The sequence below is a fragment of the Budorcas taxicolor genome, chromosome 11 (genome assembly GCF_023091745.1).
Source record: "Budorcas taxicolor isolate Tak-1 chromosome 11, Takin1.1, whole genome shotgun sequence".
Classification (NCBI taxonomy): Eukaryota; Metazoa; Chordata; class Mammalia; order Artiodactyla; family Bovidae; genus Budorcas; species Budorcas taxicolor.
In genome coordinates this window covers 158,239,277-158,299,164 of record NC_068920.1, presented here as the reverse complement: position 1 = coordinate 158,299,164, position 59,888 = coordinate 158,239,277, and the positions used below count along the sequence as shown (strand labels likewise).

Sequence of the window (59,888 nt, the reverse complement as noted above, 5' to 3'; positions counted from 1 at the left end):
AGGTCAACCTTGAAAGGAAGCAAGCAGGCAAGTGAGTACTTGAATTTAAAAACAGAATGCAGTCCTGGGTGTTCTAACTCAAAGGAATCTGATGTGACTACCCACCAGAAGTTGCTGCTATCAGCCAGCAATCTTTACCTCTGGAGGCAACACTATCAGTGAGCATCAAAAACCTGGCCTCCCTGATGCTCTCCTTTCTTGGTTTACCATCAAGAACCCAACAGGAATACCAAGCATCAAATGACACTTGCAAGGCTGTTAAACATGTCTAGAGAAAGAAGATTCAAGTACTGAAAGAGGCGTTTTCTACGGAGTGGTATAAATTTAAAGTGGAAAAGAACTTAAGAGATCATTTTGTCCAGTGACCTTTCATAATTTAATTTTTGGCAGAGCAAAACTTTGCTGTGTATAATCTTCCAAAGAACTCCAATACATATAGCAAAAATGCTGTGGTGGAAAGAACCCGAGTTCCATGTGGGCCCATTAGTTCCACTAAAGACTGTGCAAATGTGAGTTGCTTAACTCCATTAAGAGGCACTGCTTACCTCCTGGTATCGATTTTCATTGTTATTAATAGGACAGTTTTCCAGCAGATGGCAGTAGAATCTTGAAGGAAGGTCTTAAAAATTTGCACAAAGCCTCCATATGCTCAGTCCTATTCCCTCAACACCCTGAAGTCAGTGGCTCCTAAATTGTTCTGTCATTATGCACAGAAACTGCCAGTTGTCAAGCACAGGTAGAGAGGAAGTGCAAGGGGCCATGAGATCCATATGCCCTGACACACAGGGAGGCTCTGCCCTAGGGCACTGCTATGAAGCACAATCTGAAAGCTACTCATCTGGTGATTGGTCCTAATTCTTGTGCTTCGCAGATAGGGATACTGAGGTTCAGAGAGGGTGAATGACCTACTCAAGGTCATGGACATAACAGTGAACTGAGTCCAAGTCTCCCGACTCCTAGTATTCAGTCCATTGTGTCCACATCAAAAAGTACTTCCCCATCTGCTGGATAAAACAGGGTGTTATTGGCATATAATTCCAAAAACAGAAAAAAAGCAGTTTTCCCAAGGTGAAGGTCAAGAAGACCAAAAAATAAAGGGAAAAACATACTCCTCTATACCCAGACTCAGATACCACCGTGCCCCTAATGATTTACACAGCTCCAGGTACACAAAGTGATCATACAGAACCAACTATATACAGCAACAGGCATTTTTTAAAAAACAAGCTTTATTATTTATATTTTGGCACCATAGTCAGTAATTCACAGAATGGGTCGCTTCAAGCTGTTCAAGATTACCAGGGAAACCCCTCACAAACACACCCCCACATACAACATTTAGAACAGAGGAACAGATTCATGGCCGCCGCCTCTGCACAATGAAGGAGTCTTTTCATAGAGCAAATCTCCACTCTTGTCTGAACAGCCAGACTCCGGATTTTTGTAGTGGCTTTAGTCAGGCAAATCTGTCGTCATCCATTGCTCAGAACATGTAAAGAATTATAAGGCCCTGATTCATTGCTTACAGATGCTCAGCTCAAGTACAATGCTGCAAGCCCCATCTCAGCCCATCTTAATTCAAACTGAGAAACAAAGTTTGGTTCGTGCATCCCGAGTCATCCAGGAACCAAATTCCAAAGTGAGAGGATAAATAGTTCTTCATGGTTCAGTATAATATGTGTTAACAGTCCTAATCCCAGACACTAAGCCATCTCTGATGCAATTTGGGACTTAGTCCGTGTCTATATCAGGCATTTCTTCTGAATTTATAAATACTTCACAAGCTGACTAAGGCAAAACCACCATAACCCAGGCCTGCATGTGAAGATTTGGGCCTCAACTATTAAGTGCTGCTTTACAAGGGACCTCAAGTCTTTGCTCATTCCAGAAACTCTGAAAAGGGGCAGCATGCAGGAAGGGGATGGGTGTAGGGGAGTGAAAGCAGTGGGTCACTTCAGCTCAGAGTGAAACAGTCAAGGTATTAACCTAATTTCTGAAAGACTTAAGAGACAAAGGAAATAAAGGGTAAGATCAAGTATTAACCTTTTATTCTCATAATTTTTTTTTCTTATTTTCCATAAAAATGAGAAAGGCCAATTTTGTTTACTCTGTCGTGCAGACTTCTTTAAGGAGTCCCCAGATCTATTAAGGCACCTATTAGATTTGTGGCCTATGGAAATCTCCTCTCGTCATCACAAGGTACAAATACACAAAACACATACTGACATGACTTCTCGCAGGTACAGCTGTCTTCAGCTGCTTTATTATTGCCCCTCTGCGGCACAATGGTGACGGTGGGTGCTGGAGCGACATCAGGAACGCCAGAAGGAGGAAGTCAGGAAGCCCTTGGGGACAGGAATCTCCCTGCGCTGCAGACATTTCTGGACGGGCAAAGATAAAGAAGACCAGACGACTCTCTGACGACACTGCTTCCAACACCAGACAGAATGTGGTGCGTAATACATAGTGGAAGGTCAGCCATAAAAAAGAACACAATCACGCCATTTACAGCAACATGAACGGATCTAGAGAGTGTCATACTGACGGAAGTCTGACAAAGACAAATATCATACATTACTTACATGTGGAATCTAATAAAATGGTGCAAATGAACTGATTACAAAACGGAAATTAGAGTCACAGATGAAGAAAACAAACTGTGGTTACCAAGGGGGAAAGGGGAGAGGGATAAACTGGGAGATTGGGACTGACTTATACACACTACTATATATGAAATAGGTAATAAGAACCTTCTGTATAGCACATGGAACTCTACTCAATACTGTGTAATGACCTATATGGGAAAAGAATCTAAAAAAGAGTGGATATATGTATATGTGCCGACTAAGGTCTGTCTAGTCAAGGCTATGGTTTTTCCAGTGGTCACGTATGGATGTGAGAGTTGGACTGTGAAGAAGGCTGAGTGCCGAAGAATTGATGCTTTTGAACTGTGGTGTTGGAGAAGACTCTTCAGAGTCCCTTGGACTGCAAGGAGATCCAACCAGTCCATTCCGAAGGAGATCAGCCCTGGGATTTCTTTGGAAGGAATGATGCTAAAGCTGAAACTCCAGTACTTTGGCCACCTCATGCGAAGAGTTGACTCCTTGGAAAAGACTTTGATGCTGGGAGGGGTTGGGGGCAGAAGAAGGGGACAACCAAGGATGAGATGGCTGGATGGCATCACTGACTCGATGGACGCGAGTCTGAGTGAACTCCGGGAGTTGGTGATGGACAGGGAGGCCTGGCATGCTGCGATTCATGGGGTCGCAGAGTCGGACACCACTGAGCGACTAAACTGAACTGATACCTGATTCACTCTGCTATGCAACAGAAACCAACACAACATTGTATGTAAATTAACTACACTCCAATAAAACTTAGTTTAAAAGGTAAAGGCTGTGTAAGACCTCTCCTGCATCAGCTGCAGTGGAGGGTAAAGGTCAGGCTTCCCTTGCATCTGTCCCACCCTCGTCTCCACACACTGGCCTCGCCGTTCACTACTGCTGTTTCTCCAACCGAGCTACTGAAGACTGGACGTCATCAGGCTGTCTTGGTAGATGTACCACAGGGTTCTCAATGATTTGTCAGAATTCACCTCTTAAAGTTTTTTGGCACATGGAAAAAGGAAAGGAGTCTAACTCAAAGAACAGTCTGTTCTCATGAAGAAAAGTGACCAGTTCCCTAGACCTGAGACTGAGAAAAGAACCTTGGCCAAAACACAAAAAAAAGTTATCAGTGAGCTAAGATTAAGTATATTTTACATATATTTTATTCTGCACAGGCAGTAAGGACAATGACACACAGAAAAATAATGAAATGGCAGCCCTTAAGGTGAAGAGGGAATGACAAAAAGTTAAGGGGGGGGGGGTGGTTTCCTGGTGGCCTAGAGGTTAGGACTCTGTGCTGTCATTGCTGAGGGTCTGGGTTCAATCCCTGGTCGGGGAATGAAGATCCTACAAAACACACAGCATAGCCAAAAAAACGTAGAGTTCAGAAAAATCAAGGGTAAGAGACTGCAATCAGTCTGGAGGGGAGGTCCAAGACTTGTCAGACACAGACACTGGAGGCCAACAACAGTTTGGGATATGCTGGTCTAAGGGCACCTTACCTCCAAGAACTGCTTGAGGCGTATGAAGGAACCCATCTGCCCTGAGCTTGTGATGGCTTCAATCCTATAGAGAGAGAAAGAAGACAGTACCCATGGTTCACACATATCTTTTGGAGAAGGGTTAGGGACCTGCTCATCTGGAGGAAGTGGCAGAACGAATGATTCCCAGAAATGTCTTCTAGACTTAGAATGCTGTCACTCTGCTAAATGGTCTCAGCACTTTATTTCAGACAAAGGGGTAAAGGAGAAGAGAACACTGTTGCGTCTCAAGGTCTCTATCATCAGGTGAGATGGGTGTTGCCAATGCCGTTCTCCCTTCAGTGAGTTGAGAGGCATGAGAAAGGGCCTTGAAGTTGAATCCCCCAAAAGAGTCAAGCAAACTGGCTGATCAATCAGTTTCACCAACTGATTTACAGAGAGGGTTTGACTCCTTGGCTTCCTTCATGACTGCATGTTGTCACCATCCCAGATTATCTGGGGGAGTTTGGAAAACAAGAGAGTTTCAAATGGGATCTGAATCCAAGATGTTCCTGATTTTTTTTAATTTAGTCAATAATATTTAAGAGAGACTTGGTAGAGTTCAAAAGTGTTTATTCAAATAACAGAGAGGAGAAGGATGGGAGTTGAAGATGTCTCACTCAACACAAGTGCTTCTGACTGAGTCAGAAACAGTATCTGAACTTCCCTGGTGGTACAATGGATAAGAGTCTGCCTGCCAATGCAGGGGACAGGGGTTTGATCCCTGATCTGGAAAGATTCCACATGCTGCGGAGCAGCTAAGCTCATGCCCTTGGAGCCCGTGCTCCACAACAAGAGCAGCCATCTCCGCAAGAAACCTGCACACCACAATAAAGGAGAGACCCTGCTCAGAACAAATAGAGAAGGCCTGAGCACAGCAACAAAGACTCAGTGCAGCCAAAACAAATAAAATAAAATAAATTTTTAAAAAAAGAAACAGCATGTGACAGCAGCCACAGGCATCTGATTTCATGAGTTTTTAGCTACCAAATTCTCTGGTGTCTACTCAACAAGTCTAATACCTGGGGAAGTAGTCCTCTTTGATGAGAAGTATCATCTTCCAGAACTGGACCTGGTACTGCTTCATGAGGGCATTCCCACACACCTAGAGGGGAAGGTGCGCACCATCAGAGCAGGGAATGAAAATGCACACTCAGCCATAAAGGATAATCAGCCCTTTGCCTTTCATTCCTATCAAGAATTTCAGCCACAATGCCATTCAGCCAGCTAAGCAAGGGAATTAAAATCCAACTTTTTCTGAAGCATTCTCACGTATGATAATACCTCCATTTAACCAGACTGCCAGGTAGCCAGGTGTTTCAGAGGTCGTGACTCAAACTTAATTTACTGTTGATTTTAAAGGAATTAGCATTACTTCGCAACCTTGGTAATCAAGGTAGAAGGAATACCACGTGTTTTCAATGACTCAAGATCAATGTTCATTTACTGTGACTGCAGGAGCTGTCAGGTGAGTAGAAACTGTTGACATTATGGGCCAAGTGGTCTCAGATTTGTTATGGCATGTGCTCCAAGCATTTATTCTTTAAGAACTGCCCCCTTTTCACAGAAACCCTTATTCTTATCCTAGAGTGGGGGCCCCTTATAGGCAGACAGGACTGTATACAGCCTTCTAAATGAGACAGGTACCTGACCCAAGCTGGTTAATCTTATTTCCTCTCCTGTCTATTAGCAATCCCACTGATGGGACACTAGTCCAACTCCACTGGGTGAGCACACTGAGGCTGAGGGATACAGCCCAGGAGCATCTTCTCCACTGTGTGCCGAGCAGCAGAGAAAGGTGGCCTGCAGAGCAAGCGGGGGGTGGCCTGCAGAGCAAGCGGGGGGCAACCTGCAGGAGGAATGAACATTAGAAGACCATGCGGTCCCAGAGAAGGGCTGCCTTGGTCCCCGGCGACATTCCAGTTCCTGGTTCCAGGCCCTGGTGGGGTTCAACTGTGCATCCTAGCCCCCATTCTCCAAGTGAGTCCCTTCCATATCCCCAAAGCAAATTCCTTTCCATCTGTACTGGGATGTACAGTTTTCTGTTCTTTATAATGACAAGACATCCACACAGAGAAAGGAAAGTATACTGGGAAGAAAAACCCAAAGCTAGCTTTCTCTTGGGGCTTGGGAAAAAATTTGTAACACTGGCTCCTAGTGTTCACCATTAGTCTCTATTTGTCCATTTGTCATGTCATACAGCGGCCCACTGGCGCTCTCTTGTGTGATAATTGTACTACGTACCTCTAAGAAGTCAAAGAGGAGGGTAGCTGTCACATCTGACAGGGGCTCCATGTTTAAGATTTGTGCCAACCAGCGCCAACCATGATTTAAGCCATGAGGGTGAGTCTGGGAGCAGAGAGGCTTGGTCAGGATTTAATCTCATTTTATTAAGAGTTCTAAATTGCCAACGTTATCACCCAGCCATTACCAAGGGGACATGAACCCCCTGATCACCTAACCTAAGCACATACCACAGGGCAGAAACAACAGAGGCCAAACAAATTCTGTTTTTAAATATTGCAACGCATTGGGACCCACATATTCTCCATTGGATTCCTTCAACACACAGCTGTCAGCCTCAGTTTCAGGAATCCTAGTTACTCTTATAAACATTGCCATTTTATTAATTATTCCTGGTACCTTTAGCACAGCACCTGGGACATAGCAGGTGCACAGTAACAAGTCCTAGATTCAGTCAGCTTATATTCCTTTCTCTTTGGGTTTCCAAGTCCACTAACTTCTCCATCTCTCTAATCTCCATTCCTTGCAAAATGAACTAGGCAGGCAGGTCAAAGCCCTGGCCCTCTGCTGTGGCTCTGACATTGACAAGTGTGTACCATTACAACTTGCTAAGCCTCCATCTGTCCCTCTGTGAAGTAAGCTATGTAACCTTGGTATTGGTCTCTAAGGCATCAATTAGTCTCTGAACAAATGATTCTGATGATCCAAAAGTTTCCTAATAATCAATACCCACTTCTCTAAAGAATACCTACGAAGCAGCGCTATTCTTTAACTTATCACATGATAGGACTGTTCCTCTCAAAGGTCGGTATTTCCTTCAGGTAAGATATACTAACATGGACCCTGGTCCGACCACTCATTATCCATAGTAACCCCTCTCTGCTACCTCTTGTCGGTTTCCATATGGCCACCGGAGCTGGATGATTGCGGCATAGAGACGGATCATCCCAGACATGCGCTTTAGAAAGTTGTCCTGCTGCTCTACTTTGGAATCCTTCACTTGGTAGCCAAGCATCCTATGTGGTAAGAAAAAATTCAATGTGACAGAGTCAAAGTGAGGGTGACCAATCCATTACTATTTATGGCAGAAGTAACAACATACCATTACATTTAGCATTATTACTAATACATTATTACATATGACTACAGTGGTAGATGTAATTCTGCTTACAAAACACTCACATCCATTATCAAATCTGCAACATAAAAACCTTGAGAGGTAAGTTCCCAGAAGGTAATGAATATTACAACCCCCATTTACAAACAATGAAAAACAATCTTTAAAGAGATGAACAAACTCCCCAGTTTTGAAAATCTATTAATAGTCACAACAAGGGTAAAATTCTTAAATCCAGAATTCTTTCCGCTGTACTATATTGATTATTGATACTTAAATCCACAAATTCTAAAAGCCACTCAGTTTGCATGAAAGACACTGTATTCTCTGACAGAATGTTCAAGGTACATAAGAGATGCTCTGAGGAGGGGAAATGAATCTCAGTTCTCTCTCTCTTCCTGGGGACAGTAAGGAGAACAACACTTCACCTCTGATAGTCTTCCAAAGCCATTCCCTCTTTGAATGCTGGATAGAAAGGAACAGAGTAAGGACACTTCTTGTGCAGGTGAGCCAGGATGAGGGCCCCTACTCTGGGGTGGAGCTCCCAGATCCCAGATGCCACGACCGCGATGGGGAATGCTGCTTCGTGATGGGAGGCCACTTCCTCCTCCCCTTGTTTCTGGGAGCACAGAGAGGGGAGAATTTAAGTTAATTTCAAGAAAGCCTTAAAGGCTAGGCACCAGCCTCTTCTTCCCATACCTTTGGCAACAAGGTTTCTCACCACAAATTTCTCTGCCAGTTTGTACTGGACAAAGTCCAGGGCCTGTGGGTTAAGTGTGACAGACACGGAGCGCCCACCAGACTGGACAGCTTTTCCAGAAAGTAGGCTGTGGATCTTGTCAAAGATCTCCTTCAGCTTCGAGCCTGGGACGACAGAGATAGAGTCAGTGATAAGATATGACTGCAGTCAATCTATTTTTTTATCACTGCAATAACAAAGCCTCTGTATAAACCCAGCCCTACAGAAGTTCAGAGCCTAAAGCCAAAATACAGATGCAGAAAAATATATGACAATCAAATACAGGCTGTGGAGGATGCGAAAGTACATAGGGTGTGGTATTATTTTGAAGGAATTTATCATTGGTAGAATGAACTAATTCTGAAACCGACACATCAGAGAGATCAATAGTATAAAAATAGGTGCTGAATTGTTCCAGATGCTACGGGTGTGGCTGATGTCCCTAAAGGAGTCACTTGTAACTCCAGGAAAACCTTCTAAAGAATCTCCAATTCACAGGGGCTTTCCCTCCTTCTCTTGGACCTACCTTCCTCCATAGAAGCTATTACTACATTCATATTATAGATCCTGTGTGCCCCACCTTCTACACTGGCTAGTTAGATCAGGACGAGTTGAGCTGAGCTAATCAGCCAGTTGACTGAGTCAGTTCCCTGAAGTGGCCAGTCCTGTGACACACACATATCTAAGCAGTGGTGCTGTCATGCAGACCAAAGAACAGCCGTCTACAAAAGGAGAATGAAGTGGGCAGAGGGAAGCCCAAGAGAAGAGAGAAAAGGGTTCTGACATTTCTGGCTCCTCAGATCCAGCCCCACTCCTGCCATAGAAAACTGATTTATCTTTAGGACAAACCCCTCACTCTACCTATTCCTCCTTCCCTTCCTTTTTTTTTGGTTTAAGCAGATATGAATTAGTTTCTATTATGTAAAATCGATGTTTGAATGAATACAGCATCTCCAATTTACCTGCCAGGTTCCTAATACCCTGCACCAAGTTCATAATCATTTAAAGAAATGTTTAAAAATCTCAGAAATATCCTCCCCAGACCACTGATTCAGTTTCATTGAAAAAAACAGGGAAGAGGGGTGGCACATTTCTTAGGAATTAAGAGAAAACGGAAGAAATCAAGAGTTAAATAATGAGATGTCATAGAAATTTCAAGGCCAACAATCCCCTGAAAACAGAAGCAGAGACTCTAACCTGAGATATTAAAATATGTATGTTTCCATCAAATTTACTCAGCTCACATTCCTGCTAACCTATAACCCTACTATTTCTTTACTGATGGTTTCAGAGGGCCCCACTGGCCAAATCCCCATCCAGCCCCTCTCCCTGTGCCCCTCCAATTAGGAAAATCAGATCCCAGCCCGGTGCCTGACATGGCCTCCCACATTCCGTATGCCACAATGGCACCATATCTGTCTTTAAATTCTGCTCCACATTTAACTACTCGTGGACATGCACCTCTGAAGAGGCAGGAATTAGGTCACCTCTTTCTCAGTCACTCCACACTTACTGAGCACTAACTCTGCAGAATGTCTGTGTCTGACAGGGCTGTAAGCTCTCACAGAGCTTATGATACCGATGGAAACAAAGGCACACAGTTGTGAAATAGGTAGGAAAATCAAGAACAGCAAAACCAGAGCCTAATTAGATACAGACAGTGAACCAGAGGAAGCAGTCATGGGGATGACTCCCGGGTTCAGTTAAGGTGACTGAGTAGATAAGGTGCTACTACTGGTTACTTAGAGCAAACCGGAAAAAAGGTGGGCGAGAGGAGGACGATGAGAGGCCAGCTCGGAACATGCTAAACCTGAGGAAGCTGAGAGATACCTAGGCAGAGCTGCCCTGCAGGTAGCTGGAGCAAGGTAACCTGAAGCTCAGAGGAAAGGAATGACCCGGAGACTGAGCTGGGTGTCATGTGTGCAGAGGTGAAGTTTGAAGCCAGGGGGTCTTAGAATGAGAACTGCAGGGTGAAAGCACATCCCCAGGACACACCTACCACCCAGGTGGGGGCAGGAGACTGAGGAGCCCACAAAAGAGAAAGAGAGGAAGGAGGAGAAGCTGGAAATTAATGTTACCTCAGAAGCCACAGGACTAGAAGTGATAGAGAAGGGAACAGTCAACAGGGCCAAAGGGTAACATGAAGATTAGAAAAGACTGAGAAAACACAAAATCAAAAGAAACAGGTTTTAGAATGTGAGTGACAAGCATGTTTAAAGGGAAAGGAGCGTGTAAAGAAAGTCATTTTGTAGAAAACAGAAGAGCTCTCTCTTGACGAAGATAGAAGGGGATGATAACAAGGCTCCCGAGGCTCGTTTAGGGCCGAGGCGGAAGGGGAAGTGTGGGCTGGAAGGGTACTGCATTCTTTGAAACAGGATGGTTTCAAAGCAGGTAAATACAGCTGTGTATTACTGCAGTGGGTGGGTTGGGGGGGTTGAGGGGGGATCCTGAGGATCTTACACCTGATGTCTCAGTTTTCCAGACGAAGGAGGCGGCAGGGGTGCCTGTAGTCAACTGAGGGGTAAAGACCAAGGACGAACCTGAGCAGACCAGAGAAAGTGTGGGACGACTGTCTGGTCAACCTTGCCCCTCAATGCCATGGCTATAAAGGAAATGGCACTTTCAATTCTAGAAAGTGATACATATTTACTTACTTAGACCTTGCTTTGTTCCAGAAGGAATTTCAGGCAGCAAAGTGATATGTAAGTTCAGTCACAGAGCCTCTCAAAGGCAAGAAGTGCAACTTTCCACGCTTTCTAGGTAACAAGTTAATCAAGGGAACCTGGATGGAGGTTAAGTCAGAGCAGCGTCCCAGCTGCACAAGCTCCCCAGCCACGTGGAGGCTTCTACATCTGAGCTCTGTGAAAATGAACCTCTGTTTCTAAAGAAGAAGAAGAGGGATCTTTCCCTCGTGTGGTTCTTCCTCTCTAAATTTCAGTCTCTCGAGAGACTGAGCAGGCATTCTCAGCGTTCTCATGTATTAACAAGCAGGTTTTGAGTCTGGAAAAGCTAACGTTGTAGGACATAAGCGAAGAATGCGAGTCACACCCTAGGCTCCCTAAGGGGTGCTTTCCCCAGTAACTTCCAATCGTAGCTAAGAGTCTTCCTAAATAATTTACTACTAATACATAACTTATTTAAAAAGAAGAGAGTCAACAAACACATAATGATTACCTTCTACACGCAGAGAGTAAACTAGCCAAGGCACATAGCTTATACACCTGATCCAACAGTCAACATTTGCTCAGACATAATCTATTTATAGGAACCTTACAGACAAGTGGATTTGGAATCTCAATAAACACTGGTACAATGAGGTGAAAGGCCATGTTCTTAACTCTCTGACCAACCTGCAATGGTAGAGATCTGGCTCACTGGAATGGTGGCAGCCTTCTGGAGGTCCATCTTGATCTTTTTGGCCTGCCAGAGGAAAGCAGTGAGAAGGCCAACAGTGTTTCGAAGAGCTGAGTAGATGCCATTAGGATTAGGGATGTGATGTGACAGGCGAGCTACATTTCTCGGGGCCATGAGGCTGTGGGGGGGCACCATCAGGCCCAGAGAATGCCCAACTCCTGTCCCTCCTACCTGACTGTCTCTGCTGCTGCTCAGGCCCTCAAAGGCCAGCACACACCGACCGGAGGCCTCCTGCAGCTGCTGGTACCACTGCATCGTACTGTCTTGCACCTTCACCTGGAGGTCTGAGGAATCAAAGAAAGAGACTTCCATAAAAGGAGAATTTACTGAACACTTAATATGAGCCAGGTACTGTTCTAACCAACTTAAGTAAAATTTATTGAATATTTAATATGAGTCAGGTACTGTTCTAATTACTTTATGTATGTATTAACTGCTTTCACTGTCATAATAATCCTATAAGGTACATTCTATCATCTTCATTTCACAGATAAGGAAACAGGCATGGAAAGGTTAGGTAATTCGGCAAAGATACAATGCCAGGAAGTAGAAAAACTAGATTCCCACGGATCTGACTCCAAAAGCAGCATTCTCAACCATTATGCTATATCAATTCCCTCGTGTTTAAACATATATTCTGTACACACTTAGCAGCAATATGTGGAATAATATATCTACTAGGATTATGGAGAATTTCAAGTCCTCATGGCAAGTGTTGGAATCTGAAACCAGGCTCCACATCAATCAAAACTGAATGGAAATCATTAAAAGAACCGAATCTTACATTATGTAAAAGTTAAATTATCCTGATAAATTATCCTGTAGCTTAATACAGTATTCAAAACATGTTCTCGCTTCTTTTCACATTCTGAATTACACACCACATTAAAGGACCGTTTCCACACCAAGACCCACCTTCGTTCGGCTTCGCCCCTGGGCCCTGGTTGGGAACGGGGGACTCCTTGTGGGCCTCTGGCCTCTGCTGCATCTGTGACTCTTGCTGCTTTATCCGGGCCTCCTCTTCATCCCGCCTCCTCTTCTCCTCACAGGCCCTGCCGATCTCCTGATGCAAGTTCGAGAGGAGGTCGCGCATTTCCTGCAGCGCTCCCTCAGCCGCAGCTTGGTCCTCTATGGTGGGAAAGCCATTCTGTCACAGTGACAGAAGCAGAGCTCAGTGGTTATTTCCTGAGCACCTGAGGTGCTGAATCATACATCACACAAGTCCATGTATTTCTAAACTGGAATTGTGCCAAGGGAGTACCCACGGTCAACATGTTGATACCTACTGCTTTCCTGTTCTCTTAAAGGTAATACGGATTTACCATCACATCCACAGTGCCAACGGGTAGATCTTTCAATGCTCTCACCAACACTGGGAACCAGCCTGTGTTTTCTAATACCTTTTCCCACTAATAAGTGATATGGCTTTGTGAAGAAACACCCAATTTTAGATCTGGAGAAGAAAATGTTCAAGTGAGGTAGAAAACAGCTTGCTTGCTTTCTGCTGCAACAACTACTACTGGGGCCACGAAGCCAATGTGGTGTTCCCATTACACAGCTGAACAGCAAGCTACAACAGACGACATGTTATACATCAAGTATATAAAGTTCATATGTTTTTAATGATAGTAAAAAACCAAACCAAAACAAAACCTCAAGTCACTGCGGGAAAATGCTAGGAAAGCAACGCTATACTCTGAAGACTGACCAAAGGAAAGACTCAAATATTTATCCTTCCTTCCCTACATAGACTGTGCTTAAGATAGTTTATGGGGAAATTTTCTTTGTAGTACAATTCTAGCTAAAAAGTATAGAAAAATGATAGAAAAACTTAAAATTTACCACCTCTAATGAAATAACAAATATGAGTAACGATCAGCAATGGCTACTAAATCATTAGCTAAAGACTCATTGAAATCTTTAAATTGGAAAATAACACTGACAGTTTCTGAGACCACCAGTTGACCTTAACATCACAGGTGGAAAGACCATCAGTACTCTATGCCTCCTAATGTGATTCATTAATAAATACACACCCCCAACTATGAAGTACTGCTGTGGGGGAAAAAAATCTAATGTGATCTGATCAAGCCTCTAGACTATGCTGTCCAGGAAGGCAGCACACATAGCCACACATGGCTCTTTACATTTAAATTAATTAAAAACTTTCTAAAAATTAAAATACATTTCTTCAGTCACACCAGTCACATTTCAAGTGCTCAATGGCTATCTGTAGTTACTACATGGCACAGATATGAATGTTTCCATCATCACAGAGAATTGTTAGCTCTGCCCTAGAGAAAGTTACAAATTCACAGAAATATAGAGAATAAAAGAACATATAAAAATACACCAAAGGGTTAGGGTTAGCAACTGCACTGAAATTTTCAGAATGTAGAAAATTCTATTCACAACAATCAGACTCTTCAACAATGGCAAAAAAAAATAAGAGAGAGAGAGAGAGAGAGAGAAGGGAGGAGGAGTCTTGAGATTAAAAGACTTAATTAAGTAACAGACACAGCACACCAAAAAGTTGAACTGAGTATGGATGCTAATTTTCCAATCAGTTATAAAAAACATTATTGAGATAACTGGAGAGATTTGAACACTCACTAGATATTTGATCATATTGAAGAAATCATTAGTCTTTTAGGTATGCTATTAGTATTTTGGTTATGCTAATATAGAGTTTTAGCTTTCAGAGATACACACTAAAGAACTTTCCAGGTGAAGCAGTATGTCTGAGATTTGCTGTAAACCGTCTGAGGGAAGGGATGCAGGTGGCACCATAGACAAAATGAGACTGCCACGTATGGATTCTTGAGGAAGCTGGGGAATGGGTGCCCAATGTACATTATGCTCTTCTCTCCACTTCTGTGTAGGTTTGATATTTTTCAAAAAGGAGGATAAACAAAAACCAAAGAGAGATTTGAAAGATAACAATAAACTTCTGCCTTAAATGTGATGAATGCTTAAAGTTCTTTCTTTCTACAGCCACACCATGTACCCTGTGGGATCTTAGTTCCCCACCAAGGGACTGAACCTGGGCCCTTGGCAGTGAAAGCACTGAGTCCCAACCACTGGACCACTAGGGAATTCCCAGTGCTTAAAGTTCTTAATATTTAGAATTCATACAAGTTGATTTTTTTAAAACAAAAACTCTCTTAGAGATATGAACTAAGGACAAAGAACATACAATTCATAAAAGTGTGAACTGGTACAACTTTGGGATATTAACAGTTCAACAATAAGTGTTTTCAGTAAATTTGGTATGGTTATGTTGGAAGTTATGCAATTTCATCTGTTCAAATATTTGGGCTTCCCTGATAGTTCAGTTGGTAAAAATCTACCTGCAATGCAGTAGACCCTGGTTCAATTCCTGGGTCAGGAAGATCCACTGGAGAAGGGATAGTTTACCTATATTTACTGAATACCTATTACATGTCAATAGTTGCAGTTTTTAACACTGCCTTACAAACACCAAAATATGTCATGATTATAGTAATTATGCTTTCAAAATATCATGTTAACTGAAAAAAGCAATATACATTTCTGTAAGGTTTTAATTTTTATCATAAACATGGCAGGTGTCCAGTATATATTAATGAACTAAAGTGTACTGCAATTAGGCAAAACAAATATTTTTTTAACCTAAGGTAAGAAACTATTTATAGAAGCCCAATTAGGGTGGGGAATCTCACTCACACACACACACACACACACACACACACTCTGTCAGAGAAGAAATAAATGCACACACACACACACACTGTCAGAGGAGGAATAAATGCACACGCATGCATGCACACACACACATACTCTGCCAAAAAATAAATGCTAACTGTGGTTATCTCCAGGTAAGAGGATGACAAGTGATAACAAGCAGGTAATATTTTTAAATCACAAAACCATTTTGCTTTTAAAGCTCTTCATTTCAAAGACAGGAGAGAGAGTGTTCCTGAAGCCCCCTCACCTCAGAACTGGATCGGATGATCCCTGAGACAAGACTGCACAGCTGGTTGCCTCGGGTCCGGAAGGCAGAGAGGTCGACCTGGAGCAGGTCCCTGTGCTGGTCCGAGGCGTCCAGCTGCTGGCTGAGGTGCAGCACCTCCTCCTGCAGGGCATAGAGGCTGCGAAGGCGGGCCTGGCCTTCTTCCTTCCGGAGCCGCTCCTGCTCCTCTTGCTTCAGGCGCTGCTGCTCTGCTTCCCGCAGCTTCAGGTTGAGGATCTACAGAAAGGACTGTCAAGTTAAGGGGTTCCTGGGACTTCTCCTTCTACATTCCTCCAGTCCCACACAGACTGCCTGTTCTCACAGATGGGCCCCAAGTCAGCCACAGAGCGGCGTGACAGGGGCTGGGTCCTCTATGACTGCCAGACAGTGAACACCCACACGGACTCTCCCGGGCACTGACCTTCGCTCTGTGACGATGCTCAGCTTTCAGCTTCTCTTGCTGCCCCAGGGCTTCTCTGGAGCTGAACGAAAAATGGAGGGAGGAAGAGTCAGGGATGCTTCCTAAAATTGTTCTGCCTCTCCTAAAAGCTTCCTCTCTTTGATTTGCATTGGTCATCGTTCCAAGGTTGAACCTTTTTCTAGGTTATAAGCTTTTCTGGCTATTTTATTTTGGCATGTAAGGACTCAGATTCTTCCCTCTGGATTTTATGTTGGCAAAGAGCTCTGGTTGACCATGCTGACATCCCCCTTGTAATTCAGGGAGACTCACCTCTTCTCCATTACTTCCCGTAAGTCCTGGAATTCTTTATGATGTTTCAGCTCCTTTCGTTCATCAAACCGCTTCAGCTGTTCAGATGCCATCTCAGAAAGGGCCCGCACCTTCTTCTCCTGCTCCTCCTGCCACTGCCTCAAGCCCTCCTGCAAAGGGTCAGTACCTGCTCTCTGGAGCTCCATTATACCCTACTCATCTACCCCTGTGAGATGCCCTCCCATCAGGCCTTAACCCCATCAAAGATACTTCAGGGCATGGAACCAGCTTCCTACTTCTCAAAATCTTTGCTTGAGTCACCTGTCTCCTTTGGGTCAATCTTTTAATTCAGCTGTTGTGGAAAGCTTTCCAATTTGCTCCATACTCTTCCTGTCACTCCAGCATAAGCTAAGAATGGATGGGATTTTACCAATATATTATCAAATAGCCCTGCACTTTTAACTTTCCATCCTGTGCATTCTTTTTTTTTGCCATGCCCTGTGGCTTGTGGGATCTTAGCTCTCCCACCAGGGATCAAACCTGGGTTCTCGGCAGTGAAGGCAGGGTGTCCTGACAACCAGACTGCCAGGGAATTTCCATCCTGTGTATTCTGATGAGGGCTACAGGGTCATCTAAAGAAATTCATATTCTAATTCTATAACTATGCTATTTCTATCTCACTCCTTTCCATAAGTTATTATCTCTGCCTAGATTCTTTCCCTCCTTCTTCACTTAGGAACATCCCTTTCTTATATACCTAAAGGTACCAGGTATTTCATTTATTATTCACAAGAGTACTCACATTTGACTTTTACGGGCAATTAGACATTTTAACTATCAAAATTTAAAGTGTACATATCCTCTGACACTTGTTCCATTTTACGAACTTGTCCTGAGGAAATACTTGCCTATGTGTACAATGATATATGCATAAGGATGTTCATTACAGCCCTGTTGATAATGGCAATGAATTTGAAACAATTTAGATCAACAGGGAAATAAGTATAATAGGTCATACTAGAGAATACTCTGTAGTCTTTAAAGAGAACGACATACTATATATATACATATATAGGCATGGAAATACATCAAAACATACTGTTAATAGATATCAAGCTATTCTATTCTGAAACTTATTTTGCAGCATGAGGGAGATTATCGGCAGTGAAAAACTTTCTACTTAGGTCTGGAAGACAGAAAGTCCATGGACAAGTGATGACTGACACAGCAGAGCTAAGAAAACCTGAACACACACAAACTCTCTGTCTCTCTCTAACCATTTCTCACCATCTCCACTGCTACATCCTTGAATCTAAGCAATCATCATCCTTTTTCATCCAGTGTCAAAGTGACGGCTTCGGTAAGTGTTGCTCTCTCTTACTCAGACTAGAACAGCCTTCTAACTATATTTCACTCATTTCTCTTGCTTACTTCTGCCTCTCCCTCCAGCACATAAACTCTATGGATTGTGTCTCCTTTGTTCATTGTTTTATCTAGACCTACATTCTAAAGGAGATCAGTCCTGGGTGTTCATTGGAAGGACTGATGCTGAAGCTGAAACTCCAATACTTAGGCTACTTCATGCGAAGAGTTGACTCACTGGAAAAGACCCTGATGCTGGGAGGGATTGGGGGCAGGAGGAGAAGGGGACGACAGAGGATGAGACGGCTGGATGGCATCACCGACTCGATGGACATGAGTCTGAGTAAATTCCGGGAGTTGGTGATGGACAGGGAGGCCTAGGGTCGCAAGAGTCAGACACGACTGAGTGACTGAATTGAATTGAGACCAAAAGTGCTCAATAAATATTTGGTGATTCCATGAATAAACGGATGAGGGTAGGTGCTAGAATTTCACTTTATAAACTCACCTATCAGTAAAAATTTTTACAAAAGCATGCATTGTTTTTCTAATAAAAAAACTAGTCACCTGAAAGTATCACAACATTGTTAATCGACTATAGCCTAGTACAAAATAGAAATTTAGAAAAATAATAAAGTTAAATAAACATTAAAATAGTGTTATCCTTTTTCCAAGAAGCTGTTAAGGTCCATCTCCTCAGTATAACCTTATCTGACAATGCAGATCATCTTCAAATTCTGGAAAAATAAATGGAAGCCAGGAAAGTCTCAGTAATCTTCCTACGGTCACAAGTAAAATAGAAGAGCTAGGACCTGAAACCAGTTTTGACTTCAGAGAGTTTACTCGTGACTGTTACATTATAACTATCTCCCTAGCTGAAATGAAGCCATTAGTAGGTGGGGCACGATGATCAGCATACGGTGGACATTCTTAGTCCCTGAGGAATTGCGTTTGAATGTGGCTCCCTAGGGTTAATGTCGAGCCTGTCTTACTTCATGGGTTACTTACTGCTCCTTTCATTCTGTGCACCAGCTCATACATTCGGATGCAGCCTTCCACTTTCATCCCCCGGGGGGACTGAAGTACCATAGGTTCTGTATGTGGAGACTCATGTTTGTCCTGTATAGACAGAAGATGGAAAAATTAAGCTTTCAAGATGGTCAAGTTGGTATTACTCTGTCTAAACAAAAGCCACATCCCTGCTTACAATCAGCAACCAATAACAACAAAACATTTAGGTTAGAACCAAGGTGCTTTTTGTGATATTGACCTTATTCTAATTGTTCTCCTTAGCAAATTAAGTGGGTGTTTTTGCTTTGGACAGGTTTTTTTGTTATTTTTTTGCTTGCTTCTTTATTTTGATATGCCCAGTGTATTTCCCCCCTTTTTTCCTTTTCTAATAAGTGTCCATTTTTGCTGGGGTGGGTTGGACAGAGAAACCCCAGCCCACATTGCCAGTTCATCCATGCCCCCTAGCCTCAAGGGTCAGTAGGCATGAGATCAGCCCAGCAATCAGAATACCCTATCCCTCTGTACCCAGTGTCTACTTTAGGAATGAGGCTTATGACTTAAGCCAGAGTCTACCTCTGAACTTTTCTTTTATATATATATATATATATATATATATATATATATATAATTTCATTTATTTATTTTTAGTTGATTGATGACTGCTTAGCAAACTTCTGAACTTTTCCGATGGAGCTATTTTGGACGGCTTTCTCTTCTGGGGATGCTAACCTAAGAAGGTATCTGTCTAGGGCTGACATCCTGCCACACAGTCTATCTGAAAGATGAAATCAAGAAGTTACACAGAACTGAGAGAAGAGAAGCAAAGCCCCGTGTTTGAGTTACTGGATCAAGTCAGAAATAACATCATGGAGAGACAAGCAGAAAACAGATCCTCCAGATCTGATTCCACATTCCTAGACTTCCTGGTTATATGAGCTACTAAATTTCTCCCCTGACCCCCTTGTTTCGTTTAAGCTAGTTTAAACTAGGTTTTCTGTTACTTAAATATCAGAAATTCCTAATGATACAATTTGTTATTTAAAGCCATCCAAAACTTTACTTAAACCTTAAGAATTATGGAATTTTATACCTGGAGAGGCCCTCAACAATTTAGTCCAGTACCAGACTTACAGATGAAGAAACTGAGGGAAAGAGGAAGAAACTGTAGGGAAAGAGGCATCTTCCCTCAGATGCCTGTCTGAAGGTATGCCACAATACCAACTCTTTGCGACCCCATGAATCACAGCACGCCAGGCCTCCCTGTCCATCACCAACTCCTGGAGTTCACTCACACTCACGTCCATCGAGTCAGTGATGCCATCCAGCCATCTCATCCTCGGTCGTCCCCTTCTCCTCCTGCCCCCAATCCCTCCCAGCATCAGAGTCTTTTCCAATGAGTCAACTCTTCACATGAGGTGGCCAAAGTATTGGAGTTTCAGCTTTAGCATCATTCCTTCCAAAGAAATCCCAGGGTTGATATCCTTCAGAATGGACTGGTTGGATCTCCTTGCAGTCCAAGGGACCCTCAAGAGTCTTCTCCAACACCACAGTTCAAAAGCATCAATTCTTCGGCGCTCAGCCTTCTTCATAGTCCAACTCTCACAGCCATACATGACCACAGGAAAAACCATAGCCTTGACTAGACGGACCTTAGTGGGCAAAGTAATGTCTCTGCTTTTTAATATGCTATCTAGGTTGGTCACAACTTTTCTTCCAAGGAGTAAGCGTCTTTTAATTTCATGGCTGCAGTCACCATCTGCAGTGATTTTGGAGCCCAGAAAAATAAAGTCTGACACTGTTTCCACTGTTTCCCCATCTATTTGCCATGAAGTGATGGGACCAGATGCCATGATCTTCGTTTTCTGAATGTTGAGCTTTAAGCCAACTTTTTCACTCTCCTCTTTCACTTTCATCAAGAGGCTTTTTAGTTCCTCTTCACTTTCTGCCATAAGCGTGGTGTCATCTGCATATCTGAGGTTATTGATATTTCTCCCAGCAATCTTGATTCCAGCTTGTGTTTCTTCCAGTCCAGCGTTTCTCATGATGTACTCTGCATATAAGTTAAATAAGCAGGGTGACAATATACAGCCTTGATGTACTCCTTTTCCTATTTGGAACCAGTCTGTTGTTCCATGTCCAGTTCTAACTGTTGCTTCCTGACCTGCATACAGATTTCTCAAGAGGCAGGTCAGGTGGTCTGGTATTGCCATCTCTTTCAGAATTTTCCACAGTTTATTGTGATCCACACAGTCAAAGGCTTTGGCATAGTCAAGAAAGCAGAAATAGATGTTTTTCTGGAACTCTCTTGCTTTTTCCATGATCCAGTGGATGTTGGCAATTTGATCTCTGGTTCCTCTGCCTTTTCTAAAACCAGCTTGAACATGAGAAGTTCACGGTTCACATACTGCTGAAGCCTGGCTTGGAGAATTTTAAGCATTACTTTACTAGCATGTGAGATGAGTGCAAGTGTGCGGTAGTTTGAGCATTCTTTGTTAAAAATGGTTAAATGGTAAATTTTATATCATGAATATTTTGCTAATTAAAAAAAAACATTTGCACCCTTTTATCTTTGATGCTTGTTATTAGGGTATTTATTTTAAGACAGCTAGAAGATATACTTCAAGATAAAAAAGAGAAAGATCTCTCTGCAGAAAGTTTTTCAGAAGAGTATCTTTAAAAGCAATGAAATGGAAAAACATACATGCTAAATAAAAGGAATAGTTCAATAAATTACAGGATATTACATATCCTGTAAGTAGATATTTACAAAGGTGGAAATAACATAAACAAATAATTCAAATAGTTTGCAAACAAAGTAAAGTCAGGAAGGAAAATTAGAACACGAAAGTACACATACAATTTATGCAAAGGTATAAGGATGCAGGCTTATGAGACTGGAAAGGAGTAACTGTTGACTGAAATGATGAGATCATAGGGAGATTTAACTTCTTCCTTTTGATGCAATGTTTTCAGTAACCAAAAATTTTCAGTGAGTATGAACAAAAAGAACTTTTGTCTTTTGGAACCCAAACATGAAAAATATAATCTCTACCTTTCTAAAGAGTTGCCTAGTCTTATTCTGCTGACACAAAAACCTTGCAAAAGCAAAATAATGCTATAATGCATTATTTTAGTTTAGAAGGCTTTTCTTCTTTATATTCTTAGGCCAAATACTACTTCCAATATCTTACTTTGATCCAGAAAGGATTCAATGCTGCATATAAAGAACATAAATATAATAACAAGCACAAATTAAGTCAGAAAACATATTAAACAGAATGAGGCAGATATATAGAGACAGAGACAGGAAATGAATCATCTGTAAGATATATTGTCAAGTGGAAAAACAGAAACCAATGAAAACAAACAAGATACACAATAGTTTATTCTAGCAACTTTGTTTAAAAAGAAAGAAAAAAAAAAACAGAAATTAAGAAAAAGAAGTACACATGGGAACCTCTCTGACCACCCAGTGGTTAAGACTTTGCGCTCCCAATCTAGGGGGCAAGTGTTTGATCTGTTGTCAGAAAACTAAGATCCCACATGCCACAGTGTAGTCAAACAGATTAATTTAAAAAAAAATACAATTATCAAAAAGAAAATACATATGTTCTTACATATCTGTACTTATTCAAACTAACTCTGGAAACAGGAAGAAAGAGAAGAGCAAAGCACAGTACAGCATCAATACCAATTTGTTTTTAAGTGGGAGAACTGTCTTATCCTCTGTGGCCCCCTTCTCCTCTTGCCCTCAATGGAGATGACAGAGGATGAGACGGTGAGATGGCAAACTCAATGGACACGAGTTTGACCAAACTCCAGGAGATAGTGAAGGACAGGGAAGCCTGGCGTGCTACAGTTCATGGGACTGCCGAGTCGGACACAACTCAGCGACTAGACAGCAATAACAACAAGTAAGAGAAACAAAGGCAGGAACAAAATCAAAACAAAAAGGTACAGACTCATTTGGAACCAATGATAAGGTTAAGAGCAAGTATAAAATTTACTCAGTCTTCCAGCAGGCAACAACAAAAAGGGAGACCTTAAGAGTTAAACAAATGTAATGCTTATGAGAAAAAACAATCTAACTGCTCAAGAAATTAACCACTATTCTTGGTACTAAGAGAAGAATTTCTCTCTCTGGTCTTCATAAAAAGATGGTAAACACTGTTCCTACAAATAGCCACATGAAGAAGCAGCAATCATTACTTTCTCAGAGTAAAGTCATTGTAGTATGACAATGATATTGTAAGTAGACACTTCAACTTTGCAGCCACCATTGTCTTCTGTCCTAAGCTGAGTAAAAACCTTACCTTGGTCCCATCTGATATTGCTGAGGAGACTGGTGAGAAGGCAGGATTTCTGAGAGGAGATCTGGGAATAGATGAAGGCTGGTTGAGGGCTGAAGTAGACACAGAGGATGCCGACGTCTCAGAGGGAGGTGCGTTCTTTTGTATGTGGGGCAGGACATGATCTACCACCCATCCGGAATAAGAAGACAGCTTGGGAAGAGACATACATTCTTGTAAAACATCCTAGAAGACAAGAAAAAGGTTAAGTCCAACTTGTATGTTAACTGATCTAAGCAACCAAAAAATAATTTTGTCCTTATAATCCACTATAAGCTTTACTGAAAACTTAAGGAGTCCTAATAAGCATTTATACATACATACGAAGACCCAAAGTAGCTGTATTAACAATCAGAGATGAAAAGAAAGTACGGTAGTTTCGTGATAATGATCTTGACTACTATCTTTTTAGAGTATCAGACTAAACAATCCTAACTGTAGAAAAAGGAACAGTTCACAAAGATGGTGGTTAAAGTAGACCTGAAAGCAATCTAAAACGTTGGAATGAAAAAGAACACATGAGGAATTTTGAAGTAAACTATGGCATACACACACAACATGAGTTTGAGTGAACTCCAGGAGTTGGTGATCGACAGGGAGGCCTGGCGTGCTGCAATTCGTGGGGTCGCAAAGAGTCGGACATGACTGAGTGACTGAACTGAACTGATGGCATACACACTCAGTGAATATTAGTCATTTAAAAGTGCTGACTGTGAATTCTCTGTAAGATTTAATTTTTTCCAGTTTTATTGAAAAACAGACATACATCACTATAAAAGTTAAGGCGTAAATATGATGGTTTGATTTACATAGATTATAAAATGATTAAATAGATTCAGCTAACATCCATCTTATCACATGAGTGCACGCGTGCCAAGTCGGTTCAGTCGTGTGCAACACTTTGTGACCCTATGGACTGTAGCCTGGTAGGCTCCTCTGTCCATGGGATTCTCCACGCAAGAATACTGGAGTGGGCTGCTATGTTCTCCTCTAGGAGATCTTCCCGACCCAGAGACCGAACCCACATCTCTTACACCTGCACTGGCAGGCGGGTTCTTTACCACTAGTGCCACCTGGAAAGCCCATCTTCTCATACAGGTAAAATCAAAAGAAAGAAAAAAGGACTCTCAACATGTACTCTCTTAACTTTCTTATATATGGTATAGCTGTGTTAGCTACAGTCATCAAATTGTATCTTACATCCCTAGTACCTTTCTTTTTGGATGCCATTTCAAAAGGTGTTTTTTTGTTTACTTTACATTTCTGATGTTTCATTGTTAGTGTAAAGAAATGCAACAGATTTCTGAGTGTTCATCTTGTATCCTGCTCCCCTGCTAAATTCATTTATCAGTTCAAGCAGTTCTTGGGTGGAGTCTTTAGGGTTTTTTACATACAGTATCATGACAACTGTATATAATGACAATTTTACCTCTTCCCTTCCAATTTGGATACCTTTTTATTTTTTTTTGTCTAACTGCCGTGGCCAAGACTTACAATACTATATTGGACAGAAGTGGTGAGAATGGGCATCGCTGTCTCGTTCCAGATTTTAGTAGGAAGTTTTTCAGCTTTTTACAACTATCGAGTATTGTGCTGGCATGTGAGTATGTCATAAGTAGCTTTTATTATGTTAAGATATGTTCCTTCTACACACACTTTGGTAAGAATAGATTTTTGTCATGAATGGATGCTGAATTTGAGTCAACAACTTCCTCCTCATTCTTTACACCAAAATAAATTCCAGAAGCAATGCTTCAAATGTAAAACTAAAACCACACACACAAAAAACACCATAAAACAGAAAAAAATTTTAACTGACAAACTAGAAAAAAATATGCAATATATAACTCAAATAAAGTAATATTATTATCCCTAATACTTAAAGAACTTACAAACCACTGGCAAAACCCCAACAAGAAAATGAGCAAAATGAGCCTAAGAGATATATACTGGCAATTCAAAAATAAAGATATAAAATTGTCTCAACACCATTTGGGCCCATCACAGAAAAGGTTGATTAAGGGAGAAGTCGCCAATAAATGCTAAGAGTGGAGGTTTGACAAAATACTAATTACGTACAAAGGGAAAATGATTAATTTTAAGTGGAAATATCTGGCAGATACCATTCTGATCAACTGATAAGTGTAAGCATCACAAGTGCTGGGATGGACTGAAGCATTTATGTGCTACGGATTTAAGTTACTGAGAACACCTCATCATTTCTGCGTTATTTGTGCCAAGAATGCATAACCTGAGTAGACATCGAACAAATTCATGACAGAACTCATCCTACAGAATGTAAGGTATATATAGTCTTTAAAACTGTCAAAGACAGAGAAATGCTTTAGAAGTGCTATATATTTTCGTTTTAAGAGACTTCATATCTGTAGCTAGATTACGAGCAACTCGGGAAAAGGCTATGCCTTAAATATCGCGACATTCCCCACCTGCGCGGTCTATTACAGGGTTTAGCACATTAGATGCAGCGACCACGCTCCCATTGTTTCCAGGTGTGCCCGATGTCATCTAAAAATTTGGTCAGGGTAAGAGGAGAAGGGCGCGCGCCACAGAGGAAGAGACGGTTGGATGGCATCACTGACTCAATGCACATGAGTCTGAGCAAGCTCCGGGAGATAGTGAAGGACAGGGAAGCCTGGGGTGCTGCCGTCGCCGAGTCAGGCACGAGTGAGCGACTGAACCACCAACAACAACCGTTTACCGCTCAATCCGCATCTCCCAACACAAGAGACGCGCAGTGATAAACTGACCCTGAGAGGCCAGGGCTGCTTTGACAACCAGAGCGGAGGCGCCTAACTTCGGCAGCGGGGAGCAATGAAGCCTTCAGAGAAGAGCATTTCTGAAGGGGAGCGCCTGAGAAGCTAGAATAGTGGTGAGAGACAGAGCAGAAACTCTAGGACACGGCGACGCACACACAGGAACCAAGAAGCGGACGCGTGTTGTGACAAAGAACGCAGGGGCTCCTCGGAGGAGGGCTTGACAAAGGCTAAGGAAGGGCAGAGGCCCCTGACGAGCGGCGGGTGGGACCGCCGCCCGCTTAGGGGCCACTGCTCACCTCACCCCGCAGCAGCCAATCGCGGTCGTAGCAGAGGCGACCTTTGTCGGAACTGCGCAGAGCCTGCAGAGTTTCCCAGCAGCGACCCTCAGAAGGCATGGCCTGCCCAGCCAGATCTTTAGACGCGCCGCTTGTGACAAAACAAGTCCTCGAATCAGCCGCCCGGAAACAGGTCCTAGCTTCCGCTTCCGGGGCGCACAGGTAGGAGCACAGCTCAACCCCGCCCCCAACGGCTACGTGGCCCCGCCTCTCGCATCAAGCCCGCCTACCCATGCGCCTGCGTACAGGACTTGGCCTGTGGCTCCTGCTTCCTGCCAGGGCTTTAGACTTGGGGGCTTCCGCTGGATGGGCCTTATAGGTTACAGAAAAGTGAATAGGTTTGATGAGGTTGTCAAGTTGGAATCCTAGAGTACCAGTGAGACTCTAAGATGAGGCAGCTCCTGTGGAAGACAGTCTGGCAGGTCCAGGGGTTGACTGTGCCCTTCCACTGCCAGGGAGGCTTGGGTTCCATCCCAAGTCAGGGCATTAAGCTCCTGCATGCCATCCAACCATCTCATCCTCTCTTGCCCCGTTCTCCTCCTGCCCTCAATGTTTCCCAGCAACAGGGTCCTTTCCAATGAGTTGGCTCTTCACACCAGGTGGCTAAAGTATTGGAGCTTCAGTTTCAGCCATGTCTTTCCAAGGAATATTCAGGGTTGATTTCCTTTAGGACTAACTGGGTTGATCTCCTTGCAGTCCAAAGGACTCTCAAGAGTCTTCTCCAACACCACAGTTCAAAACCATCAACTCATCAGCGCTCAGCTTTCTTTATAGTCCAACTCTCACATCCATACTTGACTACTGGAAAAACCATAGTTTTGATTAGATGGACCTTTGTCAGCAAAGTGATGTCTCTGCTTTTTAATACACTGTCTAGGTTGGTCATAGCTTTTCTTCCAATGAGCAAGCATTTTTTAATTTCATGGCTGCAGTCACAGTCCTCAGTGATTATGGAGCCCAAGAAAATAAAACCTGTCACTGTTTGAACATTTTCCCCATCTATTTGCCATCAACTGATAGGACTGGATGCCATGATCTTAGTTTTTTCAATGTTGAATTCTAAGACAGCTTTTTTACTCTCCTCTTACACCTTCATCAAGAGACTCTTTAGTTCCTCTTCAATTTCTGCCATGAGGGTGGTGTCATCTGCATATCTGAGACTGTTGATATTTCTCCTGGCTATCTTGATTCCAGCTTGTGAACTATCCAGCCTGGCATTTAGCATGATATACTCTGTGTAGAAGTTAAATAAGCAGAGTGACAATATACAGCCTAGATGTACTTCTTTCCCAATTTTGAACGAGTCTGTTGTTCCATGTCCAGTTCTGTTACATCTTGCTGTGCATACAGGCTTCTCAGGAGAAGTTCCATTTGGGTGTGATGAAAATGTTGGAGAATTAGACAAAGGTGGGGGTCACACAACTTTGAATATATTAAAAACTACTGAATTATACACTTTTTTTCTTTTCTACTTAATATGTATTTTATAATAATTTTGTATTGATGTCATGACTGGTATTAATATATGAGAACAAATCGTGTTACATCTCAATTTTTTTTACAAGCACAAAGTCAAAAATATATTTACAAGCTTTCTGAAAGCATATACATTGGCGCTAAACAAGATGATAACATGTAAAATAGTATTTTTAAGTAATTATTTCAGACATCTCAGTATGGAAATGGGAGCATTTTCTTTTATTCTTAACCATGTTTTTATTCTGAGTTAGATCCCAGCAGGTGGAACTGATTGCTCTCTTCCAATGATCTGGGCTCAAAAGACAAATACAGCTGCCGATGTCTTCATTGTATTCACTGATAACGAGACCTTTGCTGGAAGTGTCCATCCTGCTGTCGCTCTTCCAGGGTTGTTACAACAATTGCTACTCTTTAGTTGCTAAGTCATGGCTGACTCTTTTGTGATTCCTTGGACTGTCATCCTCCAGACTCCTCTGTCCGTGGGATTTCCAGGCAAGAATACTGGAGTGGGTTGCCATTTCTTTCTCCTGAATTATACACTTTAAAAGAGTGAATTAAATCTATCTCAATACATGAAAAGCTCATCATTGCCTGAGGCCAGCTTTAACTAGGACACTAACTTTTGACCCTTTTGCCCATTTCATGGGGTCTCAGTTTGAGGCAGAAAGGAAAACTCTCGAGTTTGAAGCAATATAAACATTTTTCATTTTCACAAAATCTCTTTTTTGTAATACAATATTTTACAAAGAAAAACCAAACATTTTAAGGAGAATCCCAGCCACGAAACCAAAGAGAGTTCCCACGGCATCATTGCAGATAGCAGAATCCTACACTGAAGGGGTTATCATTAGCTTGATGATAATAATGATGAGTTATACAGAAATGTATGCACATTGGTATAAGTTTGTCAACTGTCTTAGGAAGATCTTTCATACATTGTATGAAAGTTCAAGTCTATGTTAAAGATGTGAAAATAGGCTTGGTTTTGTGGCAATGGTAGCTGGTAATAGTAATTTCAGGGACCTTCCTTGGCAAAATTAAAAGCTAAGATAAAATTTAAGAACAAAACTAACAAAAACAAATCATTGAAAGCTGTGAACTACAAATGTCTCTAAAACTGGTGGGGGGGGGTGGTGCGCGATTCTGGGAGTGCAATCCAGATGCCTGTGTGGCACCATTGCTTTTGGGGACACGGGAATTCTCCAGAAGTTCGGACCTGGGTTAGAGTGGCTGAGAGGGAACCAGACTGGATCACCCAGAGGACAATACCATCTAGAATGGAAAGGTTAGGATTCACCACAGAACACCAAGTGTGTTCTCTTCACTCTGAAGAATACGTTGTTCTTTTAAATAGAGGAACATGTGAGGAGGACAAAAATAGCCCATCATCTTTCAGAAAGCAATTAACATTTAAAAAATAGCAAGACAGACACAGCCCATCTTCCTCCTAACAGCTAAAGCCGTCTGCCCTCACACACTGAGCAGCACCTTGCCATGTATCTCCTCCGGCCCTTTCACAGGATCGCAAAGCGAAAGCACGCAGAGGAGAAAGCGCCGACCCAGTCAAAATCAAAGAGCCTAATGTTCCATGCGCCACGTCCTGAAAAAACGTTTACTGGCTCTTGTGTAGTGTCTTATTGAATCATTTGTAGAAGAGGGATCATGTGGGTAAAGGAGACCATCCCATGGAACCTTAAATATTGATTATAAAAGCTTTTTGTAAAACACACACATTTCAAGAATAAATGCATTCCACAGACACAAACCTAGCCAATAAAAAAATCAGTGAGACTGGGCTTGTACTTTTACAAGGCGAACTTGTAAAACACAAACCCTCGAGTGTCTGTAGGGAAGTGCATGAGGGCAAGTGGCCTTGAGGAAACTTAGCCACAAGTGGGAGGGGAGCACCTTGGAGAGGACACCGTACCCATGCAAGGAGGAAAGCAGCACGAGAACGCGAGGCGCAGCAAGGACCTCTGCCTAGCAGCTCCTGCTGGCTGGGGTCAGGGAAAACCCGAGAGAGTCATAAAAAAGAAGAGGGCTGGAAAATGTCTGGAGGGAAAGTCCAGGCCAAATATTCTCCTGAGAAACGAATGAGCCAATCACAGTGAGTTAAAACCTGACCCTAACAGTAGTAGCTTTAAGGCCTGTTGGGGTAATTAGAACTTTCCATCAGGTGATGCTATCTGAGAGGAGAGAACTAACTGGGTTCAGCTCCATCCCCTGCTGCTCGAGGCACTTTTCTGGAGTTAGTGGCTAAGACAAGATCCTGAACATACTTCATCTCAGGAAGAGAGGAAAACCAACAGGCTTTCCAGGTATGGCTTGGCGACACCTCCGTTGCCACGGCATCCATCTGAGCGCCTAGCCCAGCAGCGGCTTAGGTGGGAGGAGACCGGGAGCGGATGGGAGAGCTGGTCAGGTAGGGGGTGTAGGGGCCGTCTCCAAACACATTGGCATAGGACGACTTGAGGAACTGCACGTAGTTCTGCATGCTGCGGTTGGTGCTCTCTGACTGCTCCAGGCGGTCTTTCAGGTCCTGTAGGCGGCTCTGGTAGCGGCGATCAGCCTGAGAGAAGGAACGGGCCACGTGTGTGGAACACCCAGAACAGACCAACCCCAGAGGCCAGCGGATGAGGGCTGCTAATGGGTCGCTTTATTTCTGAAAATATTCTTAACCTGGATTGTGGTGATAACTGCACAACTCAGAATGTACCCAAAACCACTGAATTGTACAATCTGAATGAGAGAGTTTTATGGTAAATGCCGTCTTAACAAAGCTGGTAATAAACAAGGGGAGGGGTCTGGAATATCCTGAAGGGATGGGAAAGTGATGGGAAGAAAATAAAACCATGTCATATTCATAAAAAGAACAGAACACAGTGCCCTGTGGGCCCCAGGAGGCTCAACCTCAACCCATGCCCTTCTTGTCTGCTACCACCGCCCCACCCCCAGACAGACTCACATCGTCCCGGCTCCGCCGCAGCTGGCTGAGCTCGGTCTTGGTCCTGCTCAGCTGGGTCTCAAGGTCCAGGATTTTGTTCTGGGCTGCTCGCTCCTTGGAGGCTGCATGCTCCTTGGTTTGTTCCACCTGCCCAGAAAGCACAGAGGTGGGGCTGGCTTACCCGACACGGGGACACCTGGTTAAAGAAGAGGCTGGGCCGCTCCCACTGACCGGTCTCACTGTGGAGAATTCTCTGGAGCCTCAGGGCGGGAGCTAGCTACGGAGACAACTTCTGCAAGCCTGCTTCACCTGCCCTTTGCCAACGCTCCGTGAGTTACCACCTCAGATGTGGAACACCTGTCTGAGGCCCACTCTGGCAGCAATGACAGAAGCAGCTGTTGAGTCCAGTGCCAAATCCTTTACAATCACTGCTCATTTGATCTTCATGATGAATCCATGGGGGCAGGTACTACTACGATTTGCCCACTTTTCAGATGCGGAGATAGGCTCAGAGAAGTTAAGCGATGTGCCCAAAGACACAGAGCTGCTTAACAACAGATGTGAGACTGACCTGCCTCCTGGCGTCTTCAATGGCGCTCTCCAACTGCCTCGCCAGGGTCCCACATTCCCGTGTTTTCTCCTCCAGTCGCAGCTGGGACTGATGGATTGCCTCCTCCCTCTTGGCAATCACCTGTAGGAACTCGATATTCTGGGCACTGGTCGCCTCCAGTTTCCTAGGTGAAAGCATTCAGTCAGAGTCTGCTGGTCCCACTACGTGTCCTGTTCCACACGGCCGGGGGCTGCCAGCCGCACTGGACCGGGGTTCACATCACACCAAGAATCTCCAGGGAATAACAGGAATAAATCAAAGAAATCTGCTGATCATCATGACAGCAAGGAGCTGTATGGAGAGTGGGAGAAGCGAGCACAGACTGACAGTGGGCTGTGCCACGTACGTATATCATCACATGTAATACGGCAACTTGCAACTCAGGAATGTGGGTTCCATTCTGATCTCCACTTTACAAATGAAGCAACTGTGCCACAGAGAGGTGAAGTCATTGGCTCAAGGTCACCACAGCTGGTACGTCTGTCACCAAAACCCACACCCCACCCCCAACTTCTTCATTGCTGCCACCCTCAGCAAAGGGACTTCAGCTGGACCACTCAACATCATTTGTGACCAGCCATGGGGCAGCAGTGACCATCTCGTGTGCACACATGGTCCCCGCTGCACTTCCAGAACACCTTCCAACCTCAGGAGTTCTGTAAGTCCTGCAACTTTCCAGCTGCATCTTTGAGGCCAGCAGAGTAAAGGTGGAACCCAGGGGAGACCACTTGCTTAAAGTCCCTGCTGGCAGGCTGTGTGAGCCACCTGGGCCAATTGCAGCCTCCTGGGATTCCCCAAGTCTTTCATCACTGAAACGAGGGCTCCAGCCCTCATGTTATGGACACTAAAAGCTCTGGAGGAAGACAGTCTAAGTCACAACTTTGCAAGTCACCAGCTATGTGCTCTCGGGCAAGTCACCTAACCTCTCCCCAAGCTCAGTTTCCTTGTATTTAAAATGGGGATAATACCAACTCATATATACTATCCTATACAGCGTGATTTTGTACACCAGGTAACATGCTAAGCCCTTTGAGGATTATCTCATGGAAGATACATAACAACTCCAAGAACTGGACTTCTCCCTACCTTGGTCCCTTTCTCAAGATGAGTAAACAGGGTGATGAGGTTCAAAAGGATGAAATGATTTGCTCAGGATCACAATGCAGGTAAGGTGGCCAAGTTGGGATCAACGGCCAGAGATTCTGATTCCAAAACGTGAACTCTTTTCCTGACTGCCTCCAATAGTCCGTAAGTAACAGGGAATAGATCAGAAAGGTCTTGGGAAGGGTGACCAGGAATAAAGAGCAGCATGCGGGGGAGTGTCTCCCACCTCAGCACCTGGCCCTGCTGGTTTGCTTGGATGAAGCACGCCTTTCTGATAGGTGGTGCCTATGGGTGGTCTCATCCTTTTTTTAATTTTTCTTTTTACTTTTTGGCCACACTATGCAGCATGCAGGATCTTAGTTCCCTGAGCAGGGATCAAACCCAGGTTCCCTGCAGTGGAAGCGCGGAGTCTTAACCACTAGACCACCACTGGGTGGTCTGATCTTGATCACAGGGTCATGGAGCATACCCCCTGGCCAGAGACCACCTTCCTCTCTCCCACAATGCTTACCACTGCAGTGCAAACAGCTTTTCCTCTGAGGTCTGCCTAGTACCTTCCAGGGCCTCGAGTCCCTCAAACATTTCTGCACACTGAGCCCAAAGCAGCTAAGTGGCTAAAAAGTCTCAGGTCCTAGGAAGAGGACAGAGATCGGACCAAGTGCCTCTAACCTCTCCAGTTCATCCACCTTCAGACTCAGCTGTTTATTTTCCTTCTGGGAAGCCTGATGTTTCTCTCTCGCCATCTCCAGCTTGTCCCCCTGGTGTTCGATCTAAAATGACAGGAAGATAGACCGGTTTACGAAAGAACCTCCAGGTACAGCCCTCCCTTATCCCTGTGACCTGTCATCCACACCCAGGAGAGAGGCACGCTGCCCTCAGCTGGCATCCAAGTCTCAACGCACAACCTGGAGGAGAGAGGAGAGTGGGGACAGGTTAGGCCCGACCCCTGAGACCGAAGGCTCTCCCACGCTGAGAGAAGCCAGCTTCGATCCTGAATAGCCACGATGACACATTCTAGTTCAGGAGAGGCCAGTCAGTAGGATCTGGGCAGACATAAGAAGGCAGAAGCAGACAGCAGGCCTAACTGGTCCACGCAACCCACTACCGAGCTTTACCAAGGACGTTGGTGGGACTGCTGATGTCATTCTCCTTAACTGGGGACCAGTGCAAGCAAGGCCACAGGAAATCTATCAAGTCCTTCAGACTGGCAGGTTTGAGAAGTCATCCAGAAGACTCAGACATTCAGGCCTGAAAGGCCCTGAGAATACTCAGGTTCAAGAGTAGGCAGGTGATTTAAAGTACTGAGAACATGGGCTTGGAAACCAGACAGAGCCAGCTGGCTTCCAGTCCCTGTTGACAAGCATTATTAATTCAGGAGAGTGTGACCTGTGACCTCAGGAAATGACTTCTCCCCCTCTCTGCCCTCGGCTGCTTTTTGTGAAACAGGGAAAATAAGACCATTTGCAAAGTTCCTGGGAGAATTAAATGAGAGAATGCTGGAACCCAGAGCACGTGCTCAAAAAATGGCAGCTACTTCCACTGTTACTGCAAGGACGCAGGTGTAGAGAGGGGCAGGGTCTCACCCAAGGTCACAGTGCAGATGAGAAGCGTACCATTTCTTAGACCTTGCCGGCTTGGTTCCAGGCACCCAAAGGCAGATTGCCTCTGGGAGAAAAGCAGTCCTCTGTCGGGACAGAAGCTCAGGCATGGGGTCTATTCAGACTAGGGAAAGGCAGCTAAAGGAAGAGAAAGATGGAGACAAAGAAAACCTATGGCTTGGTGTCCGCTGGTGGCATGAGGCTTGAGGACAGCAGCAGAGCATTGAAGGGCAGAGGCCGGCGGAGACTTGGAGCACTCGGGGAGCGGCGAGAGCAGGAGGGCCCGGCAGCTCCTATAACTACAATCACTTTGTGCAAACACAAGGCATTTGGCACACCAGACTTTTATTTCACAGCACTGATGATAGCTCACTCCTTTCAGAAAGCGGCAGCCAAGAAAAAGGAAGTGGTCCTCCCTTGGGGGGGGCGGCGCGGCATACGTGCAGCTCATCTTGGTAAGCGGGCCCCTGCTCGGGCCAGTTCGTGGGACCCTTTCTGCCAGTCCCTTACCCGGCTGCGCAGGTCTGATATGATGGCTGTGAGGTCAATGTTCTTCCGCTCATAGCCCTGCAGCTGGTCCTGGCACTCAGCCAGCTTAGCCTCTGTGATCTTTAGAATATCGGGCAGCTGCTGCAGGTCAGCCAGCTGGGACTGGAACTGCCTCCGCGCCTGGAGTGGGAGAGAGGAGCCCACGGTTGGGAAGGGCCTGGTGGCTGCAGCAGCCAGACAGAATCCTTGGGAGGGTGGGAAGGCCACCCTCAGGCCCCCGGAAAGGGTCCTGCAAGGCCCACGGGCAGAAGTGCAGCCTCCCGGTAGGCCACTAAAAACATCTTAGCTGTTCTCTGGGGGGACGCATTTGGCGACTTGGTGACTGCAGCTCTTTCACTCATTGAAGAATAATGGCAACCATGTAACAAACTCCAGGACCCAGGCGTTTGTCCCTGAATTCATACAACTTACACAGGTGCTGCTGGCCCCACCTAAGGACTCTGAGGATCAAAGGATCATTTGCCCAAGGTCACTCAGTTAGGAACTGGCAGAGCCAGGATTCAACTCTAGTGTAACCCCAAAGCTCCTAGGAAGGCAGTCATGATGCTCTGGGTCACAGGGAAAGCTATCACCTATCTGGTCTTCACCCATCCTTGTATTAAGGAGGAGCCTGAGGACTGCAGAGGGGCGGTGATGTGTCCAAGGATAAGCAGCCAGGTACTGGCTGAGCCTGGACTCAGTCTGTCTCCAAGGTCACTATTAAGATGATCCCTTTGCTTCCAGACAGCCAAGCTGTCTCTAGAAGAATAATGCTCTTTTGAGGGGAAGGGGACAGGAGGCAATTTTTTGGTTGGCACAAAATAAAAACTTCACACAGAATGCATGCAACAGGCACACCTAAGGCTTGACAGATCTATGGATCTGAATCCACCTGAATGTTCCAAGCAAGGGGAAACTTTTTTTTTTTAAGGAAAACCAGGATGAGAAAGAGGAATAACGAGGAAGCAGGAGAGAGAAAGAAGAGATGAGAAGCACATCAGAGAGCGTCAAGGACAGACAGGAGGGACAGACTACAGGCCCGGGACTGGGGAGGGGAAGAAGGTGAGCACGGGGAGCAATACCGCTTCAATCTCTTTGTTCATCTCATCTTTAAGAATCTTGTTCTCTTTGTCACAGCGTTCCAGCTGGGCAGCCACTTCATCAGCCTCCAGTCTGGTCTTCATCACCTGGGGACCAACAAAGCATTGGGCCATCTTGGGTAGAGCCAAGTTTTGGTAAAAAAAAAAACAAACAAACACCTTTTGTGGGGGAGGCCTCAGGGTGAGCCTCCCTCCATAGCAGGAGGTGCTACTGCCCTGGCAGGGCTGATGGCACCGGACAGCCTACCTGACTCTTATAGTTGTCAATCATTCCCTCGTAGTTCTTAACCGATGCCTTCAGCTGCTGGACCTCGATGTGCGCCTGGTTGAGCTTGTCCTCCATTGGGGCGAAGCTAGCCTAGAAGGGAACAAGGTTAAGGTTAACCGGCTCGTGGGTAACCAGCAGGAAAGGTCCCGGAGCAGGTGGCCAAACCAAGCCCTGGCTCCTACTCTGAGGGGCTGGCAAAGGGAAGCCCCACCTACTCGCCCCTGCCAGCAGGTTTCCTCAGAGAGGCACCAGGGCGGGGCTCCCGATATGACCAACTCAAGTGAAGACAGATGAAAATAAGAGATTCCCATGTTTTTCTGTTCTTATCACAAAAGCAATGCATTATTGGGAGTTCCTTGGCAGTCCCATGGTTGGGATTCAGCACGTTCACTCCTGGGAGCCAGGATTTGATCCATTTTTAGGAAACTAAGATCCGAAATGCCTCGTGGCATGACCAAAACAAGGAAAAAAATGAGAAAAAAGGCAACACAGTATCATTAAAGAAAATGGAGATAAAACCCAGAAAAACAAATCATGATTCCTTAGTATATGGCTATATATTGGTGGCTGTGTATTTTATTTTTTCCAATAAGCATGGGATTCTATTATATCCAGTGCTTTGCAACAAACTTGTTAATTAACAAGTATGTTGAGAACTACTTCTCTCATCAATAAATGTTCTATAACCCAATGCTCACCTTAGCAGATGGGACAAAATAGAGTCACAGTATCTCAATAAAATAATAAGCACTCATTTAAAAGAAAGAAAGCAAAAGAAAAAAAAGATATCCATGAAACGTGGTTGAGTGGGAAAATCAAGCTGCAGAATAACAGATGGAAGAATGAGTGTGCATATGTTTGAATATGCAGGTTAATATCACGGTAGAAAAACTGGAATAAATGTACATATACAGTTGAGAGACCTTCGGTTCTGCTATCACATTTCTGTGATGTTTTCAACTTTCATATAAGCATATTTCACCTTTGTAATTATGATTACCTCTGTAATTCATGTCTAGGAAAATACACTCCTACAAACATTTTGAAGAGCTACACTGTATTTCACCACACAGACATACTGTCCCTTCAAATAATACCCCAGTTAACTGTTAGACGTGGGGCTGTCTGTCATTTATCCAACAGTTGTGCTGCAACAAACGGCACACAAGGGCTCTCCCATCTTTCTAAAATGAAAAAGATGTACAATACCAAGTGTTGCTGAGGAGACATGGAGCAGATTCCTCGCACACCCCTGGTAAGAGCGGAAACCTGTGCAACATCTGCCAAAGGTCAGTGTACCATCTACTAACCAAGCATTTCTACTCCAAGGTACAGGAAGCCGTACCGCCCAGACAACCGTCGGCAGCAGAATGGATAAACGTGACATGGTATAATTCCTACAATGCCACAATGCGCAGCACAGAGGGAGATGGACCACCACGCGCGACGTGGATAACTTCCACAGACAGAACACCGAGGAAAAGCCACAAGGGCCAGGCTCAGAGTTCAAAACCAGGCCAACTCATCTGCAGTGACAGAAGTCAGGAAAACCGTTCCGTTAGCAGGGGGTGTTTGTAACTAGGTGAGGTCACCGGGGTGGCTGGCTTTAAGGTTCCATCAGGGTGACTGGTGGACAGAGTAGGTCTGTTTTGTGTACCTTTCTGCATAGTACTTCCTTAAATCTATCTATCTTAACAAAAATCAGTGAAAAAAAAAAACAAAGACACTATTGCCCAGATCAGTTAAAAAGCAAGATCAAACCTGGCTCTGCAATGTCAAACTCTGTTCGCTGCCTCTCACCACTGGGTTGCTGGAGGGAGTTGAGCGAATGGTTAAAAGCTAGTTACAGCCCCAGAGTCAGACTGAAGTTCAGATCTGAACTCCCAATACTTCCAAGGGCAGAATCTTGGCAAGAAACTAAAACTCGCTCTAAGCGGTCTCCTTATTCTACAAAGTGGAGTAATTATCACATTATTGGGAGGTTACAGTGAGAGTGAATGCATGTGGATGGTCCAGCAGTGTGCCAGGAGCATCAGTGTTAACTTCAAGGTCAGATCTACCTCACATGCATGGGCTGAATGTCATGTGGGGCACTTCACCCGCCTCACCCCCGACACAGGACCGCACTTCCTTCCCTAAGCAAACTGCAGCAACAGCATGGCAGACATCCTGTTCGGGTCCTGCAACTCTACAAGGTTTGGTCAGGACTTGAATCGGGTCTCCCCGACTCCAGAGGAAGCCTTCTTAGCCCACTGCTGCCTCCAGGCTCTTGGGAGGCCCCAGTGGTCATTTCTGGGCCCAACCAGGAGTGCCCAGCCGTCTGCTCTCTACCCGAATGTCCCGGGCCCAGCCCTCACGACCCACCTTTAGCCTCTCGTTCTCTAGCTTGAATGCGGAATACTCGGCGGTCTGCCGGTGCAGTCTCTCCACCAGGCTGTCCCGATCTTCCCGCATCTTCTCCTCCAAGGTCTGTTGTTGGTTTACGAGATCTGTCACCCGGCTGGAAGGTCACAAAGCGAAAGCAGACACAGTCAACCCCACAGGCTATGAGCAGCCTTCGTCTTTGTGTGGAGTGGGGCCTGGGGTTCCTTCCCAGGTCACCCATGTCCCTCTCCTTGGCACCCGGGCTGCTCCCAGTCTCCACTGCGAAGAGCAGCTGCCCCCGCATTGGTGCCCGTGGTGTTCCTAGGTAGCTTGCTTTCATATAACAGCCTTTAAGGTCTACCCCCCTTCCCTCCCGCCTCCCAGAAGCCTTCTCTGTTCTAATCGTCCCCCAAGGCTAAGACACTGTCTGAAGACAAGGGCCACGGATGCGGTCCCTTCCCAGCTCCCCACAGCAGTTCCTGATCTCTTAGCCCATCAGGAACTGAAGTCAGGACAGAACTCCCAGGCTCAGAGGTCAGGGGTACCCCCAGGCATCCATCTCCCTCACACACACATCACACTGGGGTTCCGTCGCCCCTAGGTGAGGGCAGGTGCCACAGAGCAGTAAAAAGGCACACGGCTCCCCCCCTCCCCTTGCCCTAGCCCCCCTTCCCCCACCCTCAGGCCCTCAGCAGGGGCTCTAATCCAAGAACAGAGACTGAGGCCTCGGAGGAGCCTAAGGGCTCTTGACTAGAGACCCACCACCGCACCTTTGCACAGCATGTGCTCTGAGCATTGAGAAATTATAGTTTGCCATTCAGCAAATGTTTTGCAAGTACTAACTAGGCCCAAGCAAATGCATTCTATTGCTTCACCAGCAAATGCCCGCTCAATTTGAAAAACCCAATTCAGACATCCCACCTCAGGACATGTCTTCCATGATCCCTTTCATCTGTACCTCAGATCCTTCTGCCTTAACTATCCATTTTCTCCCACTAGAGGGAAAATCCCAAAGGTAGGGCCCTGCATAAGGCCCGGCATTTAGCAAGTTTCCCAGGATATGTTTGCCAAACTGAGTTGAAAACAACCAAAGGTATTCCTCAGGCAAAACATTCCTGACCTAGAGACCAACTTAGCTCCCCTGTGACCCCTTAGCCCAGGGAGTCCAGGTTTCTGTAGCCCTGTCTCCTCCTGCAGTACAGGGTTAACGCCCTGGGGAAAGCAATGCATTTGTTTCTTAACTGCTGTAACCGTAAAGGCCAATACACAGCCTGGTACATAGTAGCTGCTCAATAAACAAGTGAATGGACACATGAATTCGGCTGAGCCAGAGAATGGTCACTGTTGATAGTCACCAGTGACGAGGAAGGTGCGTCAGTCACCTTCAACTTGAGGCCACTTTTGCCCCCTACTCCCAGGCCGAACCTCTGACCTACTGACTGGCAGACAAAGAGAAGCTGAGAGAAGACAGGGCAAAGGCAGAAACCAGCTGCGCTGTCCCCCAAGAACTGGAAGGAGGACACCACTGTGGCTGGGCCTGTTTCCCTGCTGTGCAGGTTAGGGCCCCGCTCTGGCCCAGGTTTGAGCAGAGAAGGCCCCTCCATAGCGCCCAGCAGGGAGGAGGACCCTGGGGCAGGGCTGGAACCAGGGCCTACCTCAGGGCCAGTCCAGTGCAGGCCTGGACCAGAGGAGACAGACGGCACCCGTGTAGCCCACGCGAGCTGCCTCGGGATGCCTGGCACCAGGCACTGGCTCACCCCCTCCTCCAATCGGCCCCATGCCCTCTCCTCCCACAGACATACTCGTTCAGGACAATAATTTCCAGCTCAAGGTCTCCTTTGTCTTTTACAACTTGGTTATAGCGGCTCCTCCATGACTCCAGAGTGGATAAAGCTTCAGCGACATAAAGATCCTGGGAATAGGGGACAGTAGACAGGGTCCGTCGGTCAGGTGTCAGCACTGAGGCCAAGGGAGCCAAGGGTCGTCCCAGGCCATACCCCTCACCCTGATAACGTAAACCCCACTCCTGCAATTCCTTTCTAGAAGCACTGAGACGAAAGCAGGAGCCAGATGCTACTTTTCCGTTTCCAGCATCATACGCACCGACTGCAAATCCATAACCATCGTTCCCACCCGTGATACTGATGCGGTTAGAACGTCCCACAAACCCTCCACTTGTCTCCAGCCAGCCGCCCTCCCCCATCACCACCCTTTTAGCTGTTTACTCCCTGACTGCCTCTTTCTCCAGCCAGCCACCCGTCCTCCCAGCTCATTCACCCTCTCCACTGCCATATATTTCTCCATTTGCCCGCCCAGCCACCTTTCTTGAGCTTTTCACCTCCACCTGCCCATCCGCTTCTCATCTATCCACCACCCCACCCCTCCGTCCCTTCCTCGTCGGCCTGCCCTCCTCAGGGAGGCCGCTACCTTGTCAGCAAGTTGAACGTGCAGCTGCTCAGCATACTCCTCGCTCTTCTCGGCTCTCTCTTTTTGGGCTCGGATGGCTTTCTTCAAGGACTCTTTGTCTCGTTCTCCCTTCTGCTTCAGTTCCTTCAGCTGCTCCATGATGGCCTCCACTTCCGCCTTGTGCTGGTTCCCGCTGCGCTCCAGGTTCTGGGAGACAGGGACAATGGTGGAAGACAGGAAGAGGAGAGAGATGAGAAGTCCGGGGGAGGGTGAGGCGGGGTGGGGGTGCAGCAAAAAGGAGGAATGAGGGAGAGAAATCAGGTCAGCTGTGTGGGAGGCGATGCAGACCAGAGATGTGAGGGCCCTGCCCAGCTCCCCACAGTACCTCTCCCATTACGGAACCCACTGGGTCTTAGTGTTAAGATAGAACTCTTCAGGCATTCTTCCTTGAACTCCCAGTACAGTAGTCAGAGATATTCCTCAGTTACTCAGCAGAGGTGTGACCTTAGAGGGTCCCTGGCTCAAAGACGTCAGCTCCCCACCCCCACCCCACCCCATAGGTAGTTAGGAGAACTGGAGGCCTAAGAGATTAAGTGACTGGCTCAGGAGCATGGCACCCAACTGGTCCCTGCTGGGAAGAACACCCAAACCCCTGCTCTTGCCCCTGGCCCAGAGAATCCCTTGCCACTTGCTCAAAGTGCTTTGGCAGCAGTGCCCCCTAAACCTTTGGGAGCAAATCCCGAACGTGAGCGCCTTGGCCAGGCCAAGGCCCCTGGACCGCCAGGCCCCGCCCTCTCCCTTTCCCAGCGGTGGGGCCAAGCAGGTACCTTGATCTGCATACACAGGCGACTGTTCTCCGCCTCTTTGCACCGAAGCTGTGCTTGCAAATGCCCCCGCATGGTCTCCATGGACTTGGAAAGCTCAGATGCTGTCTTTGCTTGAGCCTTTGGAGAGACAGAGAAAGTGACAGAGCCAGGATTTGAACCCAGCTCTGCGATTCTAGAGTGCACTCTACCCACAACCTGGGAGAATGCACTCTCCCGGCCCATACGGAGGAGCGACCATCGGGGATGGTACCTTCTCACATTGTATTTCCTGGAGGAGCTCTTCCACCTCCTTGTCTTTGTCTTGCAGCAGTAATAGCAGGCGCTGGGGAGAACAGACTGTCATGAGCTCCCTGGGAAGGGAGAGGCGGCTCGGCCCAGGGAGGACAAAACTCCTGTGTGCCTGGCCACTGGGCTCAAGTCCCAAAGACACTGGCCCATGTCACAGAGATCTGAGCAGGAAGCACCTAACATCTGTATCACAATTTTTTTATAACAATTTAAAATAATGTTAACTGTGGGAAACACTGACACACACAAAAAACACTAAGGAATGCCCGCAATCTCCCACCCAGAGATAGCCACTGTTAACACAGAGTAAAAAGCCAAATACATATTTCGTTGTATAACCATGGTTACCATAGTGTGATTAACCTTAGTATTTCAATTTACTGATGTATCATAATTTGACAAGACTCTCGAGCTGGGAATGCATGTTTAGGCATTATCACCATGACTGCTGAATCCTAGTGATGTTCAGCCAGGCACCAAGGCCAAACCTTGGGAATCATGGTCTCTATTTCTTTCTCTCTCTCAGAACCTCACAACAGACATTAATGTATCTAATGCTCCAGAAAGTCTTGACGTTAAACAGCTTGTTGAATGAGCCATTCAGGCTGGTCAGTAGTTTCCCACATTTATTTGGCTATATATCACTCCCCCCCTCTTTTGTTACTTATATTCACTAACACTTGAGGAACTCAAGGTTCCATGGTACAGACTTTGGAACATGCTGCCTCGGCAGAGATTCCTTGGGAGAACTGGAATTTGGGGCTCAACAAGTCTACACCGTAATACAAATGAGGAAATGCAGAGAACAAATGGATGGCTTACAAATCCATCACCATCATCACCATCCCTCAGGCTGGCGTCCAGCTTGGTGTTTCAAGCTCTCAAGTGAGCAGCTAGACAAGCCCGGTGGAGCAGGGGGGATGGAAATATCTGCTTCATATTTTTTACAGATTTGAAACTAAGACCCCCCCCCCCAAAAATCAGAGCAAGGCTCCAGCCCTTCTGCAGGCGCTCAGCACCTCTATGCTGCCGCCTATACCCGCTCTGGCAGGTAGGGGGCGCTGTGTCTTACCGCTTTCTCAGAGTCCGCCTCCGCCAGCCGTTTCAATAGCGTCCCTTGTTGCTCCATCAGTCTTTCGGAATCCTTTCAGGGAAGGCAGGAAAAGCCAACTCGTTAACCAATAAACTGAGATGTCTACTTCCTCTAGATCCTATTCCTTTCCTGAAAATTATATTTCTCATGAGGGAAGTAATGAATTATATACTCATCATAAAATACTTAATAAACCCCTCATCCCCACCTCCAAACCCAGCCCTACAGTGGCGAGTTTGGTGACTGTCCTGCCCATCCTTTCTCTCTGCACTTACACAGAGCTATGTCTAGAGAACTATCTTTTGGGAGGTGAGGGGTGGGAAGGGATTAATGTGTAATTTTACCAAAATGATACCTACCATACTGTAATTCTGTCTACAACTGGATTTTTAAAAAACATCTTTATTGAGATATAAATTCAGATATAGGTCATCCATTTAAAATGTACAATTCAATCGTTTTTGGTATATTTGGTAAAACGTAACAAACTTTGCCACCATTTTTAAGTGTAAAATTCAGTGGAGTATGGTACATTTACAATGCTGTGTAACCATCACTACCATCCGAAAGAGAAAAGTCAAAGTATTAGTCGGTCAGTCGTGGCCGACTCTTCACGACCCTATAGACTGTAGCCTGCCAGGCTCCTCTGTCCACGGAATTCTACAGGCAAGAATACTGGAGTGGGCATGCCCTCCTCCAGGGGATCTTCCCAACCCAGATATCGAACCCAGATCGCCTACACTGCAGGAGGATTCTTTACTGTCTGAGCCACCAGGGAAGACCCACTACTCTCTAGTTTCAGAGTTTTTTCATCACCTAAAAGGAAACCCGCACCTGTCAAGCAGTCAGTCTCCATTTTCTCTTCCTCCCTGCCCCCAGCAACCCCCAATCTGTCCTTTTTGTGTGTAGGGGTGGGGTGGGGTGGCATGCCACATGACCTGCAGGATCTTAGATCCCCGACCAGGGACTGAACCCGGACCCCAGCAGTGAAAGTGCCAAGTCCTAACCACTAGAGCACCAGGGAATTCCCCAACCCCTACTCTCCTGTCTCTAAAATGCAGTGGTATTTCTAACCTCTCCCCATAACTTTTGGGCAATAAGGTGGCTCTTGGGTTTTGCAACTATAAATACCAGGTTTTGCAACTGTAAATACTGCAGCAATTAACATGTTGAGCATATACCACGGTGTCTCCCCAGGACTGACACAAAGAGTACGAATGGCTGGGCCAGAAGGTTTGTGATTTGTGACAGCTCAATGCCCTGCAAAATGCCTGCAGTGACTCACACGGCTTCAAGCAGGATGTGAGCGCACCGGGCAGTAGCCAGCCTCTACCTCTTGCCAGTCTTGCCAGCATGAACCCTTCTGTTAATTCGCACTTCCCTAACTACTAAATAACTCTCATGCTTATTTAGCCACTTAGGCTTCCCCTTCCCCAGACTGCCTGCTCACACCCTTGCCCACTTTCGCACTGGGCTGTGTCTTTGTGAATCGTCTCTATTCTTCCTCCTGGGCACCTGAACAAAGTACCCCTAGCAGAAGGCTCACTCCTCTTTCTGTTTCAGTCCCTCAGTTCATCTTGACAGGCCAAAAGAAAAGGGCTCCCTGGTCCTGAAATATCCCGGGGACCCAGGAACTGAAAGAAGACAGCACTGTGGTTTCTCCAGCAACAAGAGGCAAAGAACACAGGACAAAAGCCTGGACCGGGAATCCAAAGCCTGCAGCTGATCACTGCAGGATAGCCATGACGCCCTCTGAGCCTCCAGGAGACTCTACACAGACTAACACGCAACCACAGCAAATCCCCCACCCTATGGAGCAAGGCACTGTCACCACGCCCATTTCACAGACCAAGAGACTGAGGCTGGGAGAAGTGAAGTCAGCTGCCTGTGATCACACAGTAAGAAACGGCAGAGCTGGGCCCAAAGCCAAAGGACTCCAGAGCTTGAACACTGCCCCCACTGCTCTGAGCACTCCCCAGGAAGCACTGAGATGCGGGTACAGTCCCGAGGGCCGCACAGGCAGGAGGAGGTGAGCGCCGAGATAGAACTAGGGACACCTGCTATGGTGGGAGTTTAAATTAGCTGACCCTTCACCTCCAACTGGAGAATCTGGGCTTCTAGGCTGGTATAATAGAAGTAAGAAGGCAAAAAGGGGAAAAAAACTGGTAGGAAGAGGTTTTCTGAAAGCCCTTCCAGTCCCAGGACAAGCAGTAGCATCATCCACCGTTTATCAAGCACCCACTGCGTGCTGGTAGTACATACAATCCTCATCCAGGCAACATCTCTAAATCTCTTACCACCCCATGGATGCTATTCCCATTTTATAGGTGAGAAAACTGAGGCCCAGAGAGGTTAAAAATCACCCCCCATGAACACTGAACTAGAAATGAGACAGAAATATTTTAAGCGGATAATTTAGCTGTAACTAGTAAAAGTCATAGAAATATATTCTGGAAACTCTCAAGTTTCCTGGACACCAGAATAGACCAGACGAATGTGCAAAACAACACTGCTTGTGAGCACAAACAACTAAAAATTGTCTTCATCAATGGAAGGGTGAGCAAATAAGTTGTGGTACTGTCATAAAACGGAATAAAGCAGGGAAAATAAACCTTAGGTTTCAAGGATAAAAATGGATAGATCTCAGAAAAACATTGACTGAAAAAAGCAAACTCAGAAGAATACATATGGAACAATCTTATTTATGTCAAGTTTGAGAACATGCTAAACTATACCATACATTGCTTGAGGATGCATACCCAAGAGAAAAACTATCGGATAAAGCAGATGAAGTTCCCCTCTGATGGGAAGGAGACAAGGTCATTGACAAAGGAGACCAAGAGGGATTCAGCTGTGTGGACAAGGTTTTGTTTGGATAGCAGGTACACTATCATTTTAAACGTTAATTTTTAAAATAAAAACAAAGGACGTTGACACTGCTTCTTAAAAAAAGATGGTAAAATAAGAAAAATAGGGAATTTCCTGGCAGTCCAGTGGTTAGGACTCTGAGCTTCCACGGCAGGGGGTATGGGTTCGATCCCTGGTCAGGGGTCTAGGATCCTACAAACTGCACGAGGCAGCCAAAAAAAACCCCTAAACAAGCAAACAAAATCTAAGAAAAATACCATCTCATCAGGACTGGCATTTTGAGATTCCCAGGTACCCCTTTGGGTTGAACCAAATGGGAAGAGAGCTGTTTATACTGTTAGTCTTTTCAGAATCATTTGCTAACATAAAATATATTTCAGAGACCTTTTTTTTTTTAAAGAAAACAAAGTGATATCATACAATGTATCTGCCAGCCATTAAGCCTCCTACTTTCCTAAAACTCAGGTCTCCATCCCTGCCTGCTTTGCCACACGAATCCTGGGATGGGCTAAAACCCATCCCTGACTCCACACTCCCTGTTGCCCTTCTGACTTCCAAGGTCCTTCTTGTACTGCCAGGCCCACTTCAAAAAGGAAGCCAGCCTGTCTACCAGATGCCCGGCGTTTCATGTGATTGATTTCAGCCAATCTTCCTATAACCCCTCAGGTCAGGCATGCACCGAGAATATTTTCTTTTTAAAGACAGGAGCCTGCAGGGCTGGAAGGGCCCAGGTTCTGTATGGGAGCCTGGGTGGGGTGGGGGCCACCGCTCACCTCTTTGCAGTGTTGTTCCCTCAGCAGGTCTCGGAGAGTGCGGTTGGTCTCTTCAAATGTGCTCAGCTTCTGCAGGAGAAGTTCCTTCTGCCTCGTTAGGGTGTTGATGTCCGAGCAGGTCATCTGTTTCTCCTGGAAGACAGGAGGCAGTCTTGCCAGGCACAGGGGGAGAATGGAAGAGCTGGCACAGGGAGTTTCCATGGGGAACTTAGGAGTCCCTGGTGCCAGGAAGCCTGGGCAAGAAGAGCTGGGCAAAGGCAGCTGCAGGAGGAAGACCGGAAGGGATGGGCTGGAGCTGAGCCTGCCAACAGTGCCAGGTGGAGAAAGGGGCTGGAGAGCTCAGTGTGGGCGAGCGCAGTTAGGGCAGGCTTCCTGGAAGAGGTGCACTTCCTGGATGATACACTTGGTGCCTGATACTTGCAGGAATCAGACAGATGCCTGGATTTACTGTGATCCCAGGAGACCCATGATGACATCTCCTCGGAGGCCCCAGCTACCAAAGGTCATCTTCGAGGGTCAGGCCCCAAAAGTGAGAAGAGGGGAGGGGGTGCTGAGGAGTTAAGAGTGCCCTGCCCTGGCCTGAAGATGTCATAAAGTCAGCATGATGACTGCGTAAAGATCCCGCCACAGTCTGCAGGTGGCCCCTCTCTGGGCCCAGCCGTGGGCTGGGCGGCTCTGGCGGCCGCTTACCGATTTCAGTTTTCCGATGGTGTCCTTCAGGGCCATGACTTGTTTGGCAGCAGCAGCCCCGTCCATTTCAGCCTCCACCAGCTTGGACATGAGGCACTCCTTCTCCTGCTGGAGGTGTTTTTTCTGCAGCCTGGGGCCAGAAAGAACAGGACCCTGTGAGCCGCCCCCCCAGGGCCCTGCCCACCTGAAGCTCTGAGGCTCGCCTCACAATGCCCTGCGAGCCTCATCTCCTGGTCAGGGCACAGGAGTGGGGGAGGGGGGCAGGGATGGCCCTTCAGGCCTGCGCGGCCTTCTGGAAGGAAATTCGGTCACCAGAGCGGGGCCTCCATACCAGGTGACGTGCTGCCACCTGCTTGTCTCTCAGAAACCAGTGTCACCGCAGCCCCCGGCTACTGCCAAGGCCACCTAGCCACCATCTTCAGATCCACTTCTGAGCTCTCCCCTCCACTCTCCCTGCGTTTGGTCACACCGCTCCCTCGCTTCCAACACCCTTCAGTGGCTCCCAAGCACCCTCAATGCAAATGCCTCCAAGTGGGCACCGAGAGCCCTTGCCAACCTCTGTGGCACCCCTGCCCTTGGCGCACCCTGTTCCCCTCGCTCTGGCCCGCTTTTTTCACTTCTCAGTCACAGACTCCTCCCTCCTGTTTTTCTCCAGAAAGGTCTCCCCTATCCCCTCCCCCACTGCACTCTGCAGGGAGTCAGGAGTGCGTTAGCGGCCCTGGGGCCCGGCGTGCGGGCAGGCGCCGGGGTGCCGGCTCACATGGTATAGTCCTTCTCCTCCTTGATGCGCTCGATGTTGTGCCGCAGCACCGTGTTCTCGTGCTCCGTCTCGGCCAGCTCTTGGGCCACCTCCTCCAGCTCCTCCTTCCGCTCCTCCAGGAACCTTTTGGCCATCTGGCGCTCTCCCTTCTGCATCTTGACCTGTGTTGGGGCACGCAGCCAGGGGCCACTGAGGGGAGGCGGCCCCTCCCCACATCTCGAGGCCTGTCGCTCGGGACCAAGGCAGGGCACCTCGGACTGAGCGCGCAAGTGTCATGGCCGGGGGTGGGGGTCCTCTGGGCGCAGCTCAGTCAGGGCGCCCAGTGACCCTGGGTGGTCACTGTTCCTCTCATCTCCTCGCTGAGGAAATGGAGGGGGCGGCACCTGGGTGACTTTCTGCTTGGGGAAGGAGCCAGGATACAAACGGTGGTTCAGCTGGCACACCACCGGAGAAGGTGTCACTAACAGGCCCCCGCCCCGCAGGCGGGGAGGAAGGCAGGCCTGTTGCCAGGTAGCCACCAGCCCCAGGTTCTCTGGGGAGGGCCCGTGGGCCCTGGGCATAGGGGGCGACTAAGGACATGGCCCCCACAAGCAGCCACAGCCTGGAGTCCACTGCCACGTCCCCCCCAAAGACACAGCCCAGCAACTGAGGACCAACTTCCTTTGCCTCTCTAGGGCATTGCTTTGTTATTTTTTAAACTTCTCCATAAAAACAGAAAAGGCCCTAGTGTTCAGAGGCCCTAGTGTTCCAGTCATTTCATCTCCAAAACAGGGACAATAATACCATCAACTTCATTTACTGTTGCAAAAAAAAAAATCAAACCAGGCCATCCATACAGAGCTCCCGGCAAGGTCAGGGCCAGGCCTGGGCTGAATGCTCGATGGAGAAGAATCCCAGGTTGCCCTGACTACCTCCACAAGGGCCTCTGAAACCCTGGGAGGCCTGCAGAGGCAGCTGGAAGGGGGTATCCCCCAGGACCCCACCTGACGGTCTCCTGCGGCCTCGGGACACTAGGCAGTCCAGACCCCTACCTCCCTCACCTCAGACTTGAGACAACCAACCGCGTTCATTAAACTGTCAATCTTCTTATCATAACGGTTCATTTTACAATGACCGGAGTCGTCATCTTCTGTAGAGAGGTCACTTAACCGCATCACGGAGACTAGCTTTTCTGAAGATGGTGGCGTGATCTCCAGGCAGTGAGGTGGATTCTGATGTAGAGGAGGGAGAAATACATGCATTCACAAGGCAGAACTGCAGCCACTGGTCCCACCAGCCCGACTGCCCGCTGGGCAGGAAGAGTTAAAACCGCTAAAGGGCAACCACAGGGACCCCAGAGGAAAGGACACACCAACCTTCTTGGTGGAACGTTATCTCATTACCTACCCTCGCTTAAATGATGTTTCTGAAGCTCTTCTAATATAGAAATAAAAAGCCTGCGTTACAGTGTCAAGTTTAAAATGAAGGACATAACAAATCGGCAAAAATGGTGATTCCCAAAGCTGGCAAGAGTTTGGGGCAGGAGATACTCTCAAACACCTTGGGTAGACATGAAATACGGCAAGTTTTTTAAATGAATATGAATACATGATAGTGGATAATTGCAAAGGCACACAAAACTTTTCTAATAGGTATTTTAAGGACAAGTGGAGATTTGAATTTTGACCCAACACTATACGATTAATAAATGAAGTTGGGAAAAAAAAAAAAATAGAAGTGAAGTTTTTAGGATTAATCATTGCTATTTTGGCATGGAGAAAATGGTTTTAGAAAAGCATACAGACTAATTTAGGGTTAAAACAGTGTGTCTGGAAAATATTTACTTAAATATATCAACAGAAAAAAATATTTTTAAAAAATGCGTGTGCCCCTTGGAGAAGTTTATGTAAAGCTGAGTAAGACCTTTGAGACTTCAAAAAGAAATTCTAATTTAGGGGCCAGCATTTCCATGTGGTTTTGATACACTGAACTTTTTGACTCTCTCATTCTATACATTTATTCCAGTGCATTAAGTAATTGTTATTTCTCACTATTTGCAGTTTTTTGCTTCTCTTAAGCTAAGGTGATTAAACTTCTGTGCCAATTTCTAGGGCAAGACGATGGCTATCAGGAATAAAAGGATGTGTTTTACAAGCATGTAGCTGGTATGTCAAACAAGTAAAACACATAGGATGCAATTTTAAAATGTATGTGTTCTTTATCCCAATACACTGTATTTTGAGGGATTTATCAAGAATAACTAAGAATGTGAATCAATATTTAAATTCACGGATACAGATATTTAAATTAGGATATAGATAAATGTACAAGAAGATAGTACAAGTTAAAAACTTAACAGTACACAGATGTACACACAATGGAATAAGGCCTTAAAAAATAATGTACAATGTAAATATAGTCAAAATATGAGGGAAAAAAGGTTGTTCAATAAAATATAATCCCACTGCTACAAAAATCAGAAGAATGAGTATATTCACAAGAAAAGATCTGGAAAGCTGGCACCTAAAGTTACAGGGGTCTTCTCGGGGTGGTGGAATTACAGGTCTTATTTACTTTCTTCCCTGGGCTGATTTTGATTTTCTGATTTTTCGACAATGACTGTGCATTGCTTTTATATGAAAAAAAAGTTATTCTTAATCTATAAAAGGAGGACAATAGGAAAATATATAGATGGTACGATTATAATTAAAAAAAAGAAAAAACTCCGCATCAGAAAAAGTGATGATAAGTGCACCAAAATAGTAACAGTTTCACTGGTTTCGTTCAGGGGTGGGAGCGAGAACAGGACCAGAGAGGACCTTCCGGGGAAGCTGGTGATGTGGTTTCTGGAGGCGACAGTCACACAGTTTGTAAAAAGCCATCAAGCAGCACGCTTCTGATGTGTGTGCTCAAACTACAAGTGACTGTCTCTTTTATGGTATTTTCAATTTTCCATCATAAAAACAGATGACTTGCTTAATAGTAGAGGGGGAAAAAAAACTCAGACGTGCTTTCTCCCAAAGATATCTTAGCTACCAGAAGAGGTTTTAAAAATCAAACAATAAAAAAAAAAATCAAACAAGGATCCCCACATCATACAGCAGCTACTGGAGTCCATGTCCAGCTCCACCACAAACTTTCTCCTCCTAAGGTCTTTTCTCTCTTGTCGATAATGGAAAGGGTGGGCTGAGGCCTGCTGCGAACATGGAAGGCCACTGAAAAGTGGAGAGGAGCTAGTCCGAGAGGACGGCATGAGAGACAGCTACTGCTCAAGGGACAGTCAGGCACGTCTCTGGGCCACTCCACTTCCAGGAATCTGGGGGGCCAGGCCTGGAAGGGGCACTGAGCTTTCCAGAGGGGACCACAGCTCCTAGCAACCCATGTCAACAGGAAGTCCATTTCCACAGCGGCATGACTTTTGATATTTATATTTCAAAAAACTACCTAAGTCTCTTCACTAAAAATTTAAAAAGTGTTTTAAACTATAAAATACATTATGTGATAAACACATTTGCGGCTGCTGCTGCTGTTAAGTCACTTCAGTCGTGTCTGACTCTGTGCAACCCCATAGACGGCAGCCCACCAGGCTCCCCCGTCCCTGGGATTCTCCAGGCAAGAACACTGGAGTGGGTTGCCATTTCCTTCTCCAATGCATGAAAGTGAAAAGTGAAAGTGAAGTCGCTCAGTCGTGTCTGACTCTGTGCGACCCCATGGACTGCAGCCCACCAGGCTCCCCTGCCCCTGGGATTTAGGCAGCCGCAAAAAGATAAAGCAGTAAAGCCTCTCACTCCCAGAGGTAATCACTGCTTACTACTTCTAGTACTGCATCCCAGAAAATGTTTGTACATACAAACATATTCATACACACGTGGACACACAGATGTCCTTTTCTGCACAAACAGGGCCACACTCTCCATGCTGTGCCGCTTGGTGCTTGGAGAGACATCCACCTTGATCTAGCAGTGGTTGTGTGGCATTCCATTGCATGGATGCACCTTAATTTTAACCAATACCCTCCTAACAAACAGTTAGATGGCGTCTAATTTTTCCCTAATACAAACAACGCTTCAGCAAACATCCTGTTACACACAGATTCCTGTGCTCTTCTGTGACTTTTTGAGCATCAATTCCCAAGTGCAGAACTACAGAATCCATGTTTAGATAAATGCTGTCAATTCATTCACTCAAAAACTATCTAAAAAGATTTGGTGATACCCCCATATGCTTGTCAACAGAAGATATTCTGAATCTTTTCAACTTCTTTCCACTCAACAAAAATGACAGCTTGCTATTTTTTCGAAAATGTAGTTGGCTCTAATTTACATTTCACTGATTGTTAGTGAGGTACACATGGTAGAAAATCTTAGAAATCATTTTAATTCCTATCTTCCTTGGAGAGATATGTCAGAACACTTTTCATGTACTCCTGAGAATACCAAACTCCCTTTGTCTCTTAGGGATTAAATGAGTCAGGGAGTCAAGAGCATGAAGTATGAAGTAAACTTCAAAGTAATTATGATTATTTCTAATTTTAAAAGTAATAAGCTCTCAGAAAAAGAATAAATCTTTCAAAATAGAGCAGGCATCATTCTCTTAAGATACAGTCATCCCTCAGTAACCACAAGGATTGGTTCCAAGACCATCATGGATACCGAAATCTGAGGGTGCTCAAGTCCCTTATGTAAAATGGTGTAGGATTTGCATGTAACCTAGACGCATCCTCCTGTACACTTTAAATTCTCTCTAGATTATTTATAATACTTGATACAATGGAAATGCTATGTAAATAGTTGCTGGCACACAGTAAATTCAAGTTTTGCTTTTTGGAACTTTCTGGATTTTTTTAATCTCTGGAAGGTTGAATCCACAGACACAGAACCAGCAGATATGGTTGGCTGACTGTAGTCTCAAGGCCTTTACTTGTCTCAATCATGAGACTTCAGTCTAAAACATAGCCACAGGCCTTGTCTTATGGTTGGGTTTCTTCAATGCAATTGACCAGAATGTAAGCATAGAGGGCAGAGCTGCCAGTTTGCAGCTGAAACCCCAGTGCACAGCAGTGTCTCAAGAAATGCATGAATTACTGCACAGAAGGATGGACGGACAAGCAAAATGTGTTGAGGCATGGCCAAAAAGAGACAACAATAATTCTCTTGGTACCTTGGCAACTAATACTGAAGGCACTTATTCCTCAGGAGATTGTTCCAATGTATGTTTTTTTTAAGTTTCTGGCCACTCCACGCGGCATGTGGGATCTTAGTTCCCTGACCAGGGATAGAACCTGTGCCCTGTGCATTGGGAGGGCTGAGTCTTAACCACTGCACCACCAGTCAAGTTCCTATTCCAGTGGTTTTGATACTATCTACAGAGTTAAGTGCATGGTCTCTTATGCGGGCGACCACAAAAGAGAAGATGCCTTCCTGGATGTGTACATTCTGGCATACATTTGTCAAGTCTGCTTCAGACACTAGCACAGCATTAGCTCCTCACACACAAATCAGAGAGGCTCCGGGTACCACCTCTAGAATGAAACACCCTGAGCCCTACACCTCCAGCTCTGCCACGCCCTCTGTGACACTTCACCTCTCTGAGCCTTGGGTTCTCATCTGCACCTTGGGAGAGCGGATGCAGCTACCACATCACGGTGTTGGAAGGACTCAAGAAGATTCTCGTACTTTCAGGGTTTAGCAAGGCACTCAGTAAGCGGGACCCACTGGGACGTCTCTGAGAGCTACAGCCAACCCTGAACCATACCAAGCATGAGGCCTGCTAGAACCTGACCAGTCCGAGAAGAAAAGCCTGAGCAAGAATGAGCCTACCTCCCAATTGCATCCCACATGCCGGGCGGATGATTTTCCAGGGGGCATCCAAGGTACCTTGGTTTTCACCCGGACACTCCGCCGCACATTCACGGTGTCCCCTTTCATTCCGCGCTTATGAGATTTCTGTGGAAAGGGACAAACCCAGGGTCACTTCCCTACACAGCTGGCCATGGCGTCACTCTGCAAGTGGCGTCCGCTTCCAACTCTGCAGGGGAGCCTCTTCTGACCAAGGCTACTGCTGCCTTTTCTGGGTGACTGTCCTGCCTACCTTCCAACCAGGCGACTGACCTCTGAAAGTGAGCGCGTTGGCCTCACCCCCCTGGCATGCTCCTACCTGGCTGTTGGTCGCTGACGTTTTGGAGAGTTTTTTTATGTGGACGTGGACAGGGGTGTTCTCATCCACGTGAACATGTAAGGGGGGAGTTGAAGAGCGGTCCTTCATGGTTCGCTTCTGGCAGGCGGGGGAGGACAACACAAAAAAGGTTGATCTGCGGATGAGTAAACTGGGCATAAAAAACGAGCTCACAGCCTCTGGGGGCCACTGAAAGCCTAGCCACCAAGCGAGCAGGACAGCGACCAGCACTACTAGCATGCGGGCGGGAAGCGAGGCGGGTGTGCCATTCAGCAGGCTCATGCAGAGATGCCAACTGAAGAGCACTGGGGAGACCCAAGGCTGCCCAAGAACAGGGGCTGAGCAACCCGCGAGTTCTACACAAGAGCCCCAAACCCAAGGCCCCAGGGTCCTCAGAGCTCCATCTCTTTGCAAGCCTGCTGGAATGCACGGCTCCTCCTGAGATGCAGCCAGCACAGATGGAAAGCGGGTGCGGCCGCCACGCTGGATTCTGAACGGGGCATGCGGATTAGCACAAGAAATACACAGAAGGGTTAGGGTGCAAGGCACGACAAGCAGCAGGCAGGTAAAAGATGATCAAGACAGAAAGCTGGAAGAAATGCCGAGATGAGAAGGTTGTACAGATTCTAAAGACAACATAAACAGGGCCAAACACAGACCCCCTCGCCCACCAGCAGCTCCTATCAGTCCCCGTTTTTTTACACTTTTTTCCTTCTTTCTTTTTGGAAAATTTGTTTTATGATTTTTGAAATTTGTCCGAAAAGATTAGGTTAAGACAACCTCCTCACACCCGGCAGCCTTACCACAGGCAAAACCAAATCCATCCATGAGCAGTCTACGTATGAAGGCACTTAACAGAGCACCTGGCCAACGGGGTGCCAGCAGAAGCGTGCGTTTTTCTCTGGCAAGGCCGCAGGTGGAGGGGCTGCTCCGAGCGCAGGTCACCTACCGTCACGGTAACACTGGGCGCGCCACAAGGTGTCCTCAAGACCTTTTTCTGTGTGAGACTCGTTACTCCGTTCTTTCCACACGATGGAAACCTGTACCCAGGCACAAGAACCAGATTATAAGCAGAAAACTAGGGCTCTTTTATTTCTTAGCTCTCCCGAAGTTATATACTACATATGGTGGCTAACGAGCTCACGGCTAGGAAAGCCAGTCTGGAATTACTTGGCTCCCTTGACACGAGCACCAAACACTCATGGTGTGCCCGGCAGGAGGATGGAGACATGGGGCAGTGAGCATTCGCAGCGCTGGCTTTTTAGCCTGCCATTGCGTCACACGTATTGTGACCTTTTACTGAAAGGCCCAGCTGTCATCCTTTCAGGAGACAAAAAGCAGACAGCATGTGGCCAACAGTCAACATAGTAGCCTGGATGAGGATGAGAGTGCCCAGAATACTGCCTGGAACAGTGCTCAGTGAACGACTGACCTGAAACAACAGAGCCATAGGCTCCGGAATAGGCTCTGTGACTCAGTCTCATAAAATTAACCATCAGATATTCAACTAAGAGGATGGAAAATGATTATTACCTAAAATATTTCACTTGCTACCCTTTAAGCACCTAAGAGGTAGGGTTGTTATTATTTTAAAAAATTTGTAATACCATATCTTACTTATACATAAATGGCCCCCTCACCAAATATGCAAATAGAGCAAATATTTAATCTCCAAATTTTGGCAGCAGTACATCCAAGAACTCCACGACAGGAAGGGACTTGCGATCCATCCCACTGCCTAAAACACAGACCCCCAAAATACGACCTTGTCCTCATCCTCCAAAATGCAATGAAAAATTCTCAAGCACTCCAGCACACACTTTGTTGTATGTATGTCACACCTTGGTTAAAAAAAAAAAAAAACACAAATAGAGTCCTACTAATCATCTAGCAAAGGAATTACCAAACCTGGATAGAGAGGTGTTTCTCCTCAGATCATTTGTGAACACTTAAAAGTCAATAGATGTGGGAAAGCTCTCTTTCTCAGTAGGCTTTCCATCAGGGTACCTGGATTCCATCAACATATGGCTAACTGCAGCATCCACTTCTTACATGGTTATTTACTCACACCTAGCCTCCTTTCAAAAAAGATCTGAGCCTAGTATTCCAGTGACAACAATGGTGATCCTATTTGCTACCAGGAACTGGGGCACCTGAGGAAAGAGGGCCAGAGGGAGGCAGAGAGGGTATCATGTGAGTGCATTTTTTTCTCCTTCCTCCTAAAAAGTAGTTTTAAATGTTTTGGCCCAGGCCTTCAGTACACAGAAACAGGGAAGCTGAGAAAAGAATCCTTCAGCCAGCCCGGCCTGGGAGCCCCTGCCCACGTTTCCCCTGCCCTGTTGGGCAGAGGTGCCCCCCACAACGGCAGTACCTGGGGGAGCCGCCTGAGGATGAGGCAGACATGGTTAGGCATCAAAGCCGCAAAGGTGGGCAAATGGGTCAGCAGGCTCTGGCTCAGGGGGACCCAGAGGGGCTTGTCAATGAGAATCTCAGGGGCCCGGCATCAAACGTCCTCTCAGGGGAGGAGGGTGGAAGCTTTAGGGGTGGCTGTTGGATGAAAACTTGGGAGACGCTCCTCTACTGTCCAAGTCGCACAGCAACTGTCCTGCCAAAGTTGGGGGGTGGGGTGGGGTGGGGGTGGGGAGGAAGATAGGAGAGAGGCTGAGCGACCCGGTGGGCAAGGGCGGTGAGAGCTCTGCTCCCCAGGGAGGGACAATAGGGGGCGGAACTTCGAGGGAAAAGGACCACCACACCCAGGCCCCCCAGCGAGAGGGAAGGTGGGCTGGTGGTCACCAGCGGCGGGGGTGGTGGAAACCTGAAATGCCGGCTAGCCTTGCGAGGAAGTTGGGAGAAAACCGCTAGGCCCCAAGTGGGCCCCAGAGGGCCGGAACCGGCGCTGGGAGCTGGAGGGATATTAGGGGCGGAGCCAGGGCAACAGTCTCCTAGGAGAAGGGGCGTTCCCGACAGAATAGACACTCGAGGAGGCCAATAGCATTTGGAGGAGGGAGGAGCGGAGGCTGCCGGGGCGGGGCAAAGTGGGCCGCGAGTGGGCAACTCCCCGACGGCGGAGGGAAAAAATGCTCCAGGGGCGCAGCAGCGGCGGCCGCTGGGATTTTACTATCCGAGTTAAGAGCGGGTTCGACGCCGCGTTGTGGCAGGGGGCCGGGGGCAGGATTCCCCAGGAGGGAGGCCCCCTGGACCAGGGAGGCCCTTCCAAGCCAGGGAGGCAAGCCTCGGGAGGCGGTCCCCGAGGACAGCGCTTGCCTACGAGGAGCCCGGCCCAAATAACCGCCGGGCCGAGGCGCTCCAGGGAGGGCGAGGCGGACGGGGGTGGGGGTGGGGGGCCCACCGGCCGGGGCAAAAGAGGGTAAGGGCCCAGTCTCCGTCGGCGGAGAGAGGAAGGACGACCACCCACCAGCGGGCTAGAGGGACCCCGTTTCTGCCCATAGAGAGGAGGGCGAAGCCCTGCCGGAGGGCAGCAGAGGAAGAGGTGGCAGAGCGCCCTGCCGGTGTGGCCAGGTGAGGAGAGGCCCGCCCGTTAGCGGGAGAAGGCCCGCGCCGGTGGGCGGGGCGGGGGGGGGCGTTGGCTCGTCCAGATTCTGACCGGAGCGGGACAAGCGTGCAGGCGGGGGGCGGCCTGGGTGGGTGGGTCGGGGGGTGTGGGCAGCAGGACCCAGCGATCCCGACGGAGGGCGCCCCTCCCCAACCCGGAGCGGCCTGGGTCCCGCCTCCCGGCGGTCTCTCACCAGGAGCGACACGGCTGCGCCCAGAAACGCCGCCTTATGAAGTCGTTGAAGTCGGAGGCCAGGGCTGTGCCATGGAGACGCCGCGGCGGATGCAGTCCGGCCCCGGCGGCGACTCCTCCCCGCTTCCGCCTCCTTTTCCGACACCCGGTCGGCAGCTCGCCCATTGGCCAGTTCAAACCCCCCCGGGAGCCTCTCGGGTTTAGCCATTTAGGCCCAGCCCCCGGCGTCACAGAGATGCCTCTCCAGCAGCAGCCCCAGCAGGAGCCCCGCCCTCTTCCGGGCGCCGCGCCGCGTCGCCATGGAGACGCGCGACGCCACCGACGAGCCCGGCCCAGGCTTGTCTAGCCGTTCAAGGCCGAGCTTAACCCCCCCCAACCCCCACCACCGCCATTTTCACCCTGTCGTCCTCGGTTTCTCTCACTCAGGGTAGCAACCAAATTCCAGCCCGATCTCTCTAGTTCGTATTGGGCCACTGGGCTCAGAGTGAATCTGTGAAGTCGCTCAGTCCTGTCCGATTCTTTGCGACCCCCATGGACTGTAGCCTACCAGGCTCCTCCATCCATGCAATTTTCCAGGCAAGAGGACTGGAGTGGGTTGCCATTTCCTTCTCCAGGGGATCTTCCCGACCCAGGGATCGAACTCAGGTCTTTTCGCATTATAGGCAGACGCTTTACCGTCTGGGCTCAGAGAGGGGTCACCAAATATGTTCGTGTGTCCACAGCTGCTGTGCACTGCTGGAAATACAGCCCTGTCTCTTCCCCTCCGTTGGTGCAGAGATGGACCCCCACTTCTGCACACCACCCAGACTCTCTCGCCATGCTGCACTGTCTGTCTTCGTCCAGGCTGAAGGAAGAGGCTGCGCGTTCCCCTAGATCCTCACCGCCCTCCTGCACACTATACGCCCGCTGCGTGTACAGACCTATTCCGCTGAAGTTCTCGCTGAGTCGCCATCTTCTCAACTATGCTTCACTGTCAGCCAATCGGGGTGGGGGGGGTGGTGTCACGTGGCTCATGGAACCACCCTGGATTCTGGAAGACTTGGACATCCTCAGGGCCAGCCTGGTGTCAGTTCCTTAACATCCTCATCTTCTTGACCTTGTGCGCACCTCAGGCCCAAGATCTACACACCGGTCCACCCTAAATCTCAAGTTCCACCTCCCCTCCCCCTCCAAACAAAACTACTTCTGCCGTTCCGCAGCCCCCAACCCTCCCTGTCTAATGCATAGTCATTCCTCGGTGTTAGGGAGCCATCCACTCCCTTGATCCATTCATTTTCTCCCTGTTAAGTGATGGAGCCCCAATCACTACTTAATCCTACCACTTGAGTGAGTCTCCCCAAAGATCAAATGCACAAATCATTTCCTTCACCCTCAGCTGAGCCTTTATCACTGTCCAGCAAGTGTTTACCACACTGGCTTTTCCAAATCTTTGCCTCTTCCCCATCCCATACACCAACTCTCCTTTTTCACAGAGGGGGGAAAAAAAAACCATCCACTGGAATTTCCTCCATCTTCTCTTCACCTTCCCTCACCTTTAACTTCCACCACCTTATCCCCCCACTTGAAAGGAGGTGATGTCATTCTGAGCAGCCCAAGATAATCTTGTTTACAGGCCTAGGTCAAACATCTCAGTGGAATGTCTCTTGCAACCCCCAGCACAAGAGCTGTTGATCGATTCTCAGTGCTCCCACATTCAATGAACGAACATTAAGTCCCTAATTGTGTGCTAAGCCCAGTATAAGGAGCACTAAACTAACATGTCCCACTTGGCCTTTAAGGAGCGCACAGCCAACCACTTTAGCATGACCAGATGGGATGCTTCCTCCCCAACCACTGGAGGATTTTGCCTGTGGGTTTGTCCCCTACCTACCGTCTGAGGAGGGTTTTTCTCAGTTGGTGCAGTTCTTTGGGGCCTTTGTGATAGAGAAGGGTGGAGAAGTCACCCCCTTAATACACATGTGCTAAGAGGTGACAGGGAAGATGAGGAAAATCTCACAAGAAGAGGAACAGAGAGGTATTAGTGGGGTGCTGAAGACGGGAACAGGGACACCTGCAGTGTGTGAAGGACGTATGGTTGGGAAGAAAAGACGGGCTCTATAACTGTGGTCTGGATGTC

The 59,888-nt window shown here is 46.7% G+C and overlaps 2 protein-coding genes across 6 annotated transcripts; both read right to left on the bottom strand.

Moving 5' to 3' along the window:
* Positions 1 to 1,223: 1,223 nt before the first annotated feature.
* On the bottom strand, positions 1,224 to 26,248 carry GLE1 (GLE1 RNA export mediator). 3 transcript variants are annotated; one of them, XM_052648601.1, is made up of 16 exons: positions 26,136 to 26,248; positions 23,027 to 23,248; positions 18,711 to 18,821; positions 16,362 to 16,510; positions 16,053 to 16,113; positions 15,614 to 15,868; positions 12,556 to 12,787; positions 11,812 to 11,924; positions 11,577 to 11,646; positions 8,209 to 8,351; positions 7,916 to 8,106; positions 7,257 to 7,386; positions 6,371 to 6,475; positions 5,149 to 5,231; positions 4,109 to 4,172; positions 1,224 to 2,381 (listed from the first exon to the last, which is right to left on the bottom strand). In XM_052648601.1, the coding sequence occupies exons 1-16, from the start codon at positions 26,232 to 26,234 to the stop codon at positions 2,313 to 2,315; spliced, it is 2,097 nt and encodes a 698-aa protein (XP_052504561.1). In that variant the 5' UTR covers positions 26,235 to 26,248; the 3' UTR covers positions 1,224 to 2,312. The 3 variants fall into 3 exon arrangements, with proteins under 3 accessions (XP_052504561.1, XP_052504563.1, XP_052504562.1); XM_052648602.1 differs by lacking the exon at positions 1,224 to 2,381 and adding an exon at positions 3,874 to 3,953; XM_052648603.1 differs by lacking the exon at positions 4,109 to 4,172.
* Positions 26,249 to 27,905: 1,657 nt separating this feature from the next.
* On the bottom strand, positions 27,906 to 57,937 carry ODF2 (outer dense fiber of sperm tails 2). Of its 3 annotated transcripts, XM_052649628.1 has the most exons (22): positions 57,774 to 57,901; positions 56,399 to 56,632; positions 54,977 to 55,067; positions 54,010 to 54,126; positions 53,673 to 53,798; positions 48,915 to 49,085; positions 47,875 to 48,035; positions 47,115 to 47,244; positions 46,425 to 46,556; positions 42,763 to 42,834; positions 41,653 to 41,724; positions 41,403 to 41,519; positions 40,597 to 40,782; positions 39,972 to 40,081; positions 38,170 to 38,305; positions 35,785 to 35,895; positions 35,520 to 35,624; positions 34,420 to 34,578; positions 32,981 to 33,081; positions 31,169 to 31,331; positions 30,619 to 30,744; positions 27,906 to 30,222 (listed from the first exon to the last, which is right to left on the bottom strand). In XM_052649628.1, exons 2-22 carry the CDS (start codon positions 56,428 to 56,430, stop codon positions 30,034 to 30,036), a joined length of 2,607 nt encoding a protein of 868 aa, XP_052505588.1. In that variant the 5' UTR covers positions 56,431 to 56,632; positions 57,774 to 57,901; the 3' UTR covers positions 27,906 to 30,033. The 3 variants fall into 3 exon arrangements, with proteins under 3 accessions (XP_052505588.1, XP_052505586.1, XP_052505587.1); XM_052649626.1 differs by lacking the exon at positions 56,399 to 56,632 and having other exon boundaries at positions 57,774 to 57,937; XM_052649627.1 differs by lacking the exon at positions 56,399 to 56,632 and having other exon boundaries at positions 53,730 to 53,798; positions 57,774 to 57,937.
* Positions 57,938 to 59,888: the final 1,951 nt, after the last annotated feature.

Coding starts and splice junctions, on each gene's coding strand:
- GLE1 (XM_052648601.1), bottom strand. CDS start 26,234: ATGCCTTCTGAGGGTCGCTGCTGGGAAACTCTGCAGGCTCTGCGCAGT. Junction 16,511..18,710: donor TGCACAGAATGAAAGGAGCA/GTAAGTAACCCA, acceptor GACCCTTTGCAG/GAGGGCTTGAGGCAGTGGCA. Junction 8,107..8,208: donor AACTGGCAGAGAAATTTGTG/GTGAGAAACCTT, acceptor CTGTGCTCCCAG/AAACAAGGGGAGGAGGAAGT.
- ODF2 (XM_052649626.1), bottom strand. CDS start 57,937: ATGGGCGAGCTGCCGACCGGGTGTCGGAAAAGGAGGCGGAAGCGGGGA. Junction 54,127..54,976: donor CGCCCAGTGTTACCGTGACG/GTAGGTGACCTG, acceptor CCCGCCTGCCAG/AAGCGAACCATGAAGGACCG. Junction 41,725..42,762: donor AGGCGGACTCTGAGAAAGCG/GTAAGACACAGC, acceptor TGTTCTCCCCAG/CGCCTGCTATTACTGCTGCA.